This window comes from Lolium perenne, chromosome 4, assembly GCF_019359855.2.
Source record: "Lolium perenne isolate Kyuss_39 chromosome 4, Kyuss_2.0, whole genome shotgun sequence".
In the NCBI taxonomy this organism is placed as follows: domain Eukaryota; kingdom Viridiplantae; phylum Streptophyta; class Magnoliopsida; order Poales; family Poaceae; genus Lolium; species Lolium perenne.
In genome coordinates, this window is record NC_067247.2 from 151603429 (window position 1) to 151673481 (window position 70053).

At 46.7% G+C, this 70053-nt stretch overlaps 7 protein-coding genes across 8 annotated transcripts in view; 5 read left to right on the forward strand and 2 right to left on the reverse strand.

The window, feature by feature from the left end:
* Window positions 1-691, reverse strand: part of LOC127294162 (DEAD-box ATP-dependent RNA helicase FANCM) — a 12321-nt gene extending 11630 nt beyond the window's left edge. The window contains exons 1-2 of the mRNA XM_051323912.2: window positions 535-691; window positions 49-454 (exon numbers count right to left, since the gene is read on the reverse strand). Coding sequence (XP_051179872.1) covers window positions 49-454; window positions 535-594 — 466 coding nt within the window. The 5' untranslated portion in view covers window positions 595-691. The remainder of the gene's footprint in view (window positions 1-48; window positions 455-534) is intronic.
* A 2098-nt stretch (window positions 692-2789) lies between these two features.
* On the forward strand, window positions 2790-5938 carry LOC127294163 (F-box/LRR-repeat protein At3g26922). The gene is made up of 5 exons (XM_051323915.1): window positions 2790-2948; window positions 3025-3926; window positions 4662-4817; window positions 4923-5124; window positions 5521-5938. Exons 2-5 carry the CDS (start codon window positions 3069-3071, stop codon window positions 5547-5549), a joined length of 1245 nt encoding a protein of 414 aa, XP_051179875.1. The 5' UTR covers window positions 2790-2948; window positions 3025-3068; the 3' UTR covers window positions 5550-5938.
* Window positions 5939-13341: 7403 nt separating this feature from the next.
* Window positions 13342-20317, forward strand: LOC127347293 (protein-tyrosine-phosphatase PTP1). The gene is made up of 9 exons (XM_051373497.1): window positions 13342-13570; window positions 14280-14644; window positions 16042-16135; window positions 16233-16300; window positions 16393-16527; window positions 18104-18226; window positions 18910-19052; window positions 19133-19274; window positions 19860-20317. Exons 1-9 carry the CDS (start codon window positions 13342-13344, stop codon window positions 19923-19925), a joined length of 1365 nt encoding a protein of 454 aa, XP_051229457.1. The 3' UTR covers window positions 19926-20317.
* A 149-nt stretch (window positions 20318-20466) lies between these two features.
* LOC127294165 (protein trichome birefringence-like 8) lies at window positions 20467-22284 on the forward strand. 2 transcript variants are annotated; one of them, XM_051323917.2, is made up of 4 exons: window positions 20467-20821; window positions 20965-21360; window positions 21459-21617; window positions 21773-22284. In XM_051323917.2, the coding sequence occupies exons 1-4, from the start codon at window positions 20517-20519 to the stop codon at window positions 22116-22118; spliced, it is 1206 nt and encodes a 401-aa protein (XP_051179877.1). In that variant the 5' UTR covers window positions 20467-20516; the 3' UTR covers window positions 22119-22284. The 2 variants fall into 2 exon arrangements, with proteins under 2 accessions (XP_051179877.1, XP_051179878.1); XM_051323918.2 differs by having other exon boundaries at window positions 20557-20825.
* A 5053-nt stretch (window positions 22285-27337) lies between these two features.
* On the forward strand, window positions 27338-27995 carry LOC127294166 (histone H2A-like). Its single transcript, XM_051323919.2, has one exon. It carries the CDS (start codon window positions 27395-27397, stop codon window positions 27854-27856), a length of 462 nt encoding a protein of 153 aa, XP_051179879.1. The 5' UTR covers window positions 27338-27394; the 3' UTR covers window positions 27857-27995.
* An 8661-nt stretch (window positions 27996-36656) lies between these two features.
* LOC127294167 (protein PSK SIMULATOR 1) lies at window positions 36657-40318 on the forward strand. The gene is made up of 9 exons (XM_051323921.2): window positions 36657-37041; window positions 37464-37774; window positions 37889-38072; window positions 38207-38395; window positions 38486-38656; window positions 38941-39057; window positions 39139-39215; window positions 39348-39386; window positions 39487-40318. The coding sequence occupies exons 1-9, from the start codon at window positions 36799-36801 to the stop codon at window positions 39776-39778; spliced, it is 1623 nt and encodes a 540-aa protein (XP_051179881.1). The 5' UTR covers window positions 36657-36798; the 3' UTR covers window positions 39779-40318.
* Window positions 40319-44807: 4489 nt separating this feature from the next.
* Window positions 44808-45649, reverse strand: LOC127294168 (dirigent protein 22). The gene has a single exon (XM_051323922.2). It carries the CDS (start codon window positions 45585-45587, stop codon window positions 45021-45023), a length of 567 nt encoding a protein of 188 aa, XP_051179882.1. The 5' UTR covers window positions 45588-45649; the 3' UTR covers window positions 44808-45020.
* Between the last annotated feature and the right edge of the window lie 24404 nt (window positions 45650-70053).

Genomic DNA, 70053 nt, shown 5'->3' on the forward strand with positions numbered 1-70053 from the left:
GTCGCGAGAGATGCATACAGAAATCCAACACAGTTATTACACACTCACTTGGATAGATCCATGTCTGCACTGCCTCGTGGTCCAGCGCGACGGCACAGGCCCCCTCCGCGACCTCCTCCCTGCCTGCACTCCGCGAGCATCCCTCGTCCGGGCGTGCCGCGAAGCGCCCCGCTCTGCTGGCAGGCGGCACCGCTGCGGCCACGGGAACCACCGGCGCTGGGGGCGGCCGCTCCTTCGCTAACTGTCTCTTGGTGAAGGAGTCGACGAAACGGTCGAGCGTCGACTGCCGGGACGGCCCGTGGGAGAACGGCGCCGCGGCCGAGGGAGCGGGGCCAGGCGGTGGGTACGGCGAGGGTTGGCGGGGCGGCGCCGGGTTCGAAACGGCGGGCGTGGAGGCTGAGGCGAGGGCGCAGGCGCTGTCGATCTCGCGCACGGCCGCCTCCCAGTCGAAGCCCTGCGGTTAGGGTTTGGAGAAAGGGGGCGTGAGCACGTAAACGCGAGGAGGGGGGAGGAAGGGGCGAGCCGCGAGCTTACGTCGTCTTCGTCGTCGTCGACGGCGACGGCAGGGGCGTAGGGCGGTGGGGGCGCCGCCATCGGGCGGCTCGGAGAAGGTTCGCCGAGGTTGGGTGGGGAATTGGGGATTTCGGGAGGGAAAGGGGCGGGGAAATGGGGAGTTTCGGAGACGAAAAAGAGAGGGAGGGAGCTGGTGAGCAAATTATGGGCCGAGTCAAGCAAGCGTTAAACGGGCTGCTTTGGGCGCGTTTGGTTGCTTGGACTGATTTCCTGTATGCCTGCGCCAGCGAGATGGGAGCCCCTGCGCGGCGCGAACGGGTCATGTGAGGCCTTTTGCGCGCCGGAGAAGGAACTCAGACCCCGTCGTTTGATTGTCCGTTAACAGTACTTTCTTTCCTGCTCGTGCAGCCCACAACCTGTTTGGTTGCAGATAGCTCAGTGTTATGCTAACCCCTTCACTTAGAGTGGTGAAGTTACCCAGTATTGAATAACAGCACACATCAAATTCAGTTTAATCACAAAAGGTGTTAGTAATACACAGCAACTACTTAGTGGGTGATACATCACGAACGAAGCAACTACTTCGTGATGCATCACAGGTTCATCACGAGGGGTTAGTATATACCACCTCGAACAAGTTCATCATTACAGACCAGGATCAAGTTGTAGCAAGTCCTAGCTAATGGAGGGATACAAGATCACCTCCCAAAATCAACGGATCATGATAAAGGAAGCATAAGCACTAAGCAGGAAACTGGTTGCGGAGCTAGGTCCTAAGCCAGCTCCTCCTCTCCAGTGGCTGCAGCTTACGGTAGACGACATACTCTGCTTCATTGTCTGCAATGAAGTCGATAGCCCTGACCAGCAAGTTAGGCTGGAACAGCCGTGCCTTGCACACAAACCGAGGAGTGAATATCATCTTTATCTGAGCGTAGTTCGTGATCGGGGTGCCGACGTACTGACGGTGCTTCGGGTAGCGTTGCAATCCACACGGAACTACTGTTAGGGCGGCTCTATCACTGATCTATGCATGAACTCAATGAGGCTTCATACCTGGATGTACTTGTCCACCGCCCCTTCATCACCGTCGTAGAAGCAGCAACCATCTTTGCTCCAGTTCAGAATGCAATCGAATTTCATCTTCATAATGACGCTCCACTTCATCCTCCAGTTTTTGATGTGGTTGTACAGCTGAAGAGTGGTGACATGTACGTCGGCGAATGCAAGAACATCCGCAGCTACCTTTTTCATCTGTTGCTCCTTGAATCTCATGTTAAAGCAGATGTTGCTACGGACGAGCTGAACCAACCGGTTCAGCACAAACTCTGATAGCTCAGGTTTTTAAACCATGGCTAGTTTTCTTGCAATCAGACAGTCGGTGTGAGATTTCACAGTAGGCGCAGACAGATCAGGGGAGCCCGAAGGTATGATGGCCTACATGAGAAACACTAGCAGATCAAAGAACTAGCAGTACCACATGGACATCCTTAAGCACTAGCAGATCAATGAAGTACCACTAGCAGATCAATGAACAGCAGGATAAGTAAGAGCGGCCTTACAGTTAAAGGAGCCACACGCAACACCGAGGTCGGGGAAGCAGGGACCCTGGCGAAGATGCAGGCAGCACCACCGTCCCAGTGGATGAGTCAACGGCGAGAACGGTCCCCGTCGTAGAGTTAGATCGAACTTGAAAAACCTCCACAACCTCAACCGGCGACGAAGGAATGTCCTGCAATGGATTCGTTCAGACCCCGCTTGTATACCCAAAAGATCTAGATCTAAGGCTAGCGTTTGCATAAGCTTACCACAACCAAAGTCATCGACGCAGAGGAAGAAGACGACCATCCGCGGCTAGTAGCCACCGCCGTCGCCGCCGCAAGCCTCGTCGACCGTGCGGTGCGGTAGAGTCGGCCATGTTGCTAGATCGGGAATGGTGGATGAGCTCGAAATGGGGGAAAATGGGGGATTTGGATATGCCGGTGAGAAAGCCGCCCCTATATACGGTGGCGAAAATTCAAGCACGGTGACCGAATTCATCTCGCCGAGATTTCGTTCGTCCCGCGGGAGCTACCGCCATCTCCCGCGGTGGCTCTGCGAGACGCCTCGTTCTCCACTTTTGCGGGAACGGGGATGGCTCGGTAGAAACGGCCGAACCGGGTGTTTCTTCAGGATCTGCCCCGGAGTTGCTTTGAGAACCAGTTCCTTAAAGTACGCGGCCTCATCCAGATAACCAAATGGACTGAAAAATACTATGCTGATGCGAAGGCTACCAAACGGCGCCCTTCGGATATGCAATAGCCCGCCCCAGCTAAATTGCTGCCTAGTTTGCTCGGACAAACGAGCACTGGCTGAGCGTAACCGCGCACCGTCCGAGGCATCTCCGCGGCCGGCGGTGCGCCTGGAGCTTCCGGCAGCTGAGGTGACGCGGTGTCGCGGTGAGAATCGTTTCGTCTTTTCCCTCCTCCGGTACCCTCTCAACCCCTCACAGCCTCTCATTCCCGCGCCGTGCAGCCACGCAGCTCGGTCTGGCACCGGCCCGACGCCTGCTCGACGAAATGCCTGGCGGGTCCAAGAACAAGAGAGCGGCCACAACCGACGGGGAGGACCGCCTCGGCGCCCTCCCGGACGAGATCCTCCAGCACGTGCTGTCGTTCCTGCCCTCGTGCCAGACCGTGCGGACCTGCGTGCTCGCCCAGCGCTGGCGCGACCAATGGAAGTCCGTGCCCGCCCTGCGCCTCCATCAAGACCACTTCGCGACCGACCAGCACCTATCAGAGTTCGCCAACCAGCTTCTGCTCTTCCGTGGCCACGCTCCTATACATGGGTGTGACATCGTTTGCACCGAAGGTGACATCTGGCGGTGGATCCGGTACGCTCTATCATGCCAAGCTCGCGTGCTTCGAGTTGATCTCCTTGATGTAATCGAGCCCTGGCAGCTGTCCGATAGGCGTTTCATCTCCCAGCAATTGGTTAGGCTAGAGCTTGTCGCGGTGGAGCTGAGGCCAGGCTCCCTTGATTTCTCGAGCTGTCCCAAGTTGGAGGTGGTAAATATCAACGATTGCATAGTCAACGCGAAGAAGATCGTGTCCCGATCATTAACACATTTGAGCATCACTGGCTGCACTTTCGATATAAAGTCCCGCACTCGGATTTCTGCCCCGGGTCTGATTTCGTTGGAACTTGATGACTTTCTTGGCTGGACTCCTGTGCTTGAGCGTGTGCCGTCGTTGGTGACAGCATTTGTCAGGCTTGGTGAATTCTGCGACGATCATTGCTTTTTAAGTTATTATGGGAATTGCGGTGGCTTTTCTGGTCGATGCAAGTGTGACGAATCAGTTCACAGCGATCACCCTGTGCTCGTTGCTGCTTTGTCACAGGCCACAGATTTAAAGTTGGTATCTCGTCCTCAAGTGGTATGCTTGCACTTTTATGTTAACTCCCGCTCAGATATATACTTGTTTGTTACGTACTACATCTTGTTATCTCAATCCATCAATAGAAACATATAAAGTCAGAATAACAACCCTCATCAGTTCAGAGTTTGTTTGTTTTTTTAGATAACAGGCAGCTATGCCCGACTTTAAATTAATAAAGCCAAACCGTAATATGTTTAAGATTACACACTGCTGGGCATTACAGCTTAGCCGAACCATAGTTCAAGAGGTAGCACAGATCACAACAGGAAACAGATCTTGGCAAAGACACACACGTTGATTTCTCGCGCGCCCGGACCCCTCCCGAGACACAGCCTACTTAATGTTTCTATGCAGTGTCCCCTCAGAGTTTGTTTGTCACCAGTGAACCCAATTCACTTAATGTTTCTATGCAGTGTCCCCATAGGCGGTTCATGAGAATGGAAGTACTGCATTGTGCATATATGTGGTCAATACTTTGGACTGTTGGTACTGCATTGTGCATATATGTGGTCAATACTTTGGACTGTTGGTACTGCTCACATTGTACTATTCAATGGCAGCATAATAATGTGATTAATAGGCGAGCTATATTGATTTTTGCATGAGTTTAGCTTGTTTGGCTGATCTATATATACTTTTGAGTAGACCATAAGTATGCAAACCCTAGCATGCGATATAAACATATTTATCTGCTTACTTATAATTACTTGTCCTTTGTACTGTTTTCACCAGTTCATTTTCAGAAAGGATTTGAAGAGAAGACCATCCTTTACCAAGCTAAAAACATTGTTGCTCAATGAATGGTGTGTGGCTGCTAACTTCGCTGCACTGGTTTACTTTCTCCAACACTCACCAATTCTGGAAAAGCTTACTATTGAATTGGACAAGGTAGAAATATATTTCCTAATATGACATCTTCTAATTTACAATTTACATAAAATCTTGTGCAGCTGATTGAATACTGTAGAGAAATAATGTTTTTGATTGCTACAGACACCAGAATCTGTGTTTGAAACAGATGGAGACTGCAACCCTGGCCAACAACCCATAGCATCTAAACGCCTTCAGGTGGTTCAAGTAAAATATCACAAGGACAGGGTGCTTGCGGTCCACAAAATTTTGAAGATTCTGATTACTGGTGGTGTACCTTCTGAGAAAGTTGTCATTGAGCGAATGATCTCGTGGACTTCTGGAAGTAAGTTAACTATTAGCATTCTTCATTGGTTCTTATATCTATGTCGTCTCTTTGTGTCTTGTAAAATCTCGGAATGCAAAAACTTCTCAGATTGTTCAGACAATGGGAAGGCTGGAAATTTTAAGTTGGTTTAAATGGAGAACTAGACATTCCTAATGAAGAAAAGAACGAAACCCAGATATTTACACTGCATTGACCTAACTTGTGTCAATACAAATGTGAGGCCTAGCAGCATTACCTACTTATGCACCATGTTCAGGACGAACGGTGATATGTTCTGACGCATAATGTTTTAAAAGCTACTTCCTCCGTTCCATCACAAATCAATTGAACCTTCTCATTTCTTGTAGTCTGGCTTCTTCCCGTGCTTACTCTGTCTTTTCTTGTTTATAACAGGTTTCAGTTTCCAGCGGAGGGCAGAGTAGTTCAGCTGTTGATGGGTCTAAGGTCTCTTGAATCTTTAGACTTCATCGCTGAATATATTGGCATGAGCTTGCTGCAGATTGTCTACCAGAGTGGCTCCATTCGTAATAACCAGTGCGGAATTCTTCTATTGGTACTATGTATGACTTGTTCTGTCGAGAATTAATATGTTTGATTTTGCATGATCGCAGCAATATGGAGTTTGTCTAAAACCTAGCCTAGTCCAGTTACAATTGTGCCTTTTAGCGTAAGTACCTGGGTATCAAGTCTGAACTGACCTGCTTTAGGCCTATGAATGTTACATTTAAGTGTTCCAGGAATCTATCTGGCATAACAAATCTGTAATTGCATGTGATTCCTAAGTTCTGATACATATATTGATATTCAAATCGGCAATTATTTGTGCTCGGAAGGCCAGATCCTGAAAAAAGCCCTCCCCTCGTCGTCTCCTCCGGGCGACAAGGGGGGGGGGGCAAACCCTAGCCCCCCGCCGCCGCCACCTCTCGGCTCCTGGCGCGGAGGATCTGGAGGGACGCCTCCATGACAGGGACCGGAGGCTGGGCGCGCGCGGGCGGGGCTGTTGGCGCTTGTCTGCGTGCGGGCGTGGTGGTGGCCGGCCAGGGCGCGGTGGAGGTGCTGCGGGTGAAGGATGGCGCAAGGCGGCGCGCACGGGCTAGATGGGTTCATGCGGGCCTGGTTGGGCTTGCCACGGGGTCGCGCTGCGGCTGGTGGCGGCCTGGGTTGTGGCCGCGTTCTCCTTGGATTCCGTGGCGTGGCTGTGGAGGGCAGGCGTGGCGCCGGGCATGGTGGCTGTTCCAAGGGGCTGCGGCATGGTTGGTGCATGGTGCTGCAGCGGTGGCCAGGTGTTGGTGGCCTTGGGATTCAGGGGCACGGCAGCGGGATGGTGGGCATCCGCGATGGCATGCTGGCCGGCATCTTTGACTGCCCTACCGGTGAAGGACGCTTTGGCGGGATGGTGCTCCGGGTGAAAGCCCTGCCGACTCGGTCGGTGCCAGCGATGAGGACTCCCCGGGGCGCCGTTCTCCTTCTTGAAGGCATCGTCGTGGGGCTCCTACCTCTCCTGCCTTGAAGGCTTCATGCTCTCCGGGTGAAAACCCAAGCTTTGGCCTCGGCCGGTGCGGGCGACGGCGACGGTCTCGTTGCTTCCCTTCTTGAAGGCGTCGTCTTGGAGCGCTTGACCTTCTCTTGGCGGTGGTGGTTTTGCTTGTCGTGCTATGTTGCCATGCTGGATGGGTTGGAGGATGTCAAGGCGGCGGCCTCGGATAGGTGGTTGTGAGTCGGGGCGGCGGCCCCGGAAGGCGGTGCGGCAACATCTCTATGGTGCGGGGATGCGGCTTGCCACGGCTTGGGTGGCGACCCTGGTCGTGTGGGCGGCAGGGCAGTCAGCTTGGTCGGGCGCGTCCTAGTGGGGACGGTCGGACGTTATGTCGGGGCGGCGGCCCCGGATGATTTGTGGTGATGACCGTGGTCTGCGGTCGTTTGCCCTAGGCAGCTTGGGTTGCGGGTGGACGGTTCGTGCGGCGTTGCAGCTCGAGAGCGAGCGGTGGTACGTCGGGGCGGCGGCCACGAAAGGTGGTGGTCTTGGTGGATGCGTAGGGCGTGACGGAGCAACGGTATGTCGGAGCGGCGGCTCCGGATTTTCGTCATCTTGACAGTGTTGAGGACATCGACTTTGTGTCGCGATGGCGACAAGGTCGTTTTGGCGTAGTTCTCTGAGCGGTTTGTCTTCTTCAGCTATGTTGGAGTGTCCCATGTCTGCTCCTCCCTTAGTAGGCACGGCGTCTTCTCACCGGTTTGGTTGGATGGCAAGCTAGTCTTCACGAGTGTGTCGTCTGCTTGTATCGATAGTGAGTTTGCCTTTATGGCGTGGCGAGTGGGGGCTTGGCCCTGCGGTGTCTTGTTGTATGGTTTTCGCCCGGTTTTCTCCTAAAAACTGTGCACTTTCTGAGGCAAAGCCTCCGTTTCAAAAATAAATATTCAAATCGGCTCCCAATGGCATAGGCTCCCAGGTGAAACAAATGATGTTTTTTAATGTAGTAACAAAAATCTAAAAAACATACATGTATACATGTCACTGCCGTAAGTGTACACTGATTCTTTACAAGAAAAACATAAGATTTGTGGACTGTGCCAAAAAAAATTTTTTGATGCAACCTTTTTTTTATTGCCTATTTTAAGGACACACATATGATTATGTCACAAAAAAGACACCTATATTGTAAAAAAAACAGGTTTTCTTTTAGCCTTTCATATGTTTTTATCTATGTCAGCGAAGTGGGGTCCCAAATCCCGATAATGCATCCTAATGTCCTGTCTGAACGTGTTTAGAGAGAAAAATATGCTTACTGCAGCTTGCACGAACATCTTTACCAAGTACCAGACTACCAAGCTCACATGCACCTGGGTGGAATAGTAGCTTAAATGATAATAAAAGGTTTAAAAACAAATGAAACTGACCAGTAAAAAAAATGAAACTTTTTGGGAACAAATAAGTTCGAGAGTTCTAACCTGCATGCAGAAGTCTTAAGAAATTACATTCACTGACTCTTATGTTTTTTAGGACTTCTTTCTGCATAATGCACCACAAATTTCATTTTAACATGAACTTTTGCAAAATGTTTGTTGCCAAACTAATTCATAGTTTTTTTTCTGCTTCTTTTTTAAAAAGTCATTGTGCACCCTAGTGCTTGTGAACTCGGCCCACGCAGTCGACCCATCGTGGCCCAGGGCCCGCTATTCAATCGTCAATTCGCGCCTTCTTTGCCTTCGTGGTACTGCAGGCTGCAGCGCCTGGCTTCAGAGCAGTTGTAGTAGGGACACATATCAGACCGAGCAGAAGAGAGGGGGGGAGGAGGTGCAGGTAGAACGGGAGTTCTTCTTCCCTCCTCTCGAGGCGCTGCTGAAGGCAGTCAGGGCAACGGGGATTCTTGACCAGCCCGGCGAACTCGCCGCCTAGTTTCCAGAGGCGACAGTGCGGCGCCACTGCAAGCCTCAGGACGGAGGAGAACAAGAAGGGAGGGTCAGCGTGTGGCGGGGCTGGATAGGTGGCTACTGATGGATACCGAGTTGCAAAACGAAGTAAGAGCATCTCCACTCGTCCCCCCGACGAGGCCCCCGAGCGACGTTTTTTCCATCCGGACGGCGAAATTCGGTCCAGTCGCGCCCCCGGTTCCTCGTTTTCGTCCGGATTTGGCCCTTCATCCATCCGGTGAGCCCACGCCATCCCCGCCCCCCCCCCCCCCCCCCGGGGACCTATCGGGGACTCCGGACGAGTGAAAAGCGGGGAAGGGCCCGATCTGTCGGTGACTCGACGCACGAACCCCACCGCCACGTCGCTCAAAATCTCCCCCACCCCTCGTATCTCTCTCGCCGCCGGCACCACCCCGCCGGCTTGTTGCCCAGATTCCGCCGCCCCTCCTTCCCCACCTGCCTATATTCCGCCGTCTTTGGACGACGGCCTATCTGGCTGCTCTTCCGCCGGCCGGTTTTCCGACTTTGGCCTGCTCCTCGTCGCTCGCGGCTCGGGTTGCCTCGACCACGCCCGTCAGGTGTTCGTCCATTTGCCTCGCCGGCCATGGACTCGGACGAAGAGGAGGAGCAGATGTTCGTCGAGCTTATGCAAGAAGAGATGGCAGCAGCCGCCCAAGACGACGAGCACATGATGATCCTCGGTTGCTTGGCAAGCATGTACGCCGGACTGGCAACTGGTCGACGTGGTGGGTCGGCACCAGGTCGCCGGAAGTGCAAGCCGAGACAGCGAATGGAGGGCTACTGCATGTTGTACGCCGACTACTGATTATCGCCGAATTTGATTCAGCAATTTTCGTACTCTTGTTCGCCGAACTTGTTAAATTTTATGTTGAATTTGTTTGAAATATGTCAAATGGTCGAGGTTGGGGGTTTCCTGCCGGGGGACGGCTGGAACTTCGGCGCTCCCCACGCCAAATCTTTTCTCCAATCCGGACGAAAATTTTATCGGATTTGGGCGTGGGGAGCGCCAACGAGTGGGGATGCTCTAAATGACCATCACCAGGTTGGAGAATAGTTTCCGCACATGGTGGTAAGTGTAACACGGCCGGTCGTTGACGCGCAAGCAGGCATCTCTCGGCGAAGAGCAGCTAGAGACGGGAGAGATATACTAACCATTGCTAGTTTCGTGAGTTGAAAAAAGGAAGCATTGCTAGTAGTTTCGTTGAAACTGCATGCTACTCTACATCCTACTAATGAATCCCTGAATACCAACTCTTGCTTTTGCCAATCCTCTGAGCCTTTTATTAAGGTTGAAACACCATTGCACAAATCAATGGCTCAGGAGTAGGATAAGCTGGATACTAAGCCACCCGGTCTGATTCAGGCAAATGGCATTCTGATTCCATTTGTCAGTTTGCTTCACCAGGACAAACTGTCACGCCTTGAAAATACTGAAACATATCATGCCTTATAATTTGACTGACTCTTGCAATAGTTATTGAGACGAGACTACGGACCATGTGAGGTGGCAAGGGAAACACTGAGCTGTTGCTTATTATATTTGTCAGTTGTCCGCTAGTTTTTTGTAGATAAACTGCTGAATCTAGAGCACACGTAGGCGGTGGTTGGATTGGATCTTGAGGTGGTTTATGGGAGTGCCCCTTTGCTGAAATGTGTACTAGTTTCTTTGTAAGTGGGTCTTGGAGTTTGGATTGGGAGTTGGGAGCAGTCGTATGTTGAGTCTGATCTCGCAAAACACAGGTAAAGTGGACATCAATCATTCATTTGATTGACTTATTTTGATGTTCTTCGGAATGGCGCTGCAGTACATGCCGTTAGGATTAGGTTGAGATAGGCAGCATCGTTCTCCAACTTTTTTTCCGAGGATTAAGGTTTATTGTTATATAAGAAGAAGACGGGGGAAGGATGTGCAACAGGATCGTTGTAAAATGTTACTGATGTGGATGCTTTGTTTCTTTTGCAATTGCCCCTGGATTAAAGATGGCCATGGAGAGGTTGACGTGTGGGAGCGCGTACAGGACGCGGAGACTAATTCTTGCACCGTTAGGTTGAGCATAGGTAGCACCGTTCACTAACCTATCTTTGGAGGAGTAAGATATATCCCGGACCATTGTTATGAGAAGACCGGGGAAAGTTGTGCGGTCATTGTAAAATGTTACTGACGTGGGTGATACTGAATTTCTTTCGTAATTGTTTTTTTTTTTAAGGAATGCGGTAGGAAGGTCGTCCTAAGAGGGTTTTGTTTTTTAAATAATGGAACCTCAAATGTGTATTGTATCACGAGGACTTAAGCTTCGGTGGTTGAGTTGTACATGACTCACTTTTTACAATTGTTGTTGCTGGGTGCCACCATATGTGGCAGCACGTGTGGGACGCGGAGCTCCCGGCGCTTGACGCCTGTAGCACAGAAGTCCCTCGTTTAAATTCTTCTCTTTCCTCTTTTTTTTTACTTTTTTTAAACTACAAAGTATTAAGGTATAAAATTTCTCCCATCAATTACGTGAATTACGAAGCACAAATATACCAAAATCTTAAGTGCAAAACTACCACGGAGTACAAGTACACAAAAGGCATACATAGTACAAGTATATACAAAAAAACAAGAAAAAAATACACATAATATATGACAAAGGTGGAGTCCATATCCAACCAAATCGATCAAGATGATCCGAATTTGATAAATCTGTTCAAATGGATTTACTAGTAGGACTACTTTAGATATATGTTTTGATTTTTTAAAACCGAAAAGTCTAGCAAAATAGTGAAATGTGAAATAGGAGGGATGTAGTTTTTTGTTTAGAAAAATGAAAAGCCAGACAATCTTTCTTGCATATGAAATGTGACCTTGTAGGGCAGCTTTTACTAAAACTCAAGCAGTTTCTTGAAAACTTGCTTCAAATAAAACTTCAGGTGTTCAGAGAAGCCTACAGAATATAAATACACAGACAAAAAAATATAAGACACAGAAGATCAAAAAAAAAATACACAGAAGATAGAGTACACGTATACAGAAAACAGGGTACAAGTGCACAAAAGACGAAGCACAACAACCCGAGCACAATCTACTATAGTACTTTTGAAATTACAAAAAAAAACTAAAAGAATTCTCAAAACAATCAATAGGAGATCTAGTATGAAGATCTTGTTGCCACAAGCACAAACAGTGAGTATCCTTTGTAACTCACACGAATGGTTCGTGAAATATTTTATTTTGAAATTCGAAACTCTAAATAAATGCACATATAACCTCCGGCATCCACGCGCTGGAAAGAGAAATCTCGCCAAAACTATCTCGTTGCCACATGTGTTGAATATGCAAATACTCCACAGCGTCTTCGCGAAAGGAGAAGATCGCACTTAAGGATTCCACGAAAAAAAGAATGTGACACTTGGCACGGGACGCGTTAGACGGAAGTGCTGAAAGGTCGGAGAGTTTCTCGTTGCCGCCCTTTCATCACTGAAATTGTTTACTCATCAAGAATTGTTGCGGAGCAGGCTCAAGCAAGCGCGTTGTGTTGACTTCTTGTCCAGCAGGTGGAGGCCTCATTTCAAGAAAAAGAAAAACAACAGGTGGAGGCCTGACGCCGGCCAAGCCTTCTACTACCTGCCATGGACAGTTATTTTGTTTACACCAAAAGAGCACCATGCAATTTCAAAACAGAGGGGATCCTCAGTTGTTTGGAAGACAAAAATGTAGTGCATTTTTTTTGAACCGACAAAAATGTAGTGTAGATACTAGAGTCTAGAGAATTGATTTTAGGAATGGGGTAATTTTTCAGCACAAATACACGATTAAAACACACACTTTCGGTACATACATGTACAATATTTAACTTTCTTTTATTGAGAATGTACTTTTTTTTTAATCTTGTGTCGCAAAGCACAGGGCATTTTCTTCCTCGCATCTTGGCCACCTCTGTCTCACCTTCTTCCCAACGAAACAAACCTACCGTCGCCGAACTTGTTAAAAAAAACTACCATCGCCGGCTTCCCTTGCCGGACGGCCGCCTCCGCTATTTCCTCCTCCACGAAACCGTTCGTCCTGCGTCATATCTTCGTTGGCAGGATATTACCAATATTCCCTCCAAAATCACTTCATTTCCCTCCAAACCTCCTCCACATCACCTCATTCCTCTCCCCCATCGCCGCCCAATCCTGCCGTTTTCCCGAACCAGACGAGACCCCACCGCGCCGCCATGCCACCGAAAAGGTATGTACCCCCTCCCCCCGTGTGGTGGAGGACGCGCCCCCGAAGAAGTAGGGGAAGCTCGAGAAGGAGTGGCCGGACGGGATGACCAACGCTGAGTGGGCTTTCAACGTCCAGCATTGGCAGGTGGGGAATGCCAGTCGCCGGCAGAAGGAGCAGGAGCCGAGGGAGCGTGAGGCTTTGGCGGCGGAGGCGGCCATGGTGTAGAGGGCCGCTGCCATGGCGGGGATGGTGGCTCCACCACCCCAATACATCATTGTCACGTGGGGAGCCAAAGTAGTGTCTCGTCACCCTCATTGTCAAGCGTGTCGCAGGCACCGGGGTCGGTGCTCCAAGAAAGCAAAAGTAACACCACACCGCATCTCTCTGGTTCTCTCTACGCTGCTAGGACTTCGACCCGCTTGGTGGTTTCAATCCCAGCATCCTCACCGTCAGCGACCTCAACACCGTCTTCGCTGGGTCGCCCGTAGCTCCGCCGAACTCTCTTCATCGGTGGTGTGCCTCCTCCTCAGCCCGGCTTCTAGCAGTTCATCGCAAGCAGTAGCAGCCAGGGTGTACATGGACCGTTTGGCGGAATGCCCAGCAACTCCACCATGGCCGACATCATCAATGGTGGCGGGGGCAGCCCTCCTTCACGTAGCAGGAAGTCGAGGCCTACATTGACAAGGATGACGACGATGAGCCTTGGGAAAACGATGTCTACACCTACAGCGAGGTTGCCGGAGAGGAGGTGGAGGAGCCGTGGCCAACCCGAAAGGGGAGAAGAAGAAGACATCAGTGGCTGTGTAGCCGAAGAAGAAAGCCGTAGGCCATGGACTCCTCGACAAAGACCCCACTGGCGGCCTAGGCTTCACCGACGACATCTACTCCGCCATCGACAACCCTGGCGGAGGTGCCTTCTACCCCAGTGGATGATCTCACCCTTTGATTTCTGCGGTTATGTAATGTCGGCCGACGTGCGTCCATTTTGGTGCCCTAGACATTGATTTGCAGTGATTTGCGACGACATGATCGTTGAGACTATGCAATCGGTTTGTAGGCGTCAAAACTGTGTGAACGACGACATGATCGTTGAGACTATGCTCCCGATAGAATGCAGTGGCATCGGTGGCCCCGTACGTCGGACGGCTTAGGGGTAGGGGAGGAGGGGTAGGCGAGTGGTACGTCGGACGGCTTAGGGCTAGGGGAGGAGGGGGAGGCGAGTGGAGATGCTCTGGTCTTTTTTTTTTCAAGGATGTATATCTTTTTTCCTCGTATTTTTTTCCCATTTTCCTCGCATTTTGGCCCACTCCGACTCACCTTCTTCCCAGCGAAACAGACCAACCAGCGCCGGCTTCCCTCGCCGGACGGCCGCGTCCGCCATTTCCTCCTCCAAGAAACCGTCCGTCCCGCGTCATACCCCACTTGCTCCGTCGCGGCATCAGCATCCTCTCCCCCCCCACAAGCCAAGTCTTCCCTCCCAAAGTCTCAATCCAAATCCAACCACCGGTAGTCGTCCCCTTTTATTTATAAGGACTTGCCCGCCCGGTCACCACGGCCACCCCGACGACTCCCCCCGCCTCCCCCTCCCCACCCAGCCCCAAGCGCCCTCGGAAGACCGGCCCTGACCTTGGCCCTCCCGCCGCAGCCACGGGGAACTCCCAGCACCGCGCTGGCGGGGGAGGCTGCGCGTCGGCCTCCTCCGTCTCACGCCGCCATGGGACTCGGCCTCGGCCTATACCGCGTGAAAGGCTGGTTGACCTTCTCGACCCCGCCGCGGACCCGGGGCCCCGGGCGCTTACGCGGCAAGAGCTGAGGCACTGCAAGAAGGCGCTCAGGGAGTTCGACAAGAAGCTCAAGAAGCCGCTCGACATCTCCAAGGAGTTCAGAGGCCTGCCGGTATGAAGTCGCCCTGTCCTGTCCATCCTCCTGTTTGAACTACTCCGGCAATGCATGGCCAGATTATCAACAGCCTTTTCTTTCCTTTGCGAAATTCTTCTTAGCTAACTTTAGAAAACTGGCCGTAGCTGCAGTCTCCAGTTCTGCAATCATTCAACTTAGAGTTGTTCCCTAATGATGTATGAGCTGTTCTTTTTCTTTTTCCTTTTTGGTTAGTGCCGGGCGGTGATTTTGGTTAGTGCCAGGTGATCTTCGCAGCCTTGCTTCCAAGTGAAGCGCCAGAGTGGACGATAGGTGCACAGCCAGAAATGAATGTGCCGGATATGATTAAGGGAAAACATAGATTATTTCCAAAGCTATATCTAACGTGTGGGTTTGTTGGGCAAACTGGACTGTAGTCCGATTTGCACTGCCCAAATTACACTCTGTGGAGTTACTCTGCTTTCTCCAGGATACAGCATCAACATGAGCACTCACCAAACAAAACTAGAACTTTTAGCAATCTGCTGCTCTTGCTCTTCCTTGGAATGAACCTACCCATGGACTTTGTATTTTTCTCATGCGCTGCCCTGAGATGGACTTAAGCTGACACATTGAAGTAGCTCGCTATTCTATCCGAGGAAAATAGTTCATCAGTTTTGCTCATTTAGGCCACCAGGCAAAGCAAAGTATTGCTGGATTTGGTGTTTCTTTAATTGGGTATTGGTCTGTCAACGTGAATTCTGCGAGGGTTGCCTTGGGATATGTTTATGTGACCCTTTAAGCTCGTTGATGATGTTTGCAACAAATTTCGTCCATTTTACTGCTTGTGTGACTCTTATCATCCATTTTCTCATGTTTTAGTAACTTCCAACACAATTAGCTTACCTCCCTGTTTCCGATTCAAAACTACAAACATGATCAATTACACGATGAAACTGAACCCCATAGTTTTCTTTTTTTTGGTATGAAAACAAATCGATATATTGACACCGAATAAAAGAATATGTACTCTCAAATGGGGCTGGCACCATAATTATGAACTACGAACAACTGGGTTAATGTATTCTCAAATGGGACTGTCGCCATATCAAATGCTGTATTAACTAGGAACAACTAGATTATCTGCCCCTAGCCTCTTGATCAACTTTTGTAAGAAAAAAAAATCCACGGGTATGGAAATGTATCATGTTCCTATTCAATTCTAACTTCATGGTACCACACTAGGTCATCGACATTCATTTCAATGCAAGCAAAAGTAACAATTCAGATATAAGTATTGACTGGAAACAGTAGATCGTGGACTAATTATTTTATCAGTTGTATATATGAAGAATATTTGAAATTGCCTGTTATAAGAATAAAATACTTCCTCTGAAGCAAATCATGCAACTATTGATTCAATGTAATTATTTCAGGACATAAGAATAGCGCTCCAGTCAACTCAGAATTTTACAGTGGCTCGAAATTCCGATAATAAGGAAAGGAACCGCTACACTGATATCTTTCCATGTGAGCACTATTAACTTGTGAAGGCTGTCGTGTATATTCTGCAAGAGCACCATGTGGAATAAATTATCTGATGTAACTTGACCTGTTTTTTGTTTAGCTGATGAAACCAGGATAAGGCTACAGTCTTCAACAGGCAATGATTACATCAATGCAAGCCTTATAAAGGTAAAAACAGCATGTTCCCTGGTAATTAGTTTTTCTTTGCCATTTTCTCTCTTTCTAATCCTAATTAGGATTGTTGCATTTATAATCTGCAGCTTGATGGCAAAGATCAAACAAAGTTCATTTCTACTCAAGGACCGCTAGTCAAAACATTCGAAGATTTCTGGCAGATGGTCTTTGAGAACAGCTGTCCTGTAATTGTTATGCTCACCAAATTTGACAATGTTAAGGTGCGAATAACAAACACTCGTGACTTGCAGTTTAGTTCAGTTGACCTAATATCAAGTTTCTCTTGTCTTCCGTAGTTCTAGCACAACTTTACTCTACATGTTTGCCTACAGTGTTGGGTTATTTTATTATCACTTCGTTTTTCTGTTTATAATGTCATGTTTCTGTGGACAAGTCTATTTTTACTTTATATATTTGAAGGACGCTAAATGCTCAGTGATTGTTGCATCGCTATATGGATGTGGTTGCATGCACACCTCTCAGCTTGTCATATGTAATTCAGTTGTTCGGAACATGAAAACAAAATGGACATGATGAAAGCATGCATGCACATTGACACTTGTGAGGTCTCCATAGGGAAATTTTCAAAACTCAACTGGACAGGGAAACACCGTATCTATATTTTTTAGCATGCTACATATGCTTCCCTAGTTCTCCTACCTATGGACTTCAGAACATGGAATGCTGGCTTCTTAGAAACAAACAAGGGGTGTCTGTCCCTCTGGTATCTTTAAAGAGAAACCAAAACGTGGAGGACACGATCATCTTGACTCACGTCCAATGGGGCCTACTCGACTAGCTCGGAATACAAGGCCCAGTTTGAGGTCTCTATCCCCTGTTCCTTCAATCTGATTGTCTGGAAAGCGTGGGCCCTCCCAGGTGTCGGCTCTTTGCCTGGCTCGCTGTTCAAAACAGACTCTGGACGTCGGATCGCCTGGTGATCAGGGGATGGCCTCACCAGACCACTTGCCAGCTGCGCCACTGTCAGCCCGAGGCAGCGAGACACATTCTGTTTTGAGTGCTGCTATTCCAGGCGGATCTGGCAGGCTGCGGCCTTATGGCTCTCTTGCCCCTCTCTGGTGCAATGTTTGGGCTCGGGCCGGGAAACGGTGTTGCATTATTGGTCTACCATTGCTAAGGCGCTAACTTCATCTCCGAAGAGCCTTCTGTCGGCTATTGCACTTATCACTTGGGAAATCTGGAAGGAAAGAAATGCGAGGGTCTTCAACAATAAAGCTTATTTGGTGACAACCCTGATGGAAAAGATCAAGGACGAAGGCAAGGATTGGATTATGACGGGTGCTAATCGTCAGGCGGAAATAGTCGGCTAAGGCTCTTTTCCTCTTTGTTTGCTTTTCTTGATGGCTTAGGACACTGTATGTTTGCTCCTCCTTTATCAATATAAAAGGCAAAGCTTTTTCCCTTCGTTTAAAAAATAAAAGAGAAACCAAAACATGTAATCTGTCTTTTCCTCCTTCCTGAATAATGCACCCATGATTTCCCTAGGTAGAGAGATGAATTTCCCTCAAAAAAAGCTAGAGAGATGAATGGAGGGAGGGACAGATTTGGTTATTTTTCTGTACAATCATTTACCATTTTGTTGCCACTCCGGGGAGATGCATATTTCAGGTGATACATTGACATGTGAGTATGTGATTCCTAAAGGAATACTTGCATTGCAGCTTTGTTACCATGATGATTGTCTGGTATCATTAATCTTGTAAACAGTCACACAATTCAAAATTATTTCCTTCGGTAAAATTCTATCAAATATTATTTACGTTTAAATACTGGCAGTGTGATGAGTATCTTCCGTTGAGCAAGAGGCAAGAAAATTACGGAAGATTTAACGTTAAGATCACGAAGATCAGTGAAGGTGGCAAATTAACGTTGCGCAGTGTGGAGGTGAAACATAACGAGGTAAATGTGTAAAGCTAATATATATTTGTTGCTTTTCTGTCTTAACAAATTTTGAAGATATCTTGCACAATTATACAGGCGAGGGACTATTTTATTCTGTGCTTTTACTCTATTTTATTCCATTAATCTTGTTCACTGATGCATAGACTTAGTTCGTGTACCCTTAAAAGTATGTAATGCTTTTGTTAGAAGGAGCTTGGTGTATTTCACATTTGAGGAAAATTTCCTCTCATATAACCTCCTAAATATCTCATGAATGGTATCTTTCATCAGTATTATCACTGTTTTTCTTCCATTTTCTTATGACACTCATGCTTATAGTGGTAGTGAAGATTTCAGTTCAGTTTTTAAGGCATTGATTCATCAGTCTTATCACAAAGTGTCATCGCAGTGTGATGAATGAATTCCTCCTTTTACCACTACTTGATGTACTCCCTCCGATCCACAATAAGTGTCAGGGCTTTAGTTCAATTTACTCCCTCAGAATTTATAGCAACATGATAAATATTTTTTAGTACACGTTAGCTTATACCATTGGTGAATATTTATCATGTAGCTATAAATTCTGCTGATTCTGTATTTGCAACATATACTTATTTTCTTCCAAGTTTACTTTTCTTCTGGTTTTCCTGAACATAATCACGTAAGATATAGCTTGCAACTTACGATTCTTTATTTTGCAGTCACGTAAAGTGCATACTGTTCTCCATATCCAGCACTCTACATGGCCTGACCATGGCGTGCCAGATGACAGCAGTACTGTACGGAACATTCTAAAAAGATTATATCACATTCCGAGAGAGCACCCAATAGTTGCACATTGCAGGTTCGGTTCTTAATGCCATGATTTCCTTTTCACCCTTGCACACTCTAATCATTTGCATTCCTTTTTTCTGGTTTCTGCAGTGCAGGCATTGGGAGAACTGGTGCTTACATCACCATCCACAATACAATAGAGAGGGTATTACTTGGTGATCAAACTGCTACAGATCTTGCTGCAACTGTCAGGGAGTTCAGATACCGGCGTCCTGGGATGGTCCAGACAGAGGTATGGTTTTTTTTTCTTATTTCTGTTTGTGAATCAGTTGCAAGATTCTCTCAAGAAACTCTCAAATCAAGTTGGAAAATTTTAGACAAATTGCCACACATTTGTTTACACTTCGACACAAGTGGCACACTTTGTATTATAACAAGTGGGCAGTGGCTTCTGACACCACAGGTCAATGATACAAGGTTGTGAGGTTTTGTCAAAGCCAAACTAAAAGGTGGCATTTTGTGAAATCCCTCCTCGAGTTGACAATAGTTTTCAGTTCAGTGGAAGCTTGCTCACCAAAGCCATCAAATTTTACGTTACCCACAGAAGAATGATTAGTATGTCCTGCACTAGAGTTGGTGTTATCTGCATTTAATTGCATGGTTTTGGTTAAAAACTGCACTTAAAATTTGGAATTTAGGTATTTAGCCTTTTAATGAGCCATGTTACCCAATTGATATATAGGTAGCGCATGTACAGGATAGATTGATGAAGTGTTGTAGGCATAATGTTATCCATTGCTTAAACAGTGTCCCAGAACACTGCAAAGCAGATCGCTGCTAGTAGCACTCCACCCTAAGAACATCCTGTGCTTTGCAGGATCAATACAAGTTCTGCTATGGTGCGATCGTGGCGGAGCTGAAAGAACTGATTAAAAAATCATAGCGCAAGACCATTTTCTGAGAGAAGTTTCATGCAGAAACATGCTCTTGCTTCCTCGATTTGCCATGCTTTAGCTGACAGCATTGATGCACGTCATGAAGGAAGACCGGAATTTGTATTTCAGTAGGAAGCTCTTTCCAACATTATTGTGATCAGTATTTTACCAATTTGATCATATCTCGCACCGATTTGCAAATGGCTGGCGCACACCCAGAATCACCATTGCTATGTATCCACTTGTATCACTTCCGTTGTTGAATGATTATATGTGTTGACGCCAGATGGTTGGCATGTCTACTGGTGCACCACCACCACCTAGTAGCTTGCATTGTTTGATGGCAGATGCATGAAACCCAAATTGTGCTGAATGATCTTTATATGTCTTTCCTTGTTAATTCTTGAATGCTGTGTCTGAAGCACAAAGCCCATATGAGAAACGCATGGCTGTACTATGTCGGTCAACTATACCCACAAATCCCTCCCTGCCATGTCGCACTCCTATTGCAGCTCTCACACCTGACCTCCTCCTTTCCACCTAAGCCGATGAAACGAATGGTCGATACCACTACTCAGTGTAGTGGAGAGTAGAGACCCATGCACGCTAGGCGCGCGGCCGTCTTCTCCGTTCTGCTCGCGCTCCCCATCGTGGCGCTGGTGCCGCGCGCGCCATCGTCCTGGTCCGTCTTCCGATCCCGGCCTCTCCTGAACGCCGGCGGCAAAGTTCGCGCCGGTGGCTGCGACTACTCCGACGGGGCATGGGTGCGGGACGCCGATGCCCCGATGGTTTACACGGAGGATTGCCCGTTCCTGGACCCTGGTTTCCAGTGCGCTCGCAACGGCCGGAGCAACTCGTCGTTCCAGCACTGGCGATGGCAGCCTCGCCGCTGCAACCTCCCTAAGTAGGTACCGCCGCGCGCCATTGCCATCTCCGGTTACAGAATTTTCTTCAGGATCGATCTTGTGTCGCATGCATCTTAATTTCAGTTACATGCGGCCAGTAGTCTCATGTCAAACGGTTACCCCAGAAGAAGTATTTCTGTAGGTTTAACGCGAGCGAGATGCTGGAGAGGAGCCGGAACGGGCGGATCGTGTTCGCGGGCGACTCGATCGGCCGCAACCAGTGGGAGTCCATGGTGTGCATGCTCGCCGCCGGCGCCGGCGGCTCGAGGATCTACGAGCAGTCCGGGAAGCCCATCGGCCGGCACAAGGGGTACCTCTCCATGGTCTTCGCGGACTACAACCTCTCCGTGGAGTACTACCGCGCGCCGATGCTCGTCAGGGTCGACCGCTTCCCGGCCCCTGCGAGCGACGATGGCGCGGTCGTCAGGGGAGCGGTCCGGCTGGACGCGCTGCCGCGGCACGCCGACCGCTGGGCCGGCGCCGACGTGCTCGTCCTCAACACCGGGCACTGGTGGAACGAGCACAAGACCATCAAAGCGTACGTGGGTTAACCTTAATTAACTTCTCGCAGAGAAAGAACATTTGCTGATTTGTTCGGCTGATTTACTGAACTAGAGAGGTCCATGTTGGTTGCAGCGGAAACTATTTCATGGTTGGCAAGCGGTTCAACGTGACCACGGACATCAGGGAGGCGTTCCGGTTGTCGCTGCAGACGGTGAAACGTTGGGAGCTGAGTAATGCGAGGCGTTCCAAGAGCTATTTGTTCTTCAGGAGCTATTCCCCATCCCATTATAGGTACTCGATCTAGATTTTATCATCTCAGCAGTATGGAGTGTAATATGCATGCAGAGTTCGCTGTCAGCAAAACCTGTAGAGTAGTCCAGATTTTGAGTTTTTGACAGATCATCGTCGTCGATCGCACAAAACTCTACTAACTCGATCGCATGCAGCAATGGCGCGTGGGACACAGGCGGCTCTTGTGCAGCCCAGCAGGAGCCACAGACAGCCACAGGCGGGGACCAGTTCATCGAGGAGAATTCGTGGATGAACGCGGCGATCTCTAGCACGATGCGAGACGTGAGGAGAAAAGGGAGGAACGCCCGGTTCCTGAACATAACGCACATGACGGAGCTGAGGAGGGACGGCCACCCGTCGCGGCACCGGGAGCCCGGGACGCCGCCGGACGCGCCGGAGGACTGCAGCCACTGGTGCCTGCCGGGCGTGCCGGACACGTGGAACCAGGTCCTCTATGCTCACCTCTTGTCTATGGGATATGCTACGAGGACAAAACACTGATTGTGTATGTACGCACATATTATCAGTTTAGACGATGCAGGGAAGGATCTCTGTCGCGAAAGCATTGGTTGGGAATCCTACATATCCGAACATCGAGATTGAGTAAAAAAATATTGTAGAAACTTGTTTAGTTTGTCAAGAGCTATTTACACTTTTAGTCCAACAACTAGTCCACCATGTGATGATTTGGTCCTACATCTTGCAAAGCGTGGAGCCGACATTCTAAAACTTTCAAATCACGTGAAGTCTTGGTCCTCCGAGTAGGATTGTGACACCGTTGCTCTCCCTCGTAGTCCATGGCCTAGAGACTCGATTTCTTCGTCCTGGTGGCGCAACCACTGCTACTCTGTCCATGACCCCCCCTCCTCGACTACCCCTTGCTCGCGGCACTGATGCTTGATTCTTTGGGGAAATTCCTTGTTTGGATGCACTTTGTGAGACATTGTTTCTTCTGAACTATTCCATGCTTTCGTGAGATTATTTTGTTCAGAATTGGCAACTCTGAATTAGGAATTTAGGAGTTGTTTGGGCATGGATGCTTTGAGATACGGTTTGCCAGGTGTCGCTTGAGGAGGCTGGGCCACCGATTTGCCTGTACGACCTGGGTGGCATAAGATTTATCTCCGTCGGAGTCCGAAACGGGTGGCATGAGTGTTTCTGTCGCGTGGGTGTTTTGCAGAAAAGCCCCTGAAAGATATTGAGCGTATTTCCTCTCCTTCCATTTGGATGGCCAAAGACAGGGCAGGGAATTCTCCTGGATTAAAGGCACAGTCCTTGTCTTCTACCTCGCTCACGCGTCACTCCAGCTATGCTGCTCATCGCCGTAGCCATCTCTGCAAGGAAGCCGTTGTAGATTCGCATGTGCTTGTGGAAAGATGATCCACCTTCCTACGGTACGAGTGGCCGCCCTCGACTCCCTCATCTCCCTCTGTTTTTGTTCCTTTCCGATAGGTTTAGGTAGGGTTCTTAGGGATTGTTCTATCGAAATCGTGTTCTTCAATTTTTTGTGTTGAATCGACGCACAATCAATGCCAATTTTGATTGTGACGACGAGTGTTCCATTTAGTTGGCTATTTTTTCATTAAGAAGATGTCCTATTTCACGGAAAAGCAGCGACAATTCGCGTTCAATCTGGGAAGAAAAGGTTTTTTGTGAGAATTTTATGTTATATATCTTAGTTCGGATGAACGCTAGTGTTCACATGGGTAGGTGAGCACGCGCTTACTATGCGACACGTGTCTAACACCGTTTATTCTGCCGTTAGCCTGTAACTCTGTGACTAGGTGTGAATGGGAGCGTATGGCCTTAATTAAGTGATTTACTTCTTATCCCCTTTCCTACCCGCATAGCTACTACTACTTTTTATTCTACAGAATCTTGCAAAAATAGTGCTGCCACTTGACACAGCGGAGAAAATCAATAATGATGATTCTACATACGGACTAAACAGCCTACGGACTCCTTACGCGCTGACGTGCGACGGACGTGGAGCCCGCGTGGTTTATTTTATCAGAACCATGAAAGAGAAATAGAAAAAGGAAAATTAATCTCTCCCATGAGATAGAACCACCCGTACATCCGCGCTGCTCCTCGATCCCCATCTCCAACTCGCCGGTGGAGGCGCCGCGACGCTGGTGATGGAAGCTGCGCGACCTCTTCGGAAGGAGAGCGGCGAGCTGCCCCTCTTATGAAGTGGCCCCGGTGACCTCCCCTTCATCTGACGGCGGCGCATCGACCTCCACCTCATCGGAAGCGAATCGGCGAACTCTGGGTCGTCATTGGCGGCGTGGCGAGCTCGCCTCTACACAAGCAGCGCGGCGACGACCTCCTCCGCGTTCGGAAGTGGCGCGGAGAGCTCGCCCTCTTCGGCAGCTGGGGGCGACCTCCTCGTCCTCGGCGGCTCAACGCTATTGGGTCTCCATCGTATCCATCCACAGAAAATTCGGATACAAAATATACACCGGACATCATCAGAAGCCGGGGTGGGGTTGTTGGGTTCCGGCCGGCGGGGGAGGGAGCCATGGCCGGCCAGGTCCACCACGCGGACGAGGGCTTGGCTTGAGGCGGGTGCACCACGGCGGCACCGTGGACTCCCGTCGCCAGCGCGTGCTCGGCCTCCATCGGAGAAGACGGCCGCACTCGACGCGCCCGGACTCGCAGAAGACGGCCATGATTCAACACTTGAATCCCCGATCCCCAATCCTCCCCGCCAGTCCGCTGGCTCCGATTCAACGATTCGGTAGCAGGCAACCACATGGTCTTCGTCATCCCAGCCTCCACCCGTCCCAGTCCAAGCCCCCTACTCCCCATCCCATCCCCGCCCTGCTTCTTCCCCTCCATCTTCCGCTTCAGGCCTTGTTTACTTCTTTGGTATTTTTCTTCCCAATGGGTATGGGGATGGGAGGGGATTTGGTGTTCACCTAATCCCCTCAAATACCCCTCCCCAAAAATACACTAGTATGATGAAGAGTTTTTGATTTAGGCAAAAAATGTGGGGATGGGAGGGGATATCTCGGGATTATGTCGTTCAAAACCGGAGAAGTAAACGGACTAGTGGGGATTTTCCGGGATACAAAATAATCCCCTCACATCCCCGTAAATACCCTAGAAGTAAACAAGGCCTCACGGAGCGCCGGTCTTGGAAGCGGCGTTCGCCTGGACGATGTGGCGCGGATTCGAGCCTTGGAGGAGCGGAGCGAAGGGAACTGCTGGCTTAGCTCGCGCCGTGTCCCGGCCATGCAGCAGAGCCAAGGGAACTACGCTCAGGGGATGGGCAGTGGCCTCTTGGAGCCTTGGTGCGGGTTGGGGAAGAAATAGACCCTAGACGGGAGGAAAAAAGGAAATAGAAGAAGAATTAACGAGTTATTAGCCTCTGCTTGTTCATCGCTTGCCTATGCGAGGAGCTGTTCGGAGTGGTCACGGAGTGGTCATGATTAGAGGACCACGAGGACGTGCCAGCTTTTTAGGCAGGAAAGCTATTCACGCCGTGTAGTCTGCGTGAGACAGAAAATGAATCTCAAAGCTGATGCAAGGATGCTTAGATCGTGCTCACGTACCTCCTGAACACTAAGACAGAAAACTATCTTAGTTTGAGTCTTTGTTCGTTAGGCAGAACAAAAAATTCGCAAATTTATGTCTTGGTGCGGCATCTGCCGAGCCCCCAACGACCGCCGCAACCTCGGCCATCGCGTGTGCGAGTCTGTAGATGCTGGCCAGCCACTGGTCGGAGCTCGTTCCTTCCGGACGGAGCCGGAGCAGCTCATGCGTCAGCCTCAGAGCAGTCTCAACGACCGGCTCCCGGCGACGGTTAGTCAGCGCTATGGGCTCCGCCAGGTTGGCCATGATGATATAGTCGAAGACCGTCAGAGAAGAGCAAAGACGGACTGAGCCCCCTACCTGACGCGCCAAATGTCGGAGATTCGTGTCCGCGAAGGAACACGGGTATCACCGAACCCGAAAGGTTCGAACGCAGGGGACTCAAGATCACGTCGTCGCCTTACCGAAGGTGGGCACTATAGAGAGAGACACGACATTTACCCAGGTTCAGAGTCCTCGGAGAGGTAAAACCCCTACGTCCTACTCTTGTGTATGTATTGTAGGTCACAATGGAGAAGATGACCGTACAAGTGTCTAGGGTTTGTGATCGCTCAGGATTGGCCCCTTCTACGCTAGCAAGGCTAGTCCTTTTATATAGGAGCTAGTCCTCTTCCCCTCGAAATATCTTGAGGGGGAAGGGTTCCCACATCTCCAAACTGAGGGCGGGAAACTCCCCGCCCTTTACACGATAGACATAGTCCATGGCTGATTAAAGTGTCGGTCCATGACAGATGCTGAGGTCGTCAATGACGTCTCCGCTGGCAGCTTGTGCCGTCCATCCAGCCTTGCACTAAAGAGGCAAGGGCAGGGCCTTGGTCTTCTAGTCCTCGTCGAGCCCGCTTTAATCACCGAAGGGGCAATGCAATCTTGCCTCCTCGGGATGGAGCTTTTGAGCTCAGCCATGACGTTTGTGGCGCATACCTTGCTTGTCTCGCAGCTTGGGAGCCCACTCCACCGGTCCTTGCAGCATGCTTGGTGGAGAAATAATCCTAAGCTCCTTGGTTGAGCTTATCATCTTTGAAGGAGGCCTCCTGACTTGAGGGAGGCCGGTGGCTCGGGAACCTCTGCGAGAGAGGTCCTCCCCGAGCCTGTCTTCCGCTCCGGCTTGATGTCTCCGTGAGGGTTTATACCTCGCGGAGCCTCACTCGGGAGTAGCCTCACAGAGTGATTGTCTTGTTGTGGACTCTAAGGGCCCAGCGACCGTAGGTCCATGGCATCCTGGTCGCCAGGGATCCCACAATCACCACAGGGACAACAAGCCATCTAAGATCCAACGACCCAAGAGGAACAAGTTTCGGGTACACGCACGTGGGAGTATTTAGCTTATGAACTTTCAGCAACCAAATATCCATAAAAAACTCAAACCATTGCATCAAATGTGATAGAAAAGAACATACGAGATGCTCACATCATTCTCTCCCAAATCCCGCCAAAACAACGCAATGTATGAAGGAATACAAGAAGAAGAACAAAGAGGAGAACAATAAAGAACTCCAATATCTTGATCCCAAGATCCCCTTTCACTAAAAAGATATATGGATTGGTCAAAATGCAGAACTATATGTCCTCTCTATTTTTCCATAAAAAAGATTCAGAAGTCGAACGAATAGGAAGAATTGAAGAAAGGACAATACAAAAGTAATTGGCTATGTGCATTCCACGAACATCTTGTTGGTGCAGATGTTGCGTGTATTCAGTATCTTAGATTGCCTACAACGTTTACCATGTGGCATTCCCGCCATTTTTTTTGAGCTCCCGCCATACTTTTATTTTTTGACATGTCGTGCCATACTTTTATGTGCAATGTCCATTGTCCCGCTAATCAAATCAATTGTTCATGAGAGCTTTTAGATTGCTTACACCATTGGCATTTGCCATCTGGTCTTCCCGCCATTTTTTTGAGCTCCCGCCATACTTTTCCGTGAGAGATGCCCATCTCGTCCCGCTAATCAAACCGCATCTCCACTCCAGGATCCGACGCGCAGAGTACTGTGCGCATCGCAGCCGTTGATTCTCCCGCAGATCGAACCGTCCAAAGCCCCTGTCACGCGGATCGACGGGCCCACCATTCCCCTCCCGCGCCGTTTAAATACTCAGCCTCCTCCGCTCTAAACATTCACCAAACTCAGTCCGCAATCCCCGCAATAACCAGATCTCCCCACACTCATCCTCGGCTAGCAATGGAGGTCTCAAGCACCGCCGCCGCCGCATCGAAGGGGAAGAAGGGCGCCGCCGGGCGCAAGGCCGGCGGGCCCAGGAAGAAGTCCGTCACGCGGTCGGTGAAGGCGGGGCTCCAGTTCCCCGTCGGCCGCGTGGGCCGCTACCTCAAGAAGGGCCGGTACGCGCAGCGCGTCGGCACCGGCGCCCCCGTCTACCTCACCGCCGTCCTCGAGTACCTCGCCGCCGAGGTCCTCGAGCTCGCCGGCAACGCCGCCAAGGACAACAAGAAGTCCCGCATCATCCCGAGGCACCTGCTGCTCGCCGTCAGGAACGACGAGGAGCTCGGGAAGCTGCTTGCCGGGGTCACCATCGCCCACGGCGGCGTGCTGCCCAAGATCAACCCGGTGCTGCTCCCCAAGAAGACGGCCCAGAAGGAGCCCAAGTCGCCCAAGAAGGCTGCCAAGTCCCCCAAGAAGGCTTAGAAGCAATCCTCCTTGGCTGTCTTTAGGCTGTGTACTAGTGCTAGGTGTTTGGCGACTGTTGTCGATGCAATGTTCTGAACCATGTTGCTATGAAAAAATATAGGGTCAGAAGTCTCTCTGACCTGCCTAATTTCTCTCATTGTGTGGGCTGTTCTTGATATTGCAATGCTTAGGGGATTTTGTTCAGTGTGATTTGATGACTTGATCTGCCCGTCTCCTTTGGATCTGCTAAATTTACTTGGCCTGACTGCCGAAAAACGCCATTGCAGTGCAGTGCTGCCAAGTCATGTCTGGGCAAAATTTACTTGGCCTGACTACTGAAGAAAGACAGGGCTATCCATGTTTGAACGCCATTGCAGTAGTTGTGTTTTTGGTACGGATTTACCTGAGGCGATGGACGCGTGGGGTAAGGTGAGGATTCGGTTCCTAAAAGTTTCTGTTCTCTTAATATGAATAAACTCTGGAGTTTCTTTTTTGTGATGCATGATTTTGAACATGGTTGCCCTGTCTTTCTTCATTTATGTTGAACAGGCTCAGGAGAACATTTTGCAGATTATCAGACAGTTTGGGTTGTTGATGGTCAAGGAGGTTAGCCCTTCTCTCATTCTCTGCCTTGTACTGAAAAAATGGTGAGAAAAACCTGAACCTGAATCACCGTAGTACTAGCTTTGTGACTGAGCCCTGAGATTGAGGAAGGCCAATTGATTGAACTTGACTAAAGCTTTGGCTGCCATTTTGATTGACTTTGTTCTTGCTCTATTCTTCAGGTTTTAACAGAGAAACTATAGGTGAAACATTTTTTCTCTTATTGAATCAGCTAACACATGGCTGGAGATCCTAATCTAAGTGGTCATTGGTCTCACTTTGTTGCTAGAGGAATTGGTAGGAGATTGCTTTCTTATGTCTATTGCATTTTACTTAAAAAAAAATCTGTATGATGACATTTGAAATTTACAACATGTTTATCTGCTTGCTAACAAGATTTACAAGCAGAAGCTTCTGGTTTTCTTCTTTGTCACTCACGTAATGATGTGATGTATGGTATAGTTTCCCTTTTCATTGGAATACCTGTCATCTCAAATCTCAAATGTTTTATACTGCTTTGTTGATACCACATATATTTTAACTGCTCATTTCAGGAGATGCAAATGTTTAGCAGTGGTCAGTTAATGTTATTTCAAGTGAGTATTGAAATATCTAAGCTATTTACAATTCATACTCCCTAAAAGTAAAAGCAGTCATTCCCTGTTTTTATTTCTTACTCGACTGTTTTTTTACAACTCTCTCTAATGTTTATTTTTTCCGTGTGTTGACAGTGCCCACAATAAATCTTGCCAAATCAGGTAATTGCTCTTGTTATTTTACCATTTTCTGTGCATTTTGTTTTCCTAATTCTTCACATGCATTCCTATTAGTTAGTAACTTACCAATATATATTTATCATATCTGTTAATCATCTCTTCACATATAATTCACAGTTTACACTTAAGCAGTATTGGTTTGTCTTGTTTTTTTCAGGTTCCTATGCAGGTTGTTCTTTGCAAGGGCAAAGCATTGTCAGTTCAGTCGTTGTTAGATGATCCCCTCTCGCTTGGTTTGTCTTCTTAACCAGGTTCATGTGAAAGAACTGAAAAATGAAAAGGTAAGAACACATGCCATGCCATATAGAGCTCCTGCATTCTTCCGGCCTGACAATGCATTGATTGGTTATGAAAACAATATGCTCTCTAGCTACAGATAGATCAGGATGATGCTAAATCACCATGAGTCATGTAAAAATTTGTGAGCTGCAAACTCGTATGATGATTTTATAGAAATTCAGGCTTTCAAGTTTGGCTCTTATTCGGAAAGCAGGAAAATTATTGAAGTTTAATATTGAAAGTAAATAAAACACTCCCAGTATGTTTCCATTCCCATGATCAGCAGCTCTTGGTAGTGATTCTAGGCTGATCTCAGCTGGTTTCTCTTACTTTCTCTTTACTCTTAGGTGTTATGCATTGAATTCAAGCATAGGATAAGAGTACTCCGACAATGTACATCATATTTTGAGTTTTCATCTGTCCTCAGTGATCACTGTCATTGTGGCCTCCTTTTGGTAAAAATGAGGTATATCATGGTTAATTCATAGAATTCCAAATAGGTAATGCAGCTACTATTTATTATCTATAATATATGTGATCTACAAGAAGCAAATGCACAACACTGGTGTTGTTATAATATTTTTTAAGTTTTAATCATGTACTCCCTCCGTCCCAAAAAGGAGGTCATAGATTTGTATAAATTTGGATGTATCTATACAGTGATAGGTGAAATGAATCAAGACAATTATTGACATAACATTTGGTTTAATCATATGTGAATGAATAATTATACTGGCAAATCAGTGATAGGTGAAATATTTGCAGATTGCCTGTAAGCAAGAGCAAGGTAGGTGCATAATTCTGGATCTCTGGTCCTCGTCTCCCTTTCATTCTTGTGTGCTTTACCCATTAGTATTTAAAGTACTTTATATATTCCTGTAGAAACGTTTTCCAAAACATTTATTGTTTGTTTAGCTTACATAAACATTGCACACAAGTTGAAACTTAAATTATATTAGAAATTCGTATATGCTTGGAAAATGCTGGTGCTTATCTCAGTTACTTGATTTTCTTTGTCCTCTTGCAATTTCTGCTGCTCTTGGTTACAAACGTGGTCTTAATGCACAAATGTCTGGTTCTTCTACATGTTTTGTAAAAAAGCGTACATCTCAAATTGTAATGAATAACCTCTTTAGTGCTTCCCCCCTTGTACATGATCTTCATATGTTGCATTGTGATTTGCTAGATTCTGCATATTTATCAGACTGTGAAGCTCGTGTGCTAATAATGTTATTGCCCGGTGAGTAAGACCATATATTTCATTTCTGTCATTACAATTAGGACCTTGCACCTCACAGCCGTGGCTAAAAACGTGATAGAACATGAGATGAGGTTGTCCTTCTCGATTGATTCCATTGATAATACCGTGTTGGGTCTAGAAAAACAAAAGGAGTGTTCTTTCTGCCATGGCATGTCAAGTGTTACCTATGATACCAAAATAAATGTACATTTCAAATGTTTGGGTTTTCAGAATCAGAACAGGTACCAAGATCATATATGGTGATTACGTTTCAGAATTTTCTACATCGTACAATCTACTGTCTGAGATGTTGATTTGATGTTCATTAGCATTCAGGTTCAATGAGTGGCCTTTTTCTGCCTTCCAATCTAAATGCTAAGCTGAAAAAGTGGCATTCGTGATCATTGATGGTGATCTTCTAATTGGTTGACAACCCTTTCGTGACCGCGTTTAACTTAGCCTCAGTTGCACACCGCGTGGAGCCAAGCATAAATTGCGCACACTATGTGCATCAGGTATTCTTTTCTCAGTTGCGCAACTGAGGAATTTTTCCCGTTGTATTCCCGCATGCAACCGACGCTAGTCACTATGTAAAGTTTTGATTGGGTTGTCCATTTTGATTTATGAGTATTGTTCAGTTTATACTTATTAATCAAATCGATAAAAGTTTGAAGAAACAAATCTCATTAGGTTAGTGGAAATCCAGTTGCAAATTTGTAAACACTATAGTTTCTGCTCATAGGTGAATTGTGCAACTTGATTTTCATCTCTCTTTTCCCACACTTCATAGTACCCATTTCTGCAATCTTTTTTTCGTTTCTCATTTTATTTAGTTAAAAACATATATTAGTTAAGCATTTATTTTGTGCGCTATCAGAATGTGCAACTTAAACAAGGATGTTATATATATTAAACTTAAAGGCCAGATTTTTTCTAGGACGTTTTAGTTAGAAAAAACACACAACAAAATGTAGGATGATGGGAAGGGGCCTAGGGGGCCGTGCATGTATTGGGATTTTGGAGAAGCCCATAAGGTGGCAGATTTTGTCCTGGGCCGCGTACAGCCCAACACAGCTACCAGATGCAGGACAGGAACCTGGAAGCAGGAAGAAGACAACTGCCGACCGACCGAGAATTAAGTTATTTCTCGTTTGACTGAAGTCTAGGCGCGCTCTAAACCAATACTATATACTTTCTTGCAGTCTGGATCCTTAAGTTCTCCCCAAATTTGAGCTTTTCCGTTTTTTTTTTTAAACTCAAAATAGATTATGATTGGGGATAATTTGACGAGAAGAGGTATAGTTAAGCCTCTAGAGCGTATACTCTGTTCTTAGATTAAAACTGTGCGCCATCTCTTCTCTGAATGCTGGTAGCCGAGCTACTCTTGAAGGATGTTTCCGAAGTTCTTTATGTCAAACTATAAACTTTGCTGCACAAGTAACTAGATGGTTATGTAAAACTTGCTTTTGCTGTTTCTTTTTGTGAGAAAAAACCCTGATTTTGCAGTTAACTGATATCTATGCAATCTTGGGGGGGCTATGGATCTGTAGAAATAACCTGGTGTTTAATAGAAATACTTGGGTTAATATGAAGCAGGTCTGGTGACTGGTACGGTTGTACCTGAGTAACTGGAAGGTTCCACTCAAAGATTTAGAGGGAGGAAAGATGGAGCAGTTCATGGCGCTTCTTCTTCAGAGAAGCAGGCCGGGCTTCTCTGTGCCTGATGCCAGCCTGACAAGCTGCACCAGCTTTGAGTGGATTCATTCCTGGAAGTCACAAGCAGAGGGAGCTGATCATGGTGGGAAGACACACTTGAATACCCGAAGAACGACCCTCCAAACTGTGGCTACCCATCTCCTGATGCTGTGAAGAAGCTGACCCTATTAGGGCCAGAAATGCTTTGAATTGCTGTAATGAACAAGGTGACTGGTGCAGTGGTTTCATTTTAATAAATATATGGAGCCGGGGAGTTGGCTCCCTGTTCTTCTACAAAAACAAGGAAATATGTTCCTTCATTCCAGATAGGTCCATAATCAACTCTGGTTAGTGATGCATTGTAGTGGATGCGGCTTTTCAAGGAGCAGCTTGCCTGAGCAGAGCGATCCAATGTAGCATGCCAATTTTGAACTTGCCACTCACCTAAGCCCAAAAGTCATTGAGCAAGTTGAAGATTTAGTTAGTACTGATCCAAGCCAAGGAAAAAAAAGGCAATCTACTTAAATCCACTGTCAATTGCACCGACGGCTGAGAAGAAGTTAGCTTAATTAATATAGTAGTTGACAAGAAGGCAAAAATAGAATACGAGAAAGAAAAGGATTTGACAGTACGAAATGCGCAAAAGGGAAAACTATTGTATTGTTTGACTTTGGCTTAGGTTATTGCAGTCCAGGGAACACGGGTTTTAGAAATAGTCATTCAAGCCATTCTACAGTTCTGCATGGACATCACAAATGTGTCAGTCCGGACAATTAACAATAACTCAAGACCATTGACCGTGGGAGGACATGGGAATAATTCCCTTTGGATCCCCATGCAGTTTATTAACCCCATATAATTAATCTTATCTAAGCTGGCACAGGTGCTCTTTAGATAGCCAAGATCACTTCTACATGACAGAACGATTTGAATTGCATGGTGTGCATGTTACCGCTAATATAAATGTGCAGAAGTCATAGAGGGTTCCATGCTTTGGAATAAAGGAATAAACCTTGGTGATCTGTTTTGTTTCCTCTGCTAATTTGATTTTTTGTAGAGTTAAGCCAATTCAACCATTTTCTGTAATAGCAGCATGAGTTGGTGTGCTTAGTAGTTGTACTCCAGTATATACCCATGGATATGTCATTTCAGTCAACTACGGCTCTTCAAGTTATGTGACCCCGTTAATGTGATTTACTGTATTGAAGTCGTATAACTTTTTTTGTGGTGCATACATATATTGGAGTATTATCTAATTGAGTGATCCCCAGCTTGGCATGTACAAAAACAAATTGGTTTCTATAAAACCAGGGCCTGTGCATTTTCCCTGAAAAAAACTACTGTCTACTGGAAGTATGACAAAACGAGGAACACATTTTGGATGATGATTTCATAGGGACTGGTCCACACATGACAAGAAGAATACTTTGGGGCTGCATTGATAATTGACTCATTGAAATTTCATAGGATTTTTTCATAGACGTCGTTTGATTCCATGCTTAGTATTTTTTCTAGAGGTTTGATAGCAGTCTATTTTTAAGGAAAAAATTCCATTCATTCAAACCACTTGTCTCAATTTATTTGTTTTTCCTATAGCGTCAAAGGGTTCAAAATTTCAAAGATATTTCGCTTATTCGAGGGTGTAATATTTATGTTTCGCTTGAAACATTTTGGTATATTTGAATTTACAACATATAAGCATCTGGAATCTATTCATAACAATATAGGCACCCTTACCACAACGGTTGGTCAAATTCGTTTCTTCCTGCAGGTCCATTGTCCAAATAACACGTCAATCAACTATTTTTAAAATCTTCACTTATGCCCAAATTAAGAAAATTTGCCAACAATAATTAGCATTTCCAAGGCTAGAACCAACGAGAGATAAGATGAATGTCATCATAAACAAACCACTAGAACATTAAATATTAGGGAAAATTTGCTACAGGACACCGTTATTTTCTGACGTTTGGCAAAACACACTGCTCGATTGTGTCTTTGCCAGGTACCATTACAATTTTGTGGCACATTTACCAGAACACACCACCTGGCCGAAAACAGAAAGTTTTGCATTTACCTGGCAAAGACACAATCGAGCGGTGTGTTATGACAAACGCCCTAAATAACGGTGTCATGTAGCAAATGTTCCCTAAATATTACATGGCATATGTTCTGTCTCCTTTTCAAATCCAAATTTATCAAAATTCAGATAAAATCCTATTGATTTGTCCAAATAAATTGAAGTTACAATTTTGAAAATTTGTTAGTTACGAGCGTCAACGATTTTTTATGAAAAAAATTTAAACACTGCATCAAAACACTCTTTGATGCATCTCTCAGTAGCTTTTAATCGTACTGGACTCAATATGACAAGACACTTCAATCCTGCATTTTTTCTATTCTTGTCTTTTGAGAATCATGCTAATTAAAGATGCAACAAGTTGGTGCAATGATCTTTTACGGTAACCTCTCTACTCTAACCCCACACGACTAATGTGATCACACATTGGTTAGCGCAGTGCACCGCCTTACAATCATACAACTTTATGTTGCACCGAAGTATTTTTTCATAAGAAATTATCGCATGTATGAAGAAACGTGGCACAAATTTAGCATGATGATTTAGGTAACCTCCTTTGCTTTCATCCACTCAAGTTATGCGATCAAACGTTGACGTGGTATATTGTATTAACGCCGTACCATTAATTTTGATATGGCAGTTCTAACCCTAGATGGGTCCATAATGATGACTTATTTATATTGTGTATGTCAGTTCAAATAGAGATTGAGATAATACTGTTGAATATATATGGCTTCTCAATTTTCTTTTGAAGTGTCAATTGTTAACTTCATTAGATGTTGCTGCGATGTTGGACATGTATGATACATTCCATGACTGAACAACAGAGGCGACATCATAAAGCAAATGTCCGACGACATTCAACTGAACAAACAGAGGGAAAAACTATAATGCAGTGCCATTTAAAAATGATTTTTGATTCACTCAACAAATTAAAGTCGGAAAATATGTTTCATTTGTAAACTAATTCTCCAAATGAAACAAACAAAGGTGCACGTCAAAGTCGGTACAAGTGCTCTTGTGTTTCAACCATGTTGTGTCAAACAAAAATATATGAGGAGGTAATGGTCAAATGAATGCTTAACTTTGGTGGGTAATTTGCGGTTGATGAATTGTACTGCATAAAGCTGGAACCATTGTTTTCCGTGATAAAATAAAATCAGTTTGAGATAAGCGGTAAAATAATATTGCTAGCGATGAGTTTTCACACAAGCGTAGAACGAGAATGACACAATACAACGTTGTATTCTCCCTTAATTGTTCTCCAAATCCTTATGATAAGGTTGTATTGGAGTTATGTTCAGCTTTAGATGCGGTTAGGAGCACGGTATGACGATAATAATGAGCAATGGGTTGCTAAATCTTTTTTATGATAGGCAATGGTCAAATTCACTGTAGCTATTTTTGAGAGATGGATTTATCCGCAGTTAGGCGGGTAACTTCCTCCAAAAGGAATCTAGCCCGCGAAAAGATCAATGGCAACTCATTTTCTTCTCTGATTTCCATGGAACCTAAGATCACATAAGATTTGGATTAATCTTTAGGTTAGTTTGAGCAAGCGCATTAGTACGCCAACTCGGCAAAATATCAACATTTAAGCCTGATTAATAAAAAGATACTCCGTATATGATATCTTAATCTAGATACGGCTCTTATAACTGGAACCAAAATAAGTTTTATCTTATATCCACAAAAATCATTAAATAATGGGTTGAATAATAACTTGAAACATATCTAAACCCATACTTACCATCCACATATAACCACAAAACTAAAGTACGGGTCGCTAAATAGGAAATAAATTATATCCAACCCAGTATTTAATGGATAAGATAAATCTTAAGATAAGTATCGAGAGGGTGTCCATACTTGTAATCCAAGTTGCATTGGAGCGAAAAGAAAAATAGTAGTAGATACTAGATCTGTATTTTTGTTGGGCTTGAGACCGTCTCTCCTTCCCCACCTGGATACACAAGTCAACCATTAAATTAAGGAAAATATGCGTACCAAACCTGGATTCTTCGATTGTTTAACTAATGAGTAGACTTCCTTCCCCCACTTGCTGATTGCTATACATTAACGTCGTTCTTTGGTTGTCTGCTCCGTTTCCTCGCAATCTCCTTTGTAGATGTCCTTGTGCGGATCATTCTTGATTTCTCCCGTTCTTGCGATCAAGGATCTTCGGACGATCAATTCAATGGGCGAATTGGATCGCTCTTAAATAGCGAGCTTGCCGGTCGAAACTGTTTCGTTTCGAGTATATTCTCTAATCAGATTGAGGAAGAAGATGGGTTGGCTATGCTGTTCGGGAGGGCTTGCCCTGGGATCCTTGTCGTCTTCGAATCAAGAAAACTTTGCTTGCCATGACGAGGAGAAGAAGCAGCAGCCACCCAAGATACAATCTGCTGGGATGGGAAATAAGCGGAGCAGGAAGACGGCGCCGGAGATTGCGGGTGAGGGCGGGAAGGATGGTAGACCACCGCCGTCGGCCGCCAAGGAGACTGCATTGTCTGACAAGGGCAAATCTAAGGCAAGTGCCCCTACCTATTGTTTCTCTTCTTGATGCTTGGTTTTGTGAGCTCCTGCTAGGATAGAATTCTTGTTTGATCAAACGGTAAACGAAATTTTGCAATGGATTTTCATAAGTATTTGTTTTTCAGGGATATTTTCTGACATCTAGGAATTTGATGTAGTTGATGAATTTGTTAGCATGAGTGGCTGGCCTGTAATCATGTGCAAAACGTATATCCTGTCTATTTTATAGTTGAATTTTTTGTTTCAAGCAGTTTCTTCGCCTATTATACGTGAAAATCGTAAATTTCTTGGAAAGAACTATAAATACTTTTATATGATTAATCATTTAGCGTGTATCAATCAAACTATCCTATTAGAAGAGCCTCTTTGTCTTACAGGCATTTGGTCCTGACTGATTTTGTCTCTTTGATATTACAGGCATCAGAAAAAGACCTATCTTCCAACGAAATCTATAAATCAGAATCAACTAAGTATCCAGAGACTTCAAATACCCCCAAAACAGCATTTTCCCGCATCAGGTCCTGTATTGCTGCCAAAGAAACTAGGACAGTAGAGATCCTGGCCTTTGAGGTTGCCAACACAATTGCAAAGGGCTCCAATCTGATGAAATTCCTCTCTGAACAAAGCTTGAGGCATCTGAAATCTGCGGTGCTTCAGTCCCAAGGAGTCCAGTGCTTGGTTTCAGATGATTGTGGCAAGCTGCTTGCTCTTGTCGGAGCCGACAAAAGGTAAGTGAAGACATTTTCAGGCAATTCATTTTAACTAGCAGTGTTTTCACAGATAATTTTGAAGTGCCTTTTCAGTTTGCTTATATGCACTTTTTGGTCAACTTATATTTGTAGGGAGGACTTTCAGGAGTTTGCTGCAGATGTTGCTCGGTTCGGAAACCTATGCAGAGATCCCAAATGGCACAACTTGGGTCAGCATTTCTCGAGGTTGGACTTTGAACAAACACATCAGAAATACACGAAAGAATCAGCAGAATCTAGTATGCAGTATATGATGGCACTTGCAGAGAAGACTGTGGTCAGTGAACCATTCGAAATTCAATTATGTATAGATAATTCATAGTTCATATGCTTATGTCCTTGATGAATTTCCATCTTTTGGTACCATTGGAATTTTGATGTTATTTCTGTTCTATATTTTCTCTCATGCAGCAACTGTACCACGGGATGCGTCGATTTGACATCTCTGAGGAGATGTACAAGAAAAGCTATCAAGAGTGCAGGGAAGGAAAGGATGACAAATTCAGTTCAATTCAGTCTCTTTTGAATGCGGTGGAGATGGAAAAAAAATTCATCAAGGATTTGAAGAAGAAAACACTTTGGGTCAAGAAGATGGAACATGTAATGTTATACCATGTTTATGATTGACTTTCGCTCTGTCTATAACTCTATAATGATTTCTAACAGATATTCCTTGCTGTTGTACTGCAGATTGTGGAGAAACTTGTTTGTGTTGTATATTTCCTGCGATCAGAGATCAACAGTGTCTTTTTTAAGGAACAAGATGAATCTGCGAATGAAAAAGGGGAGATTCAGCAAACTTTAGGGTCCGCCGATCTTTCGCTGCATTATGCAAACATCATTTTCAAGATAAAGTGTTTGGTATGTTCCTTTTATTCTTCTTGTCTTGTGTTTATAAGGTTATATACTTTCATGTAAATACTGCTGATTATGCCATTGTTAAGGATAATGATCAAACATAGTCTTAAACGACATAAACATGTAGCCAACATTTTATCTTATCATAGTTTCCAGAATGAAATTCTCTTCGTTAAGAAAACAAACAATAACAAAGCACTGTTCCACTCCTTTTGAGTTATTTGACGACCTAATTGGATGCTAAAATTTTGCCTTATCTGTTTATCTCCATGGCTTATCAATATCAGGCATCATTAGTACCATCAATTCCAAAAAGTGGCGTTGATTCATTGTACCAAGCATTACCTCCTTGCACCAGATCAGCCCTACAAATCAAGTTAAAATGTAACCAGTTCAAAGAAAAGGTAGCCACTGTTCTTTGGCCAATTTGATAGTAGGTTTTATCATTATTATCATTGTCTGATCTTGGCACGTGCTTTCTTCAGAGGACAGTAGAACAGCTCACATATGACATGAACAAGACACTGAAATGGCTCTTGCCAATGGCAGAATCCACGATAAGGTACCAAAAATGTGCATACTCTTTTAACATACACACCAGATTTATCCTACCATCTCAACTAAATTATTTGCAAAAAATTGTTGAATGAATTATCTGCTAAATTGGTCTTATTTCCTCTGATATGAACATCAGGGTAGGGAGTCGGATGCTTGGCGAATGGCAGGACAAAAGGTATAGTGAATGATCCACATATCTAGTTCAGCGTGCACCAGTGCACGGAAAATATAGGATTTCTTGTTGCTGATGATATTGTCTCATGAATTATTAATAGGGTGCTAAACGGAAACGATGGCGGCAGGGTGCTCAAGATTCAGACACTGTGCCATGCTGACAAAGAGAAGACCGAACACTACATTCTGGACATGGTGCTGGCTCTCCATCATCTCGTACGCACAACCCGTGCCAGGCTCGACAAGTTCTTCGACAACACTTCTGATCGATCAGAGATGCAGGGGGAGACCGATTTAGGTAGCTCCAGCGATGGTGGGTTGGCGAGCCCTAGTTTCCGTGGGAGGCATAGCCCACATGTTCCACCATCAATGACGACGATACAGAACAGTTAAGACATTAAGTTCAGCATCCAGGGTCAGGACAGAAAAATAAATGGTGGATTGGTCAGTTGATGTCCATAACCGATTAGAACTGTGGCTAATTGCACCTATCGGTGCAGAGTCCTTAGGAACAACTTCCATTTTCGGAAAAAGAAAAGAGTGACTGGTCAGAAAAAAGATAAGTTTCCTGCAATTTCTGGTGCATGGAGTGAGGGTTGACAGTTGCAGGTGCTGTTTTCAGATGGATTTTGTTGTTGAAATTGGTGGCGGTTTAGCTGAGGCGTACTGAAAAGTAACAGTAAATCAGGGAAAAAAGCTTTTGTTTAGATATCACAGACTTTATCTTATAGCTCGCAAGGCAATTTTCAAGAGAGAAAAGGAAAATAGATTAGGCATTGTGAGGCCTGCGCTGGTGCATGCCATCATTTTTTGTCTTAGGAACTCAGATGTATATGTGTGTATATGGTCAGAAGAAAAAGAACAGGGGTCGAATATTTTGGCCCCCAAATTGGAAGGTTCTCTTCTCTCATCAGTGATTGCCATGGTAAAGCAGGGAAATGTTTTTGCGCTATTCCTTTGTTAAAATATGGTGAGGCCGACAGAGCACACCCACACAACAAAGTAGATGACAAAATTCAGTTTGTATTGAAAAAAAGAACATGATCTTGATTTGATCTCTGAGCTTCCTACGGATATCCAGATCATGCGTATTGCTTATAGTGGTGGCTTACCGGTTGTCACAGGAGCACGCTCATCATGGATAAAAGTAGGAGCTAGTGCGCCGTTTTATCATGATCTTGGTTAGATCTTGGAGCCTTCTAATGGACTCACACTCTGCATGGTGGTTATGTGCTCTTGACAAAGTGGTAATAGGCTAATAGCTCCGTTCTCCTTCGCTTGCTAACCTAAAATCAGTGCCACCAGTCTTTCAACTGCTTAAACCATCTACATGTGCTATATATACTCCACATATCATAGGCCCGTGATGGCCCGCTTGTCATAGATGCAGAGTGTTATGAACTTTGCATAGACAGTTTAGTAATATTTAATTTTAGTCATTTACTTACACATATATAAGTCCAGAATTTTTGTTCTGAAAAGAAGCATATAATGGTAAGCATCACTGCCCAAGTCAATGATATAGGGTAGTGTTAGTAGTAACATGCATTGGCGTCTGCTAGTATGATGTTCCCTCCATATCACAACTAGACGCCCTTTGGACACACTTGAGATTGACCTTCTTTGACCACTAACTTTTACCATAATACCCCCTCTGTTCTAATGCATGTGGAAAACGAAAGCGCCACAAATTCTAGACAAAGCCTTCAAAAAGGGTTTGTTGCTCGCGTCGATGATGTCGACACAACCATAGGTAGCTCACGGAATTTTAATTCCCAAAGCCGAGGTTCAAGCCATCACTTTCAGAGAGCGCATGATGCATGTGTGTTGACATTGCTCGAAGTGATCTTATGTTTACACCGTAGCGCAAAAATACTTGTAGTCGAAACAGCCAGCGGCAACAACCTCTCTACCGGCTGATGACTTCTCGATAGATGGAACCCAACGTTGAGAGAGAGTGATGCCCTCGATCACATGCCGCTGGAAGCATGCCAAGGCCCTTGCAGTAAACTGCTTCCGGTCAGTGCCGGAATACGTTCAATCAAAGTCGAGCGACGACAAAGATATGTTTCCGATCAATACCAGCAGTAGGGTTGGTGGGACGACTCCCACCGAAAGATCACCTCGTGGGCCAAGTCAGCGATGTGATCTCCTAATCGAATCACAACCATACCACACCTGGCTATATCATCGCCGGCCTCGGAAGCCCGTCGACCTGACTAATCGGCTCAACCCCTAGGCTGTGCGATGTCAATGAGAGAGGGTGGAGGAAGCCACGCATGCAAGCTGCTTGCTCATAGACAATGGCTTTCCGAATATTGTACCATCATGCGGTCACCTCCCACCACCGCCACCACCGCTGCCCGAGGCCACACCGTATGGCCCATTGACATCGCCACGGTCCCACTCGCCACCACTACAAGAAGAGCAAATTCAGCACTATCATCTCCATCGGGGCCGATGCTCCTCCTGTCAGCGCTCTCGCCATGAGGGAGCATGACCTCACCGTCACCTTCATTTTTAGGAAGTGAGTCTAGCTCAATTGGTTGGGGGAGTAGTTTTACAAACCTAACATATGGGTTATAATCCTGAAAGACGCGAGTTTAGGTTCTTATTTATACTTGAGGCCGGGAAGTAAAATTCTCCCCCATTTTAGAGTTATCATATCATTAATACCCCACATCATCTTCTCACTAAGGAGACGACATGGTACCCTAATTCCCTCCCTAGTTTCCCTGCACCGTGCGCCTCCCGCCACTGCTGGGCAAATCCCGTGTGGCCAACCGGCAATGGCGGGGCTCTCCCTCGCACGCCTCAGTCTCTATCACGACAATGGAGTGAAGATCTAGCACTAGTAGAGAAAAGCCTTGCACTGGCATGGAAAAACCACCCTCAGTGGCATGGATTTGACAGGCCATTGATATCGCGTCAGTGATATTTGGTACCTGTTGTGTGTCCCTAGCACACACTAGAAATTCCTGACATACTTGTGGAGTGCCAGGAACAGGCCACATGTGTTTTGTACATGTGGGGTATCCTTGCCTCGTCACTAACTGATTTTTCAAAATTTAAAAGGGCTATTATTGAATTTCCAGCAACACTAATTATACACAACAACATAACATAGATAACATATAGAAGATAACATCGTCCAGAAGTTGCCATTACTAAATCTACTAGACATAGTCATACAAGTTCTTCACTACATCGACGTCATAGTCATATAGATCTAGACATAGAAGATAAAACCTAGCTAGAAGTGCTATTAGAAACCTCGGAGATACACATAGCATCACCAACAGATCTAGGAGGAAGCTCTTCAGAATCACAAGAGGATGTGTTCTCTGTTTGAGTGTACTGGAAGTAAGTAGTCTGAAAGATGTTGTCGAGGTACAAGATGAACTTTCTCCCGGGATTTATCTTGTACCGGTCTATGAATGCTTCCCAAGCAGGACAACTGAAATATGCTTGTTTTGCCTCAGTGGTGACTTGCACCCTAAAGTTCTTCAAGGGCCGAGACCACTCAAGTAGAATCACCTTAAAGGATCCTAGTGTGGGAATCGTATCTGTTCAGATGGTCCAAGCACGCCTTTGAGCTGCAGGGTTGCACTGACAAAAACATAAGAAAACAATTACTAAAGAAAACTTATTTTTCACATACATATATATAGTTTACCACTAGTATATGGTAGACATTTTTGCGAAACTATATACGCTTACAGGTTTTCAAGAAGCTCAATAACAATCTGGACGTCATTGCACATGTTGTGCCCGTAATGAGCACGCGGATGATTCAGATTCATAGTTGCTGCTTTGCAAATTAAAAAATTCTACATAAATATCTATACTGCATCAATTAATTTGGGTCAGGGGTGTATATACTACAAAAAATATTTACAATTTATAATACACTATATACTACACAATTCTACTTTCAAATTTATAATAAATTATACTATACTACAGAATTATACGCAACTATGTACTACCTACACTAAGTTACTACAATTTATACAACAAATTATACACAAATATCTACTACCAAATTAACGCTAAAATACTACAATTTCTACTAAATATTATACACCAAATTACTACAATAATTCTACTACAATTTCTATAGTAAATTACACAATTTATGCTACCAAAAATAACAAAAAATATACACAAAATTAGTTCAATGTAGGGGCGTGACTCCCCGTGACGGCACAGACGTGGGGTGATGGCGGCACAGACCGGAGGTGGCGACAGCGGCACGGACGCGGGGTGGAGGCCTTGGCGATGACACGGACCGGTGGCGGCGCAGGGTGAGTGGGGAGTGGATAGAGGCGCCATCGGGGGTGGAGCGAAGGGGCGAGGCGGCGCGGGGTCACGTGTGTGAGGAAAATAGGGGCGCAGCGAGGACAAGTGGCTGCATTTTTTCGTGGCTGCACCTTGGTGGGCCAGCGTGGGCCGCGTGTTGTAACGGGGCCGCTAGTGGCTTATCGGCCTCTGTTTTTTTTTTATTTTGATTTGATTTTCTTCACAAATAAAAGAAGCTTTTCAATTTTTGAAGAAAATTTAGTGGCGTGGTATAAAAATGTACGCCACAAGTAGAAAAGTCTTAATGCCTTGTTGATAAAATGCAATGCTAGCGAGGTTGTGCAACCGGGTTGGCTCGTGGGGCTCATATTGGTGTGGCATGGCACTATTTCCGCAACACCGATGGTAGGTCCATACTGGTGGCACACCAAAATGTGTCACTCCACAAATATTGTTGGAGATGGTGCCCTAGAGAAAAATAATAAGGAGCATTTATTATTTATATCTCAAAAGTTCGTAATATTTTTTTACCATGATATAATTGTATTAAACGGAAACATTAATACACGTGTAGTATTCTAAACGAATAAGGGTCTTTGGCAAGTACACATGTACGAGCTAGCTTATTATGGTCAATCGTTGATCGGAGTTTCCCAATCATGGACACCAACGTTATTGATAATTGGGTCATATCATTAGATGAATGATATGGTGGACATACCCGAAAAATAAGTATTGTAACGATTAATGTCACATGAAGTCCAACGTCACGATGTTTATGAAAGCGTAGTTATCTAATCCTTAGACCGTGAGATCATATTATAATCACTGTCACCGACGACTGCTTTGACATCACAGGGTGATCATAAATGTGTTGCTCAAGTATTCTAATGAAATAGGTTAAGACATATGTGACTAGGGCCGATACAATTGTGCCGGCTAATCTATTAGGCTCGGATTGGTGCCAACGGTTCCCTATGTCGTTCCAAAACACGCAACCACCCTATGAAAATGCTCTAAGATGTTTGGGCAGTTCAATTTCAACTGTCAAAACGTCTTATATTTGAAAACTGATGGAGCAACTAACCACGTCAATCGAATTGCAAAGGAGCGAGAAAAATGTGATAAATAAGTTTTCATTAAGTAAAACAAGTATACCACTTTCACCCAGGGCATTTATTCGTGCCAGTTTTAACCCAAGCAAAAGGACCGATATTTAGAAATGAAAACGCCCAAATCACGAAGCACACGCAGGCTGAAATAAACAGGAAAATCAAAAGGAAGCACTCTGTGATTTCCTCTAACTGAATGGAACTTCGTCATCAATTGCATGCTAATGCATGACGTAGACGTGGTACTCGACGGTGGCGTCGCCGGTCTTCAAGTCGAGCCAGTGGGTCCGGGCCTGCGCGTACCCGCGGGCGAAGCGGAAGGCGCCGGTGCCGCCGACGACGGGCATCTCGCGGACGTCGGCGAGCGGGCAGTTGCGGCCGAGCACGGCGAGCGAGCTGCCGTTGTAGGGGCCCGAGGTGAGCACGAGGTTCATGGCCTGGAGGAAGCCCAGCTGGGCCTGGTCCGTCGCCATGTACAGGCCCTGTGCCCGACCCACGGCCGCCGACCCGGGCTCCGGCCCCTCCGTCAGCGGGTCGTCCATCACGTTCACCATCCCGAAAAATGTCCGCGACGACGGGTCTGCCGGCCCCGCCAGCCGCACCGCCGACGGCGACGCGCCGCTCACCGTGTCGTGGAAGTAGAAGTGGAGGTGCGTGGGGGCGTCCGGATCGGCTGCCCGGCGGTGCCCACGGGCCAAGGCCCTGGACCCGTGCCGCATCTGACCCGCCTCGCTGAACGCTGCCAGCGCCATGAAGAGCACGAGAAGCATCACCGCTTCCTTGGCCATTTCTTCTTGAGCTAAGTGATGTGTGCTTACTTGAGTGTGTGTGACTTGTGCTCTTCCAAGTGTAGCTCACGATCTATTTATAGTGGCATGGAGCTATCGTGCGAAGAAGAAGAAGGAAAGTGCTACGTGTTGCTGGCGGCGATTGGGATCCTGGGAAGGCTCCTCCATGGACTGGAGTGGCAGGTAAAATGTGCTTTGCTTGGCTAATGGTGATAGGCACCTGGGGAGCACAATGGGTGGTTATGATGTTGCTTGTGGTTCTAGATTTGGAGGAATGTTTTGAGTGGGGGGTGTCATCGGATTTCAATTGTCGGTGGCGAATCATCTTTTTTTTCTTGAAAAGAAGAATAATACCTAAGCTTCCACATCGAAAAGATGCATACAACCTTTATTACTTAATTTAAAATATGTTAATTGCTGGTTAAAAATCAGCACATTCTAGACGTGCTGTTGTAGCACGTCCCACATATTTGGTTTACAGACGGGTCACATCATCCTCATCAAGCACAAGATGTTTTGGTCCATAAACTGAGGCCGAGGAGATCCCACCGATTACGCTGATGATAATGGAGATTCCACCGATTACATCCACGATGATGACACAAGTAAGAATCATGGCGGCACACTGAGCTTGGCATTTTTATACTCCAACCGATCCATAATAAATGTAGGAGATTTAGTATTAAGTTAATATAACTTTTATATTAACTTTTTAGATCAGAATGAGTACTACTAATTATCGGAAATTCATGGAGCATTATCAGTAGCGCATGGTGGATTTACTGATATATTGTACAATACTTCATAAAATAAGTCACCATATCAGATGTAACAAATTAAATTGTCCGCGAGTTATGCAACCGTTAGCCGTCGGTCATCGGCCTCTCTGAATTTTAATTCGGTTATGACGCCCTGCAAAAGCAGTCATGTGATTTCGGAAAAAATGAGCTCAGTTTGTTTTATGTTGAACTTTTGAAAAAAAAGTTAATTTTATCAGAATCTCGCAGTTACCTCATGAATGGGTCTTTGATTATTTCATGGAAATTCTAATACAGTACGTCATAGACAAGCTAGAGTGCAGAATGCTGGTCGTCACAGGCTCACAGCCTTTGTGTAGTGGATCGATTTCTGTGGTGCTTGGCTTCCACGCCGGGCAACCAGAACTGAAAAGCACTCATGCGTGCCAGCGTGCGTCCCATCGATCGGCTGACCGGCGGCAATGCAAGTCGCTGTGGACGGATACGCAGAGCAAAGGTAGCTACACACAATCGTGCAACTGTCGTGCATGCACAAATCCATCGGCTAGACGATATTGCCTCCTGTCCTAATCGCATCGAAAAAGAACAATCATAGCAGTTGCATTCGTCAGCTTATATTTGTTCCAGTGTCTCGTTGGCACTGGTGGAAAAAGGGGCTTTGGTCGCGGTTGGCAACTGCCATTAGTCGCGGTGGCGCAACCGCGACCAAAGTATCGCGACTTCCACGTGGGCCGCAGGCGAGCGCCAGGGCGGAGGACCTTTAGTCGCGGTTCTTCTGGCCAACCGCGACTAAAGGCCTCCGCAGGGTTTAGGGTTTTAGCCCCCCTCCCCCTAAATCTAGTTTCTTTTTAATTTGTATTGTTTTATTTCTTTTGGGTTTTAATTTTGAAGGAGTTTCACATATTGTACGGTACTGTATACATACATGCATATGAATGTACAATTTCAAACAAATTTGAAATTAGAACCAAAAAGAATTCAAGAGGAATATACAATATATATTCAATATCGGATGACCATATACAATATATATTCAATATCGGATGACCATATACAATTTTGAACAAGTTAGTTACAAATTCTGGTGCATATAAAGTTCTACGTCATCGTAATAGTGTTCTCCTCTAGGATCGATGACTTCCCTCGCCAACCATCCAGCTAGTTCCTCTTGAAGTGGTCGGAAGCGAGCTTCTGGACTAAGCGTCTTCCGGAGGTTATTCCTCAGGATGTTGTTCTCACACTTCTGGTCCCGCTCATTGCAGTATCTCCGGATCCTCTCACAAATATAGTATCCACATAGATTGGTCCCCGGTGGCTGAATATCCCCAGTCGTCCGCACTGCCATTTTAAAATGTAGCTCTTTTTTGAATTCACCGACCTTGGTATCTACGAACCGTCTCCAAACCCTACGAGGCAAAGAAAATTAAATAAACAAGAGAGTTATTAATTAGTTACTTGATATTAGGAAATGATGAACGAAATAGGCCGATCGATATAGAGCACAAATGAATGAAAATAATTACTTTTGCATCATTTTTCTCATGTCGCCCCAAAGCGCCGGATCCATATTCAGAGAGTCGTGGACGAGAACTGAGGAGGTCTGAACTTTAATTACCATAAGAATCCAGTGGAACCTGCGGACACGATACATGCACAGTCATGCATAACTCATCGATTAGCCACATACCATGCATGGAGTAAACAAAAGAGAATGTGCTCAAGACAGAAACACTCACCCAAAATGGTAAGGAAATAGAATATCACTTTTCTGTTGCTGTTTTCTAATAAACCGCCACAGGTCATCCTCCACGTCGGCGGGGTGGTGTTCTAACACATGTGAATTAACGATGTGTGGGTCAATGAACCCAACATCATGGATGTTCCTTATTCGCATTTCCCGCTTCTTCATTCTGCATAATAGCGTACACAACAAGATAGTTAGGACAATATATATATATATATATATATATATAGTGCAGGCAATGAACGAGATGGGGTAGAAATTAATAAATCACTTACAGAACGTAGCAACTGATGATAGATTTGTCGAGGTCGCGCAGATTGAACAGCTGGAACAATTCACTCAGATGAATTTGTACCCAGTAATGTTTGAAGTGATGCTCATATCTAACTTCCGCATAGATATACTCTTTGGCGTTTTTATGTTTTATGTAACCCTTGTACCAATTTAGCAGACCTTTCATTTATCGAGGTAGATCCTCTTCCTGCGCAGGCTCGACGAGAGGGCCATTCTTCACATATGTAAATACTACGTCCTTCATTGGCGCCTCATCAAGGCCTAGCAGTGCACGAAGAGTGATACCTAAGTCGGCCGCTTGTTCTCTGGCACTCGTTACAGTCAATCCATGTGCTGCCGCAGCTGCTATGATATCGGGGGCATCCGGATCGGCGGCTTGCACTATGAGCGGGGCGATCGATTGTTTACTTTGTTCCCCGAGCTGGGCAACTTCTTTCCCCCTTTCTAATTTTGACTCGGCCTCGTCCTCCAAGGCTTTCTTCTCCGCCAACTCTTGGTTCCTCTTGAACGCGAGTGCTTGCCTACGAAGTTCACGTAAATAGTCGTCAGGCAGATTCTTCGCGGCTTGGGACGGTGTGTTCAAAAATGACTTAGCCCACTACTTTTGCTTGTCAGAATATACTGGCTTGGGCTCGCCCTCTCTTTTCTTCTTGCACTCCTCCTTCCATTTCTCATGCTGAGCAGCCACGGCCGCTGCATTTTCCTCGACACTAAGTTCCCAAGGCCTCGGGATGAGAGGCTTCAGTGATGCCTCTGGTATCTTTGTTTTCTTAGGTACATAAGGGTCCGGGTTAATAACCCAGGACTGCTTCTGCTTCTTCGCCGGAGGTGGATTGGGGGGCGGTACCGGTGTCTGATCACCCGCCGGACGAGGACTGGGGGGCGGCGTCGGCTGACGTGAATGAGGTGTATTAGGTGAAGCACCACCACCACCACCGCCACTGCCACCGTCACCGCCACCGCCACCGCCACCGTCACCGCCACCGCCACCACCACCACCGTACGGGGGTGGACTTGTTGGCGCCTCGCCTGGAAACTTGATAAATTTCTTCTGCCATAGAATGAACTGGCGCTTGACATCTCCAAGTCTTTTCACCCCTTCGTGTGTAGCAATGTCAATGTCCAGGTCCTCAAACCCTTGGACTATCTCCTCCACCGTGACACGAGCATAGCCATCTTGAATGGGGTTGTTGTGGTGGAGTCCTCCAGTGGCAAAACACTGCCGATGGCTACCTTCATGGACATGTTCCCCATAGGATAATACAGATGACATGCTTTCATCTCCTTTATATCGTCCACGGGGTAGCGAGGAGGCTCCGGTGCAGTAATTTCGACCACCAGAGGCTCCGGTGCAGTAATTTCGATCGTCGGTGCACCAGCCGGTGAGGCCTCCGTGGAAGCCACGCTGCTTCTTCTCCGCTGCTGGCTTCCGAGATCCATTGGATGATCTTCATGCTGCGCCCGAGCTGCATCTCTTTCGGCGACTAGTACACTCACGGTTTTCTTCATCACATCCATTTCCGTTACCAACTTCGCCACAACATCTGCATCCCGATCCATCTTTCTCTTACGGCTTCTGTAACCGTACGGGTCATCGTTCTGGGGGAACCCTACTTTCCACGGAATGGGCCCCATGCCTCGTATACGTCCTCCGTGTTCGGGATTCCCGAGGGCTTTTGTCGGGCGTCGTTCTCTACGTTGAACTTGATCCTCCCCTCTTGAGCCTCCCTCATTGCCTCAATAAGCTTTTGGGTGGGTGTAATTATTTTGCCCCGATAAACACACTCCCCTGTCTCCGGTTCAGCGATCCCCATGCCCGTACCACCAGCTTTTGGCCCTTGGGTCCCATCCCTCCGTGCACTGACGGATTCCTCGCGCCCTCAGCTCGTTCTCCATCTTCTGCCACTTAGGCTGCCAAAAGCGATACCCTCCTGGCCCCATGATATGATTGTACTCCTTCTTGGCCGCATTCTCCTTATTTTTTTTGATATTTCAAGGAACTGCTCCGATTTCTTTTGCTTCACAAATTCTGGCCAATCATGTTCCAGTTTCTCATATTGTCCTTTGAAATCCGGAGTCTTGCCCGGCTTGACAAAGTCATGGGCTAGATTTTGCTTGTATTTCCGGAATGCGTTGGCCATCCTAGAAAGAGCGAACTGTTTGACTAGCTTGCACCTCTCCTTGTTTTCCTGAATCTTGTTACCCGCCTCATCGTATCTGCGGTATTCCGGAGGTAGAACGAAATGTTCCATAACCTTCTTGAAGCAATCTTTTTTTGTTCTCTTATCGACAAAAGTGAAACCAAGACGTGCCTTCTTTGGCTCATTCCACTCCTGGACGGTGATCGAGACGTTGTCTCTAACAACGGCTCCGCATTGGCTGACAAACTTGGTGGCGTTCTTGCTGGGCTCCAGCGGCCTGCCGGTTTGTTCATCGACAACATCGATGGTGCATGTTTCGTTTGGTTTCATCGTCTTGGTTGCGCCACGCTTTGACGACGTACTTGATTTTTTCGACGATCCGGCCGAGGGCTAAAATAAGAAAGAGAGTCGCGCGCGTTAGTACACACACATTTATTCAAATCAGTTAGTTTGTATCACCAGACGCTCAATATGTATATATATATACCTCGGCGCCGGAGGTGGTTGCTACTTCCAATTGAAGATCGTCGTTTATCGACGTTTCTTCGGCATCATCTTGCTGACGGCGCCCTTCATCTTCACACTCAAGGTTCAGATAAGAAGAGATATCATCTTCTTCTTCTCCGGTCGGCACATATGGAATATCGCCTTTTATGATGCCGAACATATGGTCTTCAGCGTCCGGATCATAGTTGTCCAGAATCGGGTCAGCTCTATCGTCCGCCATATGTCAGTCCTGAAAACATGTAGTAAAAACAAATTAATTGTGTATATGCCAGCATTATCATATCTCTTCTACATATAAAGAGAGAGGGCGACGAAGGAGGCGAGAGGGGGGACGCAGTGATCGCGTGACCGAGAGAACGGTGGTGGTGGCGAAAGGGGGGACGCAGTGATGACCGCGTGACCGAGAGACCGGTGGCGGTGGCGAAAGGGGGACGCAGAGACCGGTGTGGCGGTGACCGAGAGGGCGGTGGCGGTGCCGAGGAAATTGTTGTTCTACATTTTGGACGAAATTCACTACAGATGATGTGTGTAATTGTTGTGTATGAGATTAATTGTTGTGTATGCAAGATAACTGTGAGTAAATTAACAATGTTAACAATGTAAAATCAATAAGTTTACAACATTAATTTGTTATGTTAGTAACAAAACCAAATGTTGTTAGGGGCACACTGAATATTGTTGTGTATGATACCCTGAAAATTGGTGTTGTTCATATATACCTTGAAAATTGATGTTGATTCCTTGTTGTTCTACATTTTGGAAAAAATACTACATATGATGTGTAATTGTTGTGTATGCAAGAGAACTGTAAGTAAAAATAACAACGTTAACAATGTAAAATTTATAAGTTTACAACATTTGTTTTTTTGTATTAATTATAGCAACAAAAACAGATGTGTAAATTTTTGTTAAATTTTGTTACATATTACATATTTGTTAAATTTTGTTAATTTTGTTAATTTTGGACGAAATTCACTACAGATGATTTGTTAAATTTTGTTAGTATACAAATTTTTAGTTAAGTTAAAAAAACAAAAAAAAAACAAAAAAAAAGAGAGGCAGGGGCGCCGGCCGTCTCTCTCTCTCTCCCCGCGCCCTCGATCTCTCTCTCTCTCACGCGCAGCGCGCGGGCGGCGGCGGGCAGCGGCGGGCAACAGCGCCGGCGGCGCTGCGAGTGGGGGGCGGCGCGCGGTGGCGCCGGCAACGCGCGCGCGAAGACCGGCGGGCGCGCGGCGGCGGTTGTTAATTCGATCGATCGGCGCGACGGCCGCGACGGCGAGACGACGTACGGCGGCGCGAAGACGGGGCGGCGCGCGTTCGGCGGCGGCTCGGGCTCGGCGACGGCGGCGTGACGATGACGGCGACGGCGGCGTGACAGAGGCGACGGCGACGGCGGGCAGGGCTTCGCAGCGGCGTCGAGGAGTTCGTCCGTTCGCGCGGAGAAGAAGATGAAGTGGCGCTCGCGGCGCCCGTATTTATACTAACACCCCTTTAGTCGCGGTTGGGGAGGCGGCCCGCGACTAAAGGGTACTTTTAGTCGCGGTTGGCCACACCAACCGCGACTAAAGGGTATTTTCGCCGGGTTTTCGGTTCGCGGAAAATTACCCTTAGTCGCGGTTGGCGAGGCCAACCGCGACTAAAGGTATTTTTTCAAATTACTTTTCTTTTTCAAATTACTTTTCTTTTTTTGAATTACTTTTCTTTTTCAAATTACAAATAATATATCAAAAAGTAAAGAAAAATAAAACTAATTCATTTCAAAATCTGAAAAATACATATAATATATCAATAAATTCAGAAAAATAAAACTAATTCAATTCAAAAACTTAAAAATACAAATATTATATCATAAAATTCAGAAAATTAAAACTAATTCATTTCTAAATGTTAAAAATACAAATAATGTATGAAAAAATTCAGGAAAATAAAACTAATTCATTTCAATATGTTAAAAATACAAATAATATATCAAAAAATTCGGAAAAATAAAACTAATTCATTTCAAAATCTGAAAAATACATATAATATATCAATAAATTCAGAAAAATAAAACTAATTCAATTCAAAATCTTAGAAATACAAATATTATATCAAAAAATTCAGAAAATTAAAACTAATTCATTTCTAAATGTTAAAAATACAAATAATGTATGAAAAAATTCAGGAAAATAAAACTAATTCATTTCTTCCCGCCTCTTTCCGCCGACCCCCTCTTCCCTCCTCGTCTTCCCGCCATTTCTTCCCTGTCTTCCCGCCTCTTTCTTCCCGCCAATTGTTTCCCGCCAATTTCTTCCGGCCTCTTTCTTCCCGCCAATTTTTTCCCGCCAATTTCTTCCCGCCACTTTCTCCCCGCCTCTTTCTTCCCGCCTCCTGTCTTCCCGCTCCCATTTTTCCCGCCATTTGTCACTACATATAGGTAGCCCGGCTTGGCCAGCATTATCATCTCTACAATCTCTCATCACTCTCTCATGGCTTCCACCGCACCCACTCTAACCTACCAGCAGGTGGAGGAGCTTTGCGCCTCGAACTACCCTTGCCCTCCGGGCTACCGCGTCCTCGCCGGGCTGGAGCCTAAGCGCCGGCGGCGTGCCGGTCCCTCCCGTCCCTCGAGTGCTGCGCGCCGGGCGGCCATCACGAACCACTACTACCTCGACCTCACGCCGGAGCAGCGGATGAATCCCCGCTGGCATCCCGATAACCAGCATACTTGGGACGCCTTCTTCATCAATCGGCGTGAGAGGGCGCTCGCCGTGTATGAGGAGGACGGTGCGCCTCCCGGAAACTTCCACGAGGCCGGCCGTCGGCTATGGTGGTACGGCCGGACTGCAGAGCGTCATGGACTACATCACGGCCGGCGATATCCCCGCCTGCGCTACCCTCGCTTTGAGCCACGAGCGCCGCCCGACGACATGACGACGACAAGATGACGACGACGCCGGCAACTTAGAAGGCGACGACTACCAGGACAACGGCGGCGGCTATGAAGACTACGAGTATGCATATTATACGCCTAGGCAGGAGTATGACTAAATCACTCCAAATTTCATGTATGCAGGAGTATGACTTAGTCACTCCAAATTTCCTATATGCAGGAGTATGACTTAGTCACTCCAAATTTCATGTATGCAGTGAGTATGACTTAGTCACTCCAAATTTCATGTATCATCAGTGCTATCTCGAGTCAATTGAATCATTCGAAAACGGACACCAAACACATCACGGGTAATATAATTCACATGATTCATTCAACAAAGTTTGGTACAATAAATTATTACACATCATTTCTTCCCTTGTGTCCCCGCTTGCTTACGATTGTGCCGTATCCATGGAGCATCCTCATCATTTAACTTAATGCTTGGGTCGGTGTTCACTTTGAAGGGCGGAATTTCAGCAAACATATTATAATCTTCGACATGTCTGTCTTGTCCTCCACTCCCACGATGTTTCTTTTCCCCGAAAGAACAATGTGGCGCTTTGAATCATCGCATGATGTAATCGATCGTTTTCTTATCTTTTCGTTTCCTCGGTTTGCTACTCATGTCCTTCACATAGAAAACACGAGCGACATCTTTCGCTAGGACGAATGGTTCGTCAAGGTAACCAAGATTGTTGAAATCCACCATTGTCATTCCGTATTGCTGGTCCACCTTTACCCCACCTCCCGTTAGCTTGAACCATTTGCACCGGAACAAAGGGACCCTAAAGGAGGGTCCATAGTCAAGTTCCCATATCTCCTCTATGTAACCATAATATGTGACCTTTTGCCCATTCTCGGTTGCGTGCATCAAAGCGGACACCACTGTTTTGGTTGGTGCTCTTTTTATCTTGGGCGATCGTGTAAAATGTATTCCCATTTATCTCGTACCCTTGGAAAGTCGTTATAGTCGAAGATGGTGTCTTGGCCAACATGTACGGCTGATCTACAACCTTATTGTCACTCATTAAATGTTTTCTCAACCAAGCCGAAAGTCTCCATGTGGGCCTTCCTAATCCAGGATTCAGGCTTCCTGTGGTTGTCCGAGCGTAAAATATTCTTGTGTTTCTCAAAGTACGGAGCCACCAAGCTGGAATTGGTCAGAAGCGTGTGGTGTGCTTGATCGGAGAATGGCCGTCCATACATATCATTGATTTCCTTCCGATCGTGCCTTTTCCACTTAGTCTCCCCTCGTGCCGCGATTGAGGAAGACCAATCGGCTTAAGATCAGGAACAAAGTCAACACAAAACTCAATTACCTCCTCATTTCCATAGCCCTTGGCGATGCTTCCTTCTCGGCCTAGCACGATTACGAACATATTTCTTTAATACTCCCATGAACCTCTCGAAGGGGAACATATTGTGTAGAAATACAGGACCGAGAATGGAAATCTCATCGACTAGGTGAACCAGGAGGTGCGTCATAAGATTGAAGAAGGATGGCGGGAACACCAACTCGAAATCGACAAGACATTGGATCACATCGTTCTGTAACCGTGGTAGAACTTCTGGATTGATTACCTTCTGAGAGATTGCATTGAGGAATGCACATAGCTTCACAATGGCTACTCGAACATTTTCCGGCAGGAGCCCCCTCAAAGCAATCGGAAGCAATTGCGTCATAATCACGTCGCAGTCGAGAGACTTCAGGATTAGGAACTTTTTCTCCGCCATGTTTATTATTCCCTTTATATTGGACGAGAATCCCGACGGGACCTTCATACCGCTCAGGCATTCAAAAAGATGACCTTCTCTTCTTTGGTCGAGCGTAGCTGGCACGACCTTGAAACCGTTCCGGATGCCGGTCATCGGGGTCTTTCAAACTTTGCTGGTCTGCCGTGCTTCCTTTGTATCATTTGACTTCCCATACACGCCCAAGAAGCTTAGGATGTTCACGCAAATATTCTTCGTAACGTGCATCACGTCGATTGCAGAGCGGACTTCTAGGACTTTCCAATATTCTAGCTCCCAGAATATAGATTTCTTCTTCCACATGGCTACGTGCCCGTCAGCTCCCTTCGGAACTGATTGTCCGCCAGGACCCTTTCCAAAGATGACTTTCAAACCCTTGACCATATCAAATACCTCAGCACCAGTGTGTTCCGCAGGCTTCGGTCGGTGATCTGCCTTGCCGTTGTAATGCTTGCCTTTCTTTCTTACTGGATGACCTTTCGTAAGAAATCGACGATGCCCAAGGTACACGTTCTTCTTACAATTTGGCAAATGTACACTTTCAGTCTCATGTAAGCAGTGCGTGCATGCATTGTATCCCTTATTTGACAGTCCCGAAAGGTTACTAAGAGCAGGCCAATCGTTGATGGTTACGAAAAGCAACGCTCGTAGGTCAAATTCCTCTTCTTTGTGCTCATCCCACACACGGACACCAGGTCTGCCCCACAGCTGTAAAAGTTCATCAACTAATGGCCTTAGGTACACATCGATGTCGTTGCCGGGTTGCTTCGGACCTTGGATGAGCACTGGCATCATAATGAACTTCCGCTTCATGCACAACCAAGGAGGAAGGTTGTAGATGCATAGAGTCACGGGCCAGGTACTATGGCTGGAGCTCGCTCGCCAAAAGGATTCATGCCATCCGTACTTAGACCAAATCTTATGTTCCTTGCGTCAGCTGCAAAATCTTTGAACTCTCTCGTCGATCTTTCTCCATTGCGTTCCATCTGCGGGGTGTCTCAACTCCCGTCCGACTTACGGTCCTCTTTGTGCCATCGCAACAACTTGGCATGCTCTTTGTTCCTGAACAGACGTTTCAACCGTGGTATTATAGGAGCATACCACATCACCTTGGCGGGAACCCTCTTCCTGGGTTTCTGGCCCTCAACATCGTCACCAGGGTCATCGCCTCTGATCTTATAACGCAATGCAAAGGTGCATACCGGGCATTCATTCAAATTCTCGTATTCACCGCGGTAGAGGATGCGATCGTTGATGCATGCATGTATCTTCGTAACCTCTAAACCTAGAGGGCAGACAACCTTCTTTGCTTCGTACGTAGTGGCGGGCAACTCGTTATTCTTTGGAAACATATTCTTCAACATTTTCAGCAAGTTTTCAAATGCCGAGTCAGCTACACCTGCTGTGCCTTCCATCTCAGCAAATCCAGTGTGCAGCCCAGCTTTTTCAGACCATCATCGCATCCGGTACAGCGCCTTCTGTGATCCTCTAACATGCGATCCAAATTCTCACTCTCTTTTTCAGTTTCGCAGCGTCTCCGTGCATCAGCAATGGTCCGACCAAGATCATCAACGGGATCATCATCACGTGCCTCTTCTTCACCTTCCCCTTCACCTTCCCCTTCACCTTCAGCATCCTCCATGAAAGTATCACCGAAATGAGCAAGATAGCTTCCATCGATGAAATCATCCCCTTCTTCATCTTCTTCCATTATAACCCCTCTTTCTCCATGCTTGGTCCAACAATTATAGCTTGGCATGAAACCGAGCCGAAGCGGTGCATGTGAACATCTCTTGAGGAAGAGTAACCATTCCGATTCTTACATTTAACACATGAATGAGATAACAAAACCCCCTCGCTTGTTCGCATTAGCCACTACGAGGAAATCTTTCAAACCCGCACCGAACTCGCCGGAGAGTCGGTTACCGTACATCCATTGTCGATTCATCTCGCATTATTATAATATAAAATATATAATTAACCATCATGCATTTGTTAAACTAACTAGCTACAAACAATATAAATTAAACAATGAACTACACACATGCACATGCACATTTTATCAACGACACATCAAAGGTTCAAGTTGCTAACCGCGATCGAGGAGGAAAAAATAAATGAGAAAGCTCAAGTGTGGCTCCAACACTTCATATCATGTTTGTTTCATGCTCTTGGGGCATTTCATCAAACACCTTATGTGCATAAGAGGAACCAAAAGCAAACCTAACACCCACTTGTGAAGCTTGTGAAGAGAATGGCACCAAATGGCTAAGTGTTGGCTGCTGGGTGGGTATATATAGGGGAGGGGCTTTAGTCCCGGTTGGCCTGGCCAACCGCGACTAAAGGCCTTCGGGCACCTTTAGTCGCGGTTGGCCTGGCCAACCGCGACTAAAGCCCCCCACGTGCACCGGCTGGCCACCGAGCGCCCTGGGCCCAGGCCTTTGGTCGCGGTTCGCCTCCCGAACCGCGACTAAAGGTACCATTAGTCGCGGTTCCCGCAGCATCGCGACTTATGGGGCTCACCCGAAGCCTGTTTTTCCACCAGTGTGGGTTACCTATATGGACAAAGCGCAATATACCTATTATTCTACTTGTGTTGCTAGATATTCATATTTTCTACGCTGCTGATATCATCAGATGTTGCCATCTCAGAAAGGCTCCCACGATTGTGCTCAAAATTGATTTCAAGAAAGCCTTCAACTCTGTGAACCGGGATAGCCTCCTTACCATCCTCAGGGTACGGGGTTTCGTTGAGAGGTGGTGCGACTGGATGGCCCGTATCCTTCTCACTGGACACACTGTTGTGCTTCTCAACGGGGTGCCCGACGATTGGATTTGGTGCCGCAACGGCCTTCAGCAAGGCGAACTGCTCTCCCCTTATCTTTTCATCATTGTGACAGATGTTCTCCAACGCCTCATCCGCAAAGCATTTGCCGACGGCAAGCTGTTTCACCCAATCTCCCCCACCACCCCGTGCCCCCTTCTACAATATGTCGACGACACTCCTATTATCTGCAAAGCGGAACCTAGGGTTACGTCCTGCCTCAAGGAGGTCCTGGATGATTTCGCTTCCGCAACATGGCTGGCTCTTAACTTTCACCAGTCTTATTTCATCCCATGCATGTTTCTCCCGACGAACAAAACCTTATGGCTTCTTTGCTAGGGTGCCCGATCTCCTCCTCCCCTCATCCCTATTTAGGCCCGCCTCTTTCACCTACTAAGCTCCCTATCTCTTCCTACGCTTCGCCTATTCTTTCTTTCGATCGTCGTCTCTCGGGATGGCGTGCTCTCCTTCTGCCTTCGGGTGGGCGCCTTGTGTTATGTAATACCGTGCTAAATAACCTTGCTTCCTACTATATGTGCTCGAAAGTATATATAAAAGACGCCACACTTTCCTCTGGACCGACAAAGACTCCTGCTCGGATGCTCGTTATCTAATTGCTTGGGATAAAGTTTTGTTGTCTAAACAAGAGGGTGGCTTCAACATTAAGGATCTCAACTGGTAGAACATGTGTCTTCTCCTAAACTTTGTTCATAAACTCCACCAAGCCAACTCTCTACCTTGGAAAGATTGGTTCTGCCAACACTCAGGACGTGACCTCTACTATGTAACTTTGGCTCCTTCCTTCCTCGACAAAATCGTGCAGGAATGCCTCCCGCTCTACTGCGCCGTTACTCGCGCCACTGTGGTGAGTGGCACCTCCACGGCCTTCTATCTCGATAAGTGGGTTCCCGACAAGTCGCTTGAGAAGCGGTACCCCACGCTCTTCTCGTACGTCACCAGGCAGAATGCTTCGGTAACTTCGGTCGTCTCATCTAGCCTCTCACTTTAGCACAGGCTGAATGGTGCGTCTGAGCGGGAGCTCCGTGTCGTCCATGTCTATGTGGTCTCCGTCTCTCTCTACGACGGACATGACCACCGCTTCATCTACTCTCCCTCAACTCACCCTTTTAGCTCCAGGGGAGCATACCACATGCTCTCCCCGCGACACCATAAGGATGTGCCCGCATGCACGTCCTAGGACCTCCTTTTGCCTATGAAGGTCCAGATTTTCTCATACCTCGACGACATCGACATGATCAACACACGTTCCAACCTCTTCTACGTGAACTGCGCGCCCTCCACTGTGTGTGCGACCTATCCCTCGACCGAAACGGGGCGACATCTCTCTTTCTGCCAAGGTGTGGGGTCGGTTGGATACCCGAGTCCCGACGGACAACTTCTCCATCTGGGACTTGCCACCTCCTCCTGGAATGGCAGGTTACATCTGGCATGCAGACATCACGACGACCCTCTGGTCGATATGGAAGGCACGCAATGACCTCGTCTTCAACTCCAAGACCTCAATGGAGAGCAATGTGGCCCACAAGGCTGGTGACGACCTTGCTATAGGGAGATGGAGATACACGATCCATGACCACGGACGGCTGAACACTCTTCGTAGTTTCCTCTTGTCTGCTTCGATGTAATTTCTTCGTATCCCTTCTCTTAAACCCCCTGTACCCCTCTTTCTCATTTTGTACAATTGGTATGACTGCAAAGTAGCCTTGAGTAGTATAACAAGTGGTGGGGATTTATTCTGCCACACCCCTAAATTCTCGAAAAAGTTTTCCGGTCAAAACTTTAGTGTTGTACTATGATACTAAAGCGGCACTTGATATTTTAAAGAATCTTGTGCAATGTGATCAGCCAAAACACATTGAGATGTACCGTCATTTCATCGAAGGAGAAGTTGAATCCATAAATTATCTAAAGTTGGCATATATGCTTTAGTAAGGGGCCACTGGATAAACTATTTTTAGTGGAGCAATACGGCTTTATAATATGCATTTAGGTCATGTGCAATAGAGTGATGTTAGCTTTTCTTTATGTTTGCCACTTAAGATTTTTTGCTCAGTTAGATGAGAGAGAACAAAGAAACAAAAAAGATGAGTTCCTGTAGCTTAGGAATGATCTCTTATTAAATAAGAGAAAACTATTTTTCCCATTATATGACTTGTCTTCCCTTACCTTAGTCACACAATTTCCTATTAAAAATAATGAGTTTTCATTTATTGCAAGAGGTGACAAGCGCTAATGCATTGTTCTCTGATATTTATCGTCTTCTCAAAATAACGTGAACTACTAAGAGAAGACATGACTTTCCTACCATTGTACATGTCCTTACCCCACCTCGAGGGGTGCATTTACCCAATTTTAATGAGAATATTGAGTTGTATCTGTTAGCAAATATGCCATAATGTTAACAAATATGCAATAATGTAGTGGCTGAATTGCAAAAGAAAATTATCAAGAGCAGAAGGGCACCAGTTCGGCGTGATTTTTTTTAAATAATACGAATTAATAATTTAATTCCAGGACGTTTTCAAATATTTACAAAAGTGTGACTCGGTCGGACTGTAGTAGTCCGATCGGACAGGAGCAACCAAATGGTCAGACTAGTTGGTCGATAGCTGGCCAACTGGACAGCTAGAGACCAATTGGCCACCACGCTTAGGGTTAGCAGGATATAAAGCCACTTATGGCGCGATTTTTAAACGCTAGAACATACTGATACATAGTTCATACATAATGTCTGATACATAGGTCATGCATACATAAATGTCTGATACATAGGTGATGCATACATAAATGTCCGATACATAGATACATAAATGTCTAAGACTATGGACGGCGTCTAGGGTTTCGTGGGGGCGGCGTAACACGGGGTGTCCAACCGAACCTATCCGGGGCCCTGGCGATGCGAGCAGGGATCCAGGACCCGGACTCGGGGTCGTACTGCGTCTCCTGTGTGGGCTCTGGTGGAGGAGTCTGCATACCGACATAGTTCTGCTGCGTGCTGTAATACTCCATGTGCTCAGGATCCTGATCACTAGCTCCCCATGAAGGATTGGACGCAGTGTGTTGCGTGTATCTTGTGCCATGAAACATAAGTGATGTGAAACTAAGTGGAGTATAGTCTATATGGAACACAATAGCTAGAATAGTACATACCCTGCGTTTATCCTGCTCCTCCCATGAAAGGGGCCTGCTGCTACTGCCACTGGTCGAAAGCAGCTTGGTCGTCGAACAAACCGTGCTGCTGGTACTGAAAGTCGTCGATGGAAGGAGTGTGCTGCTGCTGCCACGACGAACCTCATGCCTGGTCAGGAGGTGGTGGTCTGGGTGACGTGGGCATAACCCTTCGGGTACTCGACATTGCCATACCCGGTGCAAACTATGAAGGTGGACCAGCACGTGGACTCGACAAGCTGGACCTGCACGCGCCTTAACTTGGACTACAAGGGAAGAAGACTCCAATATGAATCCTACTAGGACTCTTGTAAACCCTAGCTTGGCTGATATATAAAGCCAGGCAGGGGCACCCCTTAGGCCACACATAATCAGTAACATAATCATAGATGCGATACGCCTAGACACCGCAACTCGCGGGTTAAAACTAGACTAGATCCAACAACTCCGCCTATGGCGGCCCCCTGTATACATATATTCATATAGTGGATTGCTAGCAGGACGTAGCGATCCTCCACCGTGGGGACGTGAACCTGGGTACGTCGTGTACCGCCTCGCTCCCGGAACTTCCGTCGTCGCCTTTCTCTAAAACCCAAGCCCCTCATGGTGGGCATTGCCGAGGAACCGCCTCATCAATTGGCGCCGTCTGTGGGAATCGCGACGACTGGATCTTGTCATCCGGGCGGGATCCTTCAACTTCATCATCACTGGTTTCGTCATGGTCGACTGCGTTTTCGTCATGGCAGAGCCGACGGAATCTGCTTTGCCATCTTCAATACTGGTATCTGCGGGCGTAACCAGTCAGGTTCGTGTTGCGCTCCGTGCGCCCGTCACGGAAAATCAAAAAAGAAAAGGAATTCGGCGACACATCAAGCCAGCAGCTTTGAGTAATAGAGCCGGACCAAGTTTCCAAGGAAAAATCAAACAAAAAACAGGAGGCGTCAAATCAGGGGCCATATGCATGAATCTTGCCGTGGTCAAGCTACAGCACAAGCTGCAATCAGAAAGAGAGCTCATGTGATGACGAGATGAAGAGCATTTTGGAGCTTACACGAAGCAACACAGATCTGTTACGGGTCAATAAACAAAAAAATATACCAGATTCACTGGCTGCACATCTGCTATACTGGAAGACCCGCGTTCTTGCGTCGTAACATAACTGCAGATTGAAAGAAAGCTTCGACTACCCTGCTCGGCTGACCACGCCCGCTATCGCGCACTTGTCACTCGGGAGTTTGCGTACCGTAGACCCGACATTACGGACTAAATATATTCGGGTGCTCACCTGCTGCGGGTCTGCTACATCGACTGCGTCTTCTTCATCGACCGTGTTTGCCTGGCGCCCGCCGGCATGAATTATCTTGGAGGGCGGGATCCATCAAGTTCCTCATGAACAACATCTAGGTCGCATCTGGTTTACTCGCTTTTGATCAACTTCGTCAAGGAATTAATGGCAGCGGAGAAATCGCCGGACTCGGCGTGCCCGACCACGCGTGCGCGCTGCCGTGCGGCGTGGAATCCCATGCTCTTCGGAATACACGTGAAGGCCAGCAAGCCCAGTTTCTCTCGTAACCGACCAAAAAAAAAACAGATGTATTTCAGTATGGAAGGCCGGGTTGAACAGTGCTTTGTTCACGTACGGCAGCCGCAAATCAGCCAAAAGGAGAAAGTCTGAGCAGTTTGCATGTCCCAAACAATTGGGCCTTGAAGGGACAGCGTCCAGGTGGCGAGGAAAAACAAAGGAAGCTAAGGATCGACTTCTAAAGAAAAGGAGAGCAAGAGAAATCTATCTGGTTCGGACCTCATCAACAGCTAGTTCTCCACATGGATCAAGCTGACCGTGTTCACTAGTGACCATCCGACCACCCATACAAATATCATCAGATCGGAACAAGTTTTAACTGCTTCACCGCGCATAGTCGCCACGCTCAGGGCTCGCTCGTTGCATCACGTACTTGATATATTCGGGAGCTCGCCCGTCAACTGCCCTGCTCGGCTGACCGCGCCCGCCATCGCGTACTCTTCTTACTCGGGGGATCGCCTGCCGCGGACCCGACATTACGGACCCGATATATTCGGATGCTCACCCGCAGCGGATCAGCTATGTCAATCGCGTCCTCCTCATCGGCCACGTCAGCTAGGCGCCGCGTGGACTATCTCTGTTCGCGGAATTATTTCGGCTGCGCCTGCCGCATAGACTATCTCTGGCCGCGGAATTATTTCGGCTGCGCCTGCCTCACGGACTATCTCTGTCCGCGGAATTATTTCGGCTGCGCCCGCCGCATGAATTATCTTGGATGGCACAATTATTTCGGCTGCGCCCGCCGCATGGAGTATCTTGGATGGCGCCATTATTTCGGCTGCGCCCGCCGCATGGAGTACCTTGAAGATTCGACTGTGCTCACGGTCCCTTGAAGATTCGACTGTGCTCACGGTCCCTTGAAGATTCGACTGTGCTCACGGTCCCTTGAAGATTCGACTGTGCTCATGGTCCCTTGAAGATTCGACTGTGCTCACGGTCCCTTGAAGATTCGACTGTGCTCACGGTCCCTTGAAGATTTGACTGTGCTCACGGTCCCTTGAAGATTCGACTGTGCTCACGGTCCCATGAAGACTATTACTCCCATCAGGAGCGCCGGTTCGCTGGAACCCAAGAAGATATGAAGACTATTACTCCCATCGGGAGCGCCGGTTCGCTGGAACCCAAGAAGATATGAAGACTATTACTCCCATCGGGAGCGCCGGTTCGCTGGAACCCAAGAAGATATGAAGACTCAAGTTTTGAAGAATTGCAGTAATTCGGGACACCCGAACTACATCGTCAGGAACCTTGTTCGTATATTTCAACGAACATCGGTGCGATGGAAAATACGCCCAGAGATTGCACTCTAAAAAAGCCTCTGAAACTACGAGTGCTATGATGCATAATCAACGGGGACATTGCTCTTTTCCTTTGCTATAGATGCCTCAAAGAGTGCCGCAAATAGCAAGGATCATGAAGCAATGGGGACCTTGCCCTTTTCCTTTGCTATAGATGCCTCAAAGAGTGCCGCAGATAGCAAGGATCATGAAACAACAAAGACCTTGCTCTTTTCCTTTGCTATAGATGCCTCAAAGAGTGCCGCAAATAGCAAGGATCATGAAGCAATGGGGACCTTGCTCTTTTCCTTTGCTATAGATGCCTCAAAGAGTGCCGCAGATAGCAAGGATCATGAAACACGTACGAAAACAACCCACGTTCGATATTTTACTTATGGAAATATCAAAGAACAACGGGCTCATCGGCAGAGTTAGTGCTTCCAATATATTCGGGAGCTGCTGTCAGAACATACATCGGTTGAAAGCAAAGTTGCACATACAACGGGTTTAGCAAGACCTGCAACACGAGCTGATCACTCAAACAATTTGCTGACCAACGAATACACATACGGGCAATTAAGATTTGCTCCTTCAAAATTTGCCAACGGCATTGACACGGTAAAAGTGCATATATATGTACCTACCGAAAAACTTACGAACAATGGCATCAACGATGCTCAAAGGTGCATTGAGGATTGCCCCTTGAAATATACAACAATGTGTCAACGGCACCTGAAGAAAACTATAAGCATCGAGTTGCTCGACTTGAGTCTACTCACGGTTGCAAGCATCAGTGCCCAGACTTGGGGGCTACTTCCATCGGGAGCGCTGGACGCGCACCCGATAAAATTATCGGCTCCTCCAGGATATCATCCAAATCATCGGCTCCTTTGGGCCATCATCCGAATTATCGGCTCCTCTGGGCCAGCATCCTTATCATCTGCTCCTCATGGGTATCATCCGAATCATCGGCTCCTCTGGGCCATCATCTCAATCATCGTCTCCTCAGGGCCATCATCTCAATCATCGGCTCCCCTGGGATATCATCTGAATCATCAACTCCTCTATCTATGGCATCGTCAGAGTCATCAGCATCAAGTTCTCGGAACTTGAAAAAGTTTACGGTGTTTGACTTAGCATTTTTTACACCCTATACATAACTATTTCATATTTATCTACAAGCTCGGGGGCTACTCCCATCGGGAGCGCTTGTCGCGCACCCGATAAAAAGATATGGCAACCTCGCCAACAAAGAAGAATAAAGTTGAAGATATCGACATCAACAATCAAGATCTTCGAGTAGTACAACTTGAGTCTATGCGTGGCTGCAAGCACCCGCCCATAGACTCGGGGGCTACTCCCATCGGGAGCGCTTCGCGCACCCGATCAAAAGCAACTTCGACTCTACATCAAGCACAAGATTCAACAGATGATCAAGACATTCGGCGAAGACAACTTTAGTCCCTGCCCGAAGCTTCACTTCGGCCAGACACTCGGGGGCTACTGACGTGGGCATAACCCTTCGGGTACTCGACATTGCCATACCCGGTGCAAACTATGAAGGTGGAGCAGCACGTGGACTCGACAAGCTGGACCTGCACGCGCCTCAACTTGGACTACAAGGGAAGAAGACTCCAATATGAATCCTACTAGGACTCTTGTAAACCCTAGCTTGGCTGATATATAAAGCCAGGCAGGGGCACCCCTTAGGCCACGCATATTCAGTAACATAATCATAGATGCGATACGCCTAGACACCGCAACTCGCGGGTTAAAACTAGACTAGATCCAACAACTCCGCCTATGGCGGCCCCCTGTATACATATATTCATATAGTGGATTGCTAGCAGGACGTAGCGATCCTCCACCGTGGGGACGTGAACCTGGGTACGTCGTGTACCGCCTCGCTCCCGGAACTTCCGTCGTCGCCTTTCTCTAAAACCCAAGCCCCTCATGGTGGGCATTGCCGAGGAACCGCCTCGTCACTGGGTGTCGGCGTCGGTGCGAGACGTGGCCGTGATCCGTGGTGCTGGTACTGAAAGTCGTCGACGGAAAGGAGTCTGCTGCTGCCACGACGAACCTCCTGCCCGGTCAGGAGGTGGTGGTCTGGGTGTCGCCGTCGGTGTGAGACGTGGTCGTCGCTGCTGCTGTGTAGAGGGCCACGGTGGAAGGAGGTGGCGCTGAACGACGTCGGAACTACGGCTGCACGTGATAGCCGAGTAGATTCCGCGTAGCTTATCCTCGAGACGCCTCAACCAGGACACATGTTGGTCGCGTTGCAGAAGAGGCGCACTGGACACTTGACGTGTGTACCGAGCGACTTCATCCTGTAAGTCTGCAGTCAGCTGATCCTGAAAAATCACGGTAGCATATAAATCGTAGAACCCAATAGATAAACGACAAGTATGATGGTGGAATAGAAAGTAGTACGTACCGCGTGCTGTCTACTGCCGGCTGTGGACTGAGTCGGGTACATATCGTGCATAGACGCAGGAGGCGCCTCAGCTGGATCAGTCGGCGGGATGAGGCACACTCGCGTGGCTGCAGTGTACCTCTGCAGATATGCGTCAAACACCTTGGTACGTGGCTGCTAGAACTGCGGAACCCCAACTCCGCTGTATGATGTCGTCGGCGGTTTGTGTCTCTGCTATCTCCAGTGCAATGGGGATGAAGCGCCTGCTGATGGTGGTCTGATGGTTCTCTGTGAACATAACCTTCCCAAGCAGCCACAATATGTACGCCTCGAGACTCCTAGTGATATGTGCCTCACTCATCGGCGGTGTGAACTGTGAAACCTACAATCATGAAAAAAAAGATGTTAGTTATAACAACGCAATAACCATAAATAAATTTGTTATAACAATGCTTACCTCGGAGTTGAGTAACCAGTCACACTTTCGACCGTGGTCCTCACAGAGAAACTCAGTCTGGCCCGCACGAGTTCCCTCAAAATATGCAAGCATTTCTTCATCCCAAAGCACACTGGTTCTGCCAGCGGGCCTATGGGCTGACCCGCCAATGGTAGGCCCAGTAAGAAAGACACGTCCTGGAGAGTAGGGGCCATCTCTCCCCACCGAAAGTGGAACGTGTGTGTCTCGGGCCTCCACCGATCCACCAGGCTGGTCAGTAGGGAGTGGTCCTGCTGAAGGCGCTTGATCGGCGTGCCTACTCGCTCACCGATGACCTCTGACCTAGTGGCCTCAACCAACCGTGCAAAAGGTAGAAGTCCAGCCTACTTCAACCTACAAATTCATATAAAAATCCAATTAGTATGTGCCAGTACTTCAAATTGAATATACCAAATAAATCCCACATACCTCTGAACCCAACCGGGGTGTATCTGCCAATTCTGATTACCCCCGCGTGTCACCATTAGTGACATGCTATTAGGGTTGGCCTCTAGCTTGGCCGCACGGTGCGCCCTCTCATTGTCCCTTTTGAGCAACGATCTTCCTGCCATTTCTGTAAACAACAAAACAGTCGTTATTAATCATTACAAATGATAACATAGTTGCAAAACTGAAACGACATAATACGGATATAAATTATTGTAACGTACATGACCATTATAAAATTGCAAAGTAGTTCCATACTTATTACAAATTCATTGTTCAGTACATAAAGGTACAATAAGATAGGTTCACATTTGAAATTGCAAAGTAGTTTCGTAGTTATTACAAATTCATTGTTCACTACATAAAATTGCAAAGAAGTTGCGAACTAGCGCCTCGCCTCCTAGTTTCTTCCCCTCCCGCGACGTCCCCTTGTGCCTCGCTGCCCCCTTCTTGCTGGACTAGTGCCGAAGGTTGGACAATTAGTGTCCCAGTGACCAAATTCATTGCATAGGAAACATTGTCTCGTTGGCCCTCCTGCTTCAGATTCATCCATATCATTATGGATGCGCTGCGACGGCCTTCTACCGATGCCTATCCTCAGTAGCGCCGGGTGTGGGATATATCGCCTTTCAACAGGGTTTACAGTGTTGAAATTTCCCAATGACCGAAATCCTTGCAGCTCTCGGGTCCAGGTGTTCAGAACGGCCTCCTTAAGGTAATACGGAGAGATGAACGAGATTTCCGCCATCCCAAGGACACCGCAAATAGCTAGCACATGCGAGCAAGGAAGATGAAGCAACTTTGGTTTGTTGCATGTGCACTCGCATGTTGGCCATTCTTCATTGCCAATTTTCACATCATGTGTCCTCTGCGGACTCCCACACCCGAACCTATCTGTAGGCAAGCGGACTTCGAACCTTCTTTCCACATTCCCAATGGGAACAACGGCGAGATGCCTAGCTCTCTCCTTCTTCTTATGCATGTACTCCATAATCTTCGAACAATACGGTGTGACTGAGTTGTTCACCATATGCATCTGCACCTTCTCGCGTCTCTCTCTGTAATATTTAACTGTGCCCATGAAAATACCCTCTACTATAGCTGTAAGTGGCAAAGCCCTGTTGCCTCTCAGCACAAAGTTATACGATTCTGCGAGGTTGGTTGTCATGACGCCGTATCTAGCTCCATGTGTGTCGTGCAACAAGGACCACGTCTCCGTAGGCTCGTGCTCTATCCACTGCTCGAAGTTTTAATCTTCCTTCCCTCCCTTCTCCTTGTTCCGGGCTGGTCAAATCCTGGCAAATCACACATACCTTGGGGTTCCTCGTAAACTGGAGCTTCTACCGCTGCTGTTTGTGCTGCAACTGCCTGCATATGTGCTGCTATGTTTGCATCTCGAGCTGCTTTCCTCTGCGCATGTTGCTTCGTGAACCCTGGAGTTTGGTACACAAAAAAGTATACTTCCACTGCTGGTTCTGGATGCAGAACTTCTTGAAGAGATTCATAAGGTTCTTGTTCCTGAATTGTGTGTAAAAATTGGCCCCCAGGTGGCGCATGCACCAACGGCTCTGAATGTCAATCCATGTCGTTTCTTGCCCAGGCTCTTTGAATGTCTTAACAGCTTTCAGTATACCTGCATGCCTGTCATGAAAGATGCAAATATTCGGCGTGTCCTTCACAATTGAAATCTTCAACTGTCTGAAGAACTATAACCAGCTTTCGGTGTTCTCACTCTCCACGAATGCAAAAGCGAGTGGCACGATTTGATTGTTTCCGCCATTCCAATGGCGGTCAAGATTTGACCCTTGTATTGACCGGTGAGAAACGTGCCGTCCACACATAACACGGGTCGACAATGCCTGAATGATTCGATGCATACACCGAACAAAAAAGAAACTCTATGCAGAACCCTGTAAGTTGGGTACTCCGGCAAAAACAAGTCCTGGATGTTTATATATGTGTACGGGTTCCTCTCCTGCATTGTCCGCAACAAACGAACAACTGCATCGTATGTGTCTCGAAACGAACCAAATCTCATCTCTAGCGCCCTCTTTTTAGGCCTCCAAGCCTTGCCATAAGAAATGTTGTACAAATGATGCTTCTTCACATTCTTAATTATGTCCCTTACTCCCATGGCTTGCCCTTCCGC

What these genes read in the sequence shown, in the direction of transcription:
- LOC127294163 (XM_051323915.1), top strand. Translation starts at nt 3,069, where the DNA reads ATGCCTGGCGGGTCCAAGAACAAGAGAGCGGCCACAACCGACGGGGAG. An exon ending in TTACTATTGAATTGGACAAG is followed by an intron (nt 4,818 to 4,922) that starts GTAGAAATATAT and finishes TGATTGCTACAG; the next exon opens with ACACCAGAATCTGTGTTTGA. An exon ending in GATCTCGTGGACTTCTGGAA is followed by an intron (nt 5,125 to 5,520) that starts GTAAGTTAACTA and finishes TGTTTATAACAG; the next exon opens with GTTTCAGTTTCCAGCGGAGG.
- LOC127347293 (XM_051373497.1), top strand. Translation starts at nt 13,342, where the DNA reads ATGCCCAGCAACTCCACCATGGCCGACATCATCAATGGTGGCGGGGGC. An exon ending in TCAATGCAAGCCTTATAAAG is followed by an intron (nt 16,301 to 16,392) that starts GTAAAAACAGCA and finishes TATAATCTGCAG; the next exon opens with CTTGATGGCAAAGATCAAAC. An exon ending in TGGAGGTGAAACATAACGAG is followed by an intron (nt 18,227 to 18,909) that starts GTAAATGTGTAA and finishes TTTATTTTGCAG; the next exon opens with TCACGTAAAGTGCATACTGT.
- LOC127294165 (XM_051323917.2), top strand. Translation starts at nt 20,517, where the DNA reads ATGCACGCTAGGCGCGCGGCCGTCTTCTCCGTTCTGCTCGCGCTCCCC. An exon ending in GAGCACAAGACCATCAAAGC is followed by an intron (nt 21,361 to 21,458) that starts GTACGTGGGTTA and finishes TGTTGGTTGCAG; the next exon opens with CGGAAACTATTTCATGGTTG. An exon ending in TATTCCCCATCCCATTATAG is followed by an intron (nt 21,618 to 21,772) that starts GTACTCGATCTA and finishes GATCGCATGCAG; the next exon opens with CAATGGCGCGTGGGACACAG.
- LOC127294166 (XM_051323919.2), top strand. Translation starts at nt 27,395, where the DNA reads ATGGAGGTCTCAAGCACCGCCGCCGCCGCATCGAAGGGGAAGAAGGGC.
- LOC127294167 (XM_051323921.2), top strand. Translation starts at nt 36,799, where the DNA reads ATGGGTTGGCTATGCTGTTCGGGAGGGCTTGCCCTGGGATCCTTGTCG. An exon ending in CTTGTCGGAGCCGACAAAAG is followed by an intron (nt 37,775 to 37,888) that starts GTAAGTGAAGAC and finishes TTATATTTGTAG; the next exon opens with GGAGGACTTTCAGGAGTTTG. An exon ending in CACTTGCAGAGAAGACTGTG is followed by an intron (nt 38,073 to 38,206) that starts GTCAGTGAACCA and finishes TCTCTCATGCAG; the next exon opens with CAACTGTACCACGGGATGCG.
- LOC127294168 (XM_051323922.2), bottom strand. Translation starts at nt 45,587, where the DNA reads ATGGCCAAGGAAGCGGTGATGCTTCTCGTGCTCTTCATGGCGCTGGCA.